General features: G+C 39.4%; 1 pseudogene; it reads right to left on the bottom strand.

Moving 5' to 3' along the window:
- Positions 1-24344: 24344 nt before the first annotated feature.
- LOC137394337 (dolichyl-diphosphooligosaccharide--protein glycosyltransferase subunit STT3A-like) lies at positions 24345-52800 on the bottom strand (annotated as a pseudogene).
- Between the last annotated feature and the right edge of the window lie 19289 nt (positions 52801-72089).

Below are 72089 nucleotides of genomic sequence, written 5' to 3'. Positions count from 1 at the left end.
AAACAGCTCTGAGAGGAGAATTTGATTTTTCACTCTTCAAGGGTACAAAAATTGGAGCAAAAGTCAACATAGGTTTCTCTTTGTGCTGTTTAAGGTCATCCAAAGACTAACATGAGTTGTTGATAGTCTGTGTTGAAGAGTGTTAGCTACACAACAGATACATAACCATTAAATATTTAAAAGTCTGTACTATTACGATAGTTTTTTTATTTCACTTGACTCATTTCCTTAGTAATTTATCATTTACTCATGGGCACGTGTTGTTATGCATAAATAAATTTTTTAACAGTTCTGACTGCTTTTTGCTATCACAACTACTTTTTCCCAATCTTTCAATCATTCAATCTTTCTGAGGCAAATACCTCTCATGAGCAATAGAAAAAAAACAAAGTGAAACATTATAGAAATTGATTTCAAAAAAGAAATTTAAAACTAAAAAAACAAACAGAGCCTGAGCTGCCAAATGTTATAAATGAAAAATAATTTTATCAAGATAGAAAGCATTTCAAAGATTAATCTTGAAACTTTAAAATCTTCAAACACTTTAGATGTTTAAAGCAATGTGAAATTTATGCCAACACATAAACACTCACATCTCTGAGTAGTTCTCTAGCTCTTATGTAATCTCCTATCTCTTCACTGCAATGAGCTGCCAACAGCTTCCAAAGAGCATTCTGCCTTTTTTGTGTGAAGATGAAATAATTAAAGAAAGTAAGCGCTGAATTATAGTTTTTCGTGTAGTATAGGAGGTAGGCACAAAGTTCAGCTCGTTTTTGTTGAATATATTTGCAGTCAAGTAGGTCGCTTGTTTGTGGTGTGGTTGGACTGATGATTTTCCGCAATATGTCCTCGCTGTCACTGTCGAGTGGCTGACCTATAGATTTACTGACTGCCTTTTTAGCCGATTCATACTCTCCAGTAAAGTAAAGTACTTCAGCTAGCAACCAATGATTCTCAAGAGAAACTGTTATTTTTTCTGGTAGTAAAGATAGGTCAGTGAGAGTTGTTACTTGAAGCATTGCAGAGCAAACAAATTGTTTGATTTGTACAAGTAAGTAGCCCATTAGTACAAACAAGTGTGCAGGAACAGTGTAGACTCTATCTTGCCTTCCTTTATGGTACTTGTCAATTTGCACATCATTTGTTTGAGAGTTTGACTTGAGATAAGCAGACGTTCGTAAGTAAATGGCAGTTGCTAGAAGAATATTTAGGTACTTTTGATTCTCTGTTGACAAGATGCCAAGCTGCTGCATTTCTCTCCATATCTCCCATGACTGTTTAGAGTGTAATCCTAAACACATCTTCATGTTATTTGCTAGTAGAGTTGGGTAACGGAAAATCTTTTCTTTTACCTTGAAATTCAGATTATCTGGAGGACGAAACTTCACGAAGTCTGGCACAAATGGAAACTTTTCAATATCTGCTCGAAATGAACTGAGGCGTTTTTGTTGAACAGCTTTCTTTTCATCCAACCCAGAATTTTCATACTGTTCTCTTGCTGTAATAAAATGATCATAGACCTGGCTACTATCAAGTGTTTTTCCATTAGAGAGAATGACTACAGTAGAAGAGAACATGTCCGATTTGTCGCCTGGAAATCTATCAAACTTAGCCTCGGCTTCTTGTCGATAGAGATCCATCAAGCTGTCAACTGTGAGGATCATATTGTGACCTCCTTCTCTGCCATTACCTGTCGGAATATTTCCAGAATTTTTAGTTATTCCATCTATTCTGTAACCAGTTGTGAATTGCTTCATATGATTATCAAGGTGCTCATTGCCTTTGAGTTCCTCAATATCAAATCCTTTGAGCGGACTCTCTCCCAGATTCCCTATCCTGAAGTAAGTGTCAACAGCTAATTTTTCAAAGTAGTCTGATTCCTTCTCAACAATGAGGGCATATTCTAAATCAGAGTAGGGAGTTGCTTCTCCTTTGGCAATCGATCCTAGCCCTATCAGTGCAAATTGGCATGGCGGATATTTTCCTCCTTGTTTTAGTATTGCAACACTATCTTGGAGAATTATTCTCGACACTTTGATAAGTCCATCAGTACAAGTTCTACTTGCTTGAAATAGTTTTTGACAAAATTCTTCAGCACTTTTTAAACTTCCTTCACTGAATAGCTCATCAGTGTCTAAAGCCTCGACTAAGCTGTCTAAACCAGCAAAGTTCTCTCTAGTTTCTTCTCGGTAGTTTGTCAGAAGTTGTTTGTGTTCATTGATTAACTGTTGATGCTGATCATAGCTGAGAGGATGGTTTCCTTTGTACCAGCTTTTTTCTATTTCATATACAAGTCTACATCTTTCTGGAGTTAAGTCTTGAGCAAGGCAGAAGTTAGCTAGCCCATGAGCCTAAAGATTGTAAACAATTAATAGCAAAATAATAAGAATTCTGTGTTTCATAGCCTTAGGTACGACTCAATCTGACTTCTGTTTTCAACAATGGTACTTTAATCCATGTCAACACTGCAACATGAAATTTCAAGTACATTTCAATCGTACTTATGTTTTCAGCAAAATTTTTTCAACCACTATCAACACTGTGACATCGCCTCACATTAGTTGCTATGACATTTTACTGTTATGTGAGAAAACATAATAAAAAAAGTTATGGTAATTTTCAAAACAGACAATTAAAGACTTGATAATATCACATGTCATAGCAACCATCTATAAATTCAGTTGAAGAATTTAAAGAACTTCAAGAGTGTCTTAGAGAACGGATATTTTTAGCAATGGGCAGTTATAACGAAGTGTTTATAATTTCCCTGTTTTAAACCACAGCTACAACAAAGAGAATCAATAAACTTTCTACAATATTATAAGAATTTGACTCAGTAATGATATTTTAAAGTCTCAAATAAATAACGTTATAATCATTCACCTAGTAAATTGTTAGATGCTAGTAATCTGTAGAGTCAATGACACAATATACAATAAAATTCAACTCTAGCCCCATTTATTACATGTTAAATTTGTACCACAATTGGCTTCATTAAAAGTTTAAAAATCTTTATTTTTCCATCTTCATCGGACAAAATACAATGTGGCTATGTTTTAAGATGCGATCTATACTAAATTTTATATTTTGTTATAACCTCCATTTAAAAAGTAATTGTTTGAATTACCTTTAAACTAATATATTACGTTCAGGAGTAAAGATTGAATATTTTGTAAAATCACAACTTTTCAAGTTCCGTGGTACTAAAGCTAGCGGTATAAATAAATAGCCTCTGCTCGCGAATAACAGTTAAATTATGTTGCAGTCATTGTATGTATGACTCACCATCTTAGTTTGCTTAGTCTCCTTGTAAACATTTTACATTTCACTTTAGCTGATCTGAAATATTGTAAACTTACCTGTAGATAGTGTCTCCAATTGCCAGACTGCTCTGCCTTCTCTTTGTAAGACCTAGCAAACCCATCCATTAGGTACTCAGTCTTTTCTTCCCTCTCTACAAGAGTCAGAGATTATAGATCTAAATAAAAACAGTTTTTGTTGTCTAGTAATGAAAACATAGATTTTTATTGATAGGGATTATGTCTGTGTAAGTAAACTCATTTAGTGTTGAAGCAGGTGAAAGTAACAGCAGTAGCGCTGTGTTCCAATATGGCAAGGTATATGATTGTGTTCCAATATAACACGATACAGGATTATGTGTAAAGGACTTTGCCGGCCTTTACTTGACACGATTTAGACTAATACATAAAGAGAAGAGAGTGCGTGTAATTTCGTTCTGCTTTTTATTAGCGATGGAAGTTTCACTAGCCGAGGAGCGTAAGGCTATTTGCTCTGCTCAACTAAGTGAGCATGCTCCTTTATATGTAATAATATCAGCCGTTCCGGCTAATGGCAGACGGTAAGAACACCGGCAAACAAGGTGAATAAACACAATCGCTAATGCGTTGGCATTGTTATAAAACAGTGATAAACGAAGACATAATAGCGATATAGCATACAATCAAATTAATAACGATATAATAAAAAGATCAATACAACATGCACGATATATACATATAAAATATCTACACGAATTATAAAACCATGGCCCGGCGTCCACCACACACTCCCCTCCATTAGAGGAATTATCTAATTAAACAACACGGGCGGGGCAACCAGCCGGGCCAACGTCCCAAGCTGCTTAACATGGTGTTCAAGGCGGCTAATTTCTTGATTAAGCAAATGTTTGTTGTCAGTAGCTGGCCTATTCTGGTTCTGGTATTGCGGGCTGCCTTTTGGAACTGTCTAGTCTGTGGCTAGATCTTTGTATCCTCTCGTTGTCTAATAGACCCAACCACCGTAACCTTCCGGCTTTTTTTTCTAGTACGAGAAGTACAACAGTTTGGTTCTTCTGCTGCAGTTGGCAATGTGCAGCACGAGGTTCGGGGTTCGAACCCTCTCACAAGTTTTTGTGCAAGTTTCCTTGCAAGTTTTAGTTTTCGGTGTTGGCCTGTGGAGTTGCCTTTCCCATCTCGTCGAGCTTATCAGCTGGACTCGTTTGAGAAGGGAACTCCATCAATTATTTATCTGTTTGTGAGCAGTTCTTGTGCGAGGGCAGAGCCCTCCTGGCCCCTTTCATATTTGGCCCTCTTCAAGGCTCAAGCGTTGCCGGAGCACGGCCAGCGCTTCCTGGTCAGGCATGATAGGGTTTCAACCTGGACTTGTGTTGAGTCGAGGTTTGGCCCTGCTTTTCCACTACATAGGTGTGGTTGGGCCAGGCGGTTATGACTTGGTAGGGGCCCACAAACTTAGCTTGTAGCTTAGCGTTTGCCCCCTTCGCCGCTGCCTGTTTACCAACCAAACCCAACCCCCGGGCGCAAAGAGTGGTGGCTCTTCCTGGTCTGCTTGCCTACTATATAACTGCGTCTCCCTGAGGGCCTCATGCTCTTTTTCCAGCCTTTGCTGTCTCTGCAGCACGCATTCACTGGCAGATTGCATCTTCATAGAAGGGGGTAGCGCTCTAATTGTTCAAGCAGATGCAATTCCCTGCTGAACATCATGAAGTTGGCCGTCTCGCCTGTCACTGCGTGGCGGGGGGGGGGGGGGGGTGCCCCGGTACGCTCGCATGAGCTGAGGCAGGTGCTCATCCAATTCCTCCTGGCCTCGTTCTAACAACATGCCTTTCAGAGAGTCCCCTAGGCCTCGATTGTTCCTCTCTACGATCCTATTTGCCAGGGGATGGTTGGGAGTAGTCTGTGTCTTGCTCACCTTCCAAAGCTGGCAGAGCTCCTCCATCAGTTGACTCTCAAATTGAGCGCCTTGGTCTGTATGGATTTGCTCTGAGAGACCCAGGTAGCAAAACACTTTTTCATCGAGGGCACTGACCACTACTGGAGTTGTGGCCTCCGGAATGGCAATGGCATCCTGCCACCGGGTAAAGTGGTCCGAGAGGACTAAGATCTACTTATTGCCCTTTGGGGTGGTGGGGAGGGGCCTACCAGGTCAACGGCGACCTTCTGCCAGGGTTGACCAGCGTATAACCACTGCCGGCTTCCTGCTTGCTTAGTCCCTCCGTGCTTGGCGGCCTGGCACACCTCACAGCTTCGTACTGACTTGCTGACACTGGCTGTCAGTCCGGGCCAGTACCATGTAAGCTGGAGGCGGCTTACCAATCTCCCCACCCCAGAGTGAGTCATGACATGTGTCTGCCAGATAATTGGCTCTTCATAGCTGAGGGGCACACGGCACACCACCGAGTTTGACCATGAGGGGCCAATCTGGCTTCCATCAAGCCATCCTGCCTGATTCTCAAGGATTCCCTACTGCTATGGAGAAACCTGAGCTCCTGGCTTCCCAACTCCACTTGTTCCGAGGGCACTTCGGTTTGGCTCCGAAGTGCTCGGTACATTATGGCTATGGTGCTGTTGCTCTCGCTCTGCAGCCGGGCCAACTGGGTAGTTTGCTGAGCCGATGCCTTGGGTCTCAGGGTGGTCTTTACCGACTTCGAGCTGGCCCATACGGCCGGTCGTCTTGCGTGCGGTCCTGTCGACCTCTGCCCAGCTTTTATGTGGTTCGTGGTGGCAACTAGTAGTGCCTCGGGTCATCACCCGCTCAATACCAGTAATCCCAGGATGGCCTCAACCGGTCCCAGGTTGACTTTGGTTGTTTCAGTGGAAACAGAGGGTCGCACCCGTAGACCGGCCGCCTCGCATGCGGGCCTGGTGATCCCTGACAGAGCATGGTTTCTCCCAATCACCCTAGCCTCTTTTTGGTTTTCTTGATCCAACTCCAGCCAAATTGGGCTCCCATCGCAGTACTCTATCTGGGCACACGGTCGGCAGTCTTTGCAGGTCTGTCTGCTTAAGCCATCGGCGTTGCCGTTCTTTAATCCTGCGCAGTGTTCCAGCTTGTATTTGAATTTGGCTAGCACCTCTAGCCAATGCGCCACCTGGTGAATGGGCTCCTTCCTGCAGCAGAGCCATCGCAAGGAGGCATGGTCCATGCAAAGCTGAAACTCCTGTCTGTACAAGTACGGGCAAAAGTGATTTACCGCCTCCGAGGGGAAATTCGCTTCGAGGGGTGAGCGTTTTGCTATGGTAAGCTATCACTCATTCCTGGCCGCGATGCTGCTGTGACAACACAGCTCCTACCCCGCACTCCCTGGCATCCGTGTCCAGAATATAGGTATTCTCGGGATCCGGACAACCCGGCATGGGTGCTGTAGTGAAGCTGTGGCACAGGATTTCAAATGTTGCCTGCTCTTCACATGTCCACCGCCAGGGCTCTTCCTTCCCCATGAGCCGGTAGATGGGTTTTGCAATGGTAGCAAACTTCGGGATGTACTGCCAGTAGTATTCGACAGAACCCAACAACTCTTGCAGTTCCCGGACTTCACGCAAAACTGGCCACTGCGGCACCACCTCCACTTTAGCTGGGTTCGTGGCAACCCCTTCGCTACTCACTATGTAGCCCAGGTACCGTACCTGGGACTATAGCAGTTTGCACTTGGTTGGTTTGACCTTGAGTCCGGTTTGCCGTAGCCGCTGGAACATTTCTTCCAGCCGATGGAAGTGGGACTCAAAATCAGGTGTGATAACAATCACATCATCCAGGTACAGTAGTAACGTTTGCCAGTGGAGCCCATGCAACACTCTCTCCATCAATCGCTGGAAAGTGGCTGGGCCGGAAGTCAATCCGAATGGAAGGACTCTCCATTTTCTCAATCCCAAGCGAGTGATGAAAGCTGATTTTTCCCTGGCATCTTCATCCGGCGGAACCTGCCAGTATTCACTGACGAAATCGAGGGTACTGAAATATCAGCTTTCAGCCATGGCATCCAGACTTTCATCTATCCTGGGAAGGAGATAGGCGTCTTGTTCTGTTACCGCATTGAGCCTTCGGTAATCAACAAAAAACCCCCATTTCCCATCCTTCATTTTTTACTAACACAATAGGTGAGCTCCACGCTCCTCCAGCTAGCTCAATCAACCCTCTGGCCAACAGGTCATGTACCTGTCTCTCGGCCTCCACTTCCTTTTTGGGCCTAAGCGGTGAGGTGGTTAACGAATAGGTTGGTTCCCATCTTTCACGGGTATGGATTGCTCCACAAGCAACTTTCTACCCAGATCATCATCCCCAGTGCTAAACACTCACCCATACTTGGTCAGTAGGGTAGCCAGCTTCCTAGCATGTTTTGCCTTTTGGCACGAGGGTCTTGCGACCCGGTACAGTCCCAAGGGATGCTCTGGGATCCGTGGCTTGACCTCAACTTGGGTGATCGGCACGGCCTCCCTTGAGCGTAGGGGCACCGACCTTGGGAGGAGGCGCTTCGACACTAATTTAGGTGTTTACGGTGGTTTCCAAATCGATGGTCAGTGGTTGGGGGTTTGGGTTGAAACACCTAATCAACACCTTTCCATCTGCTCCGGGCTCATTCAGGCTTGTAGCTAAAGGCAGGCCTTCAGGATACCCTTCTATTATTCCGAGTGGACAGAATTTTTGTGTAGTCAGCCTACACCTGACCGCAACCTCTGTCCTTGCTGGCACTACCAAGTCTCTAATTACCTGAACTTGTTCTGGAAGAGTCGGTACAAGCCAACGGCTTCCCATCCTCCTTCACCACGGGTCGTTCGAACTCCATCAAACATTGGTGGGCCATAAAGAAGGGCATGCCAAGAATAGCGTCTTCACTAATCTGGCTGACAATGAAGACATTTTCAGTCTTCACCTCGCGGGGCCTTACTGGGAGCCGGATTACAGCATAAAAGGGCAACCTGGTCTCATCAGCGAGCAGGCTATGGGTGTCACTCACCTCCAATTGTTCTCTTATACCCCGGGGAAGTTGATCGAACACCTTTTTTCCCAGCAGGTTGGTTGTGCATCCGGTATCCAACAGGAAGTGCACTGCACGACCTTCGATTTTATCCGGGAGGAAGTAACTGGTAGAGTTGGGGAACACCAGCAGGCGTGCTTGAGCAGGTTCCCTGTGCTCGAAGGGGGCTGCCCGAGGCCGCCCCATTCGTGCAGGTAAATTACGTGCCTGGGTGAGTTTCTTTGGATGGTGGGGGCTGTCCTCTGTGAGACAGGGTGCCATGAGAGAGGGGCATAGTGCATACTTCGGAGGAACTCATGCCTGGCTTTTCTAAGTGTAGTGGTTAAAGCGTGTTCTGGGTAGCTATGGGGGTTGCTTGAGGTGGAGTTCTGGGTCAGCCTGATTTTCTCTAATAGGTCTATCCGGGGGAGGCCTTGGCTGAATCGGTACTTCATTTTCTCCTGGTTTCCGCAGGGGCCTTGTTGCAGCTAGTAGTGGGTGCTACCGCTGCGGGGTTCTTCCGTTTCCCGACTCCTTTTTATTTTGACTAGGGCACTCCTTACAGAGATGCCCCGTGCCTCCACATCCCCAACAAATGACAGGCCTAGTTTCTGAAGGTTCTGTTGGCTTGTTTTGCAGCTGCCTGACCTGTTCCGCCAGCTGCTTTACTGTGGATAGCAGTACATTCAAGGCGTCCTGTTTGACACTGAGTACTGCACTATGTCCTGTATTAGCCTCTGAGTCTTCTACAGTCCGGACAGCTCTGCCAGAGTCGATTCTCAAGATTTGATCTAGAAAAATGCTCCTCCAGCCTATACTGCATCTGTGAGAGTTTCCGTGGGTACCGCTAGGAGGTGTCGCTGTAGGGCGGGATGGTTTAGGGAGTTTCAGAAGTACTACTTTGCCCTGTTACTTCTGAATGGGTCGGGCAGTTCAGCATAGGCTATTTGGACTAGCCGTTCAATTTCCGTCGCGTGTTCCTGCAGGGGGATTTGGGTTTCTTTTTCAAACTGCTCAACTCTGCTCTCACTTGTTGGGGAATTAGTCCAAAAGGGGCTCTCATGATTTCAAAGATGGCTGCCACCCAGACAGCCCTTCCGCAGGACTCTGCCTCTCCCTTCAAAAATTTTCTGAGGTGCAGTGTGCTGGCCTCCTTGGCCCACATCTTTGCAGTTGCAATGTCTCTAAACCTGGTAATAAAGTATTCTGGTCTCTGATGCCATTATACTCAGGCGTTTAGAACTGGGAGGCCAGTTCTGGGTTCCGACCTAATCTGACAAGTTGCCCAATGGCGTCAGCTAGTCGGTCTGTGTCCCAATCAACACTCCTTGTCCTCCTTTGAGACATGGCTTGAGCTTCTCTCCGAGTGAGGGGGACCGTTATAGACGATTGTGGCCTGACTTGGAGTGCTTAAGCCTTTTTTGGCAGTATCAAGTGGCTTACAGAGTGGGGGTGGTTAGCGCAGTGCCAGTCATCAACCCTTCTCTAAAGTGCTGGATAACTTGCTTATTCTAGAACACCAGGTTTCTCTACAAATGTGGAGGACAGCCATACAGCCATCTTGACCAGATTCAGAGCCCTCGGTGTTTGCCATACTACTCCGGTTTTCCTCTACTGAGGCTGCTTTTGCAAGCAGGGCAAGAGGTCTGCCGGAGTTTGATTTCTAAATTTCTAGATAGTGCCTGCCGGGTTTGGCGCAATCTCACTGCTGCCACCAGTGTAACGGAATTGGCCGGCCTGTGCTTGGCACGATCTAGACTAATACATAAAAAGAACAAAGTGCGTGTAGTTTTGTTCAGCTTTTTATTAGCAAATGAAATTTCACTAGCTGAGGAGCGTATGGCTATCTGCACTGCTCAACTAAGTGAGCGGGCTCCTTTGTATAAAATAATATCAGCTGTTCCGGCTAACTACCAATGGTAAGAACACCGGCTAACAAGGTGAATAAACAGAATTTCTAATATGTTGGCATGGTTATAGTACAGTGATAAGCGAAGACATAATAGTGATATGGCGTGCGAATCAAATTAATAATGATATACAGTCATACTTCGACTTACGAGCTTAATGCGTTCTGGGACTGAGCTCGTATGTTAATTTGTGGTATGTACTCCTGGAAAAGATATGTTCATTGCCAATTTGTTTAGCCGTCCGAACAGTGGTGCTGTCTGTGATGAGGTGAGTAAAGCTGTTTGTAATAAGGTAGAAGCTTATGTTAACTCGATAGTTTCCTCTTCCGCATATGGGACGTTAAAGAAGAAAAACTAAGAGAAGAGGTTAGTAAAGATTCAGATGCTATCAAGTGTATAGAGTATTAATATTCTGGTTGGCCATCTGAATTGGATTATTCTAGTAAATAACTGATAGGTTTATATGGATCTAGAGAGAGATTAAGTATTTATAATAATATATTGTTTTATGACTCTAGGCTGTATATTCCTAAGTCATTAAGACCGCAGTATTTGGAAGTTTGTCATGAAGGTCATCAAGGCATAACGAAATGTCGCAGATGAGCTCAGCGTCATTTTTGGTAGCCTGGTTATAGTAAGGAGATTGCAGATTATATAAGTAGATGTAATGTTTGCATTATGCATGGTCAAGTTAAACACCAGCCCATGTATGAAGCAGAAATGCTTTCTAAACCATGGGAGGTGATAGGTTCAGATATACTTGTGTTTGATAACGAATATTAACTGATAGCTATAGACTATTATTCGAAGTGGATAGAATGTCTGCATATAGAATCTCAAACTGCAAAGGAGATAATTCGAGTACTGAAGTATCTGTTTTCTCGATTTGGTATGCCCAACGTTATCAGGTCTGATAATGGAACTTGTTATACTAGTAAAGAATTTAGAAACTTTGGAGAGAAAATGGGTTTCATTCTAACTACTAGTAGCCCCCGGTATCCTTGTTCTAATGGTTTAGCAGAAAGCGACGTGAACATTGTTAAAGGATTATGGGAGAAAAGTCGAGATAAAGATGTGGCTTTGTCTGCGTATAGGACTACACCTTTGGCTTCAGGATATACGCCAAGTGATCTGATTTTTGGTCGAGCTATTAGATCAAACTTGAGCTTCCCATATGAAAGTGATGTAGACTATGAACTGTTTGAAGAAAATTAAACTGGACGTAAAAAGAAAATTAAGAACCGGTGGGACAAAAATATAGAGTTTCAAAGCTAGACGAGTTAAAACCTGGTCAAATGGTTTATGTAAAAGCTCCTACTGATGTAGGTTCAAGAGGTATAGTTTTGAGAAAGGATAAATTCCCTGAAAGTTACTGGGTCAATGTAGGCATGAGTGAAATACGCAGAAATAGAAAACATTTGTTTTTGTTGAACTCAGATGACAAGAACACATTATCTGACTCTTCTGAGGATAATTGTCTTCCCTTCGGTAGCTACTCCTCGAAAGAGGGCAACTCTGAAATAGTAGAAAATGCTAACGGTTTATCAGAAAGTCAAGAGAACATGATCCCTGATTTAGGGATCTTTGAACAAGGGGAGGAAACTCCTGGTGTAGCTGAGCACGTGGAGAAAACTCCTGGCATCAGTGAACGCGAGTGGGAAACTTCTGTTGTTGAGAGAAATTCTAGAAGTAAATTTGTGCCTCTTAGTAGAGAACCTGTTGTCACTAGCTCAGGTCGAGTTAGTAAACCACTTAAGAAATATGGTAAGGAATATTATAAATGACCTTGTTTATAGTTTCAGATTGATATCAGACCAATCTTACTTCTCTATCACTTATGAAGAGTGCTGGCGATTCGTCGGGAGGTGGTAGTGCCGAGAGCGGCGGTGCAGGTAGAAGCAGGAGTGGAGGTGTGAAAGTCACGAAGAATTCAGAAGGTAACACAGTGTTTAGTAAGCAGAAAGGGAGCGAGTCGGGTAAGAACGAGAGCGAAGGTAAGAAAGAAGTGTATGGTAAGCCAGGTAACATGAAGTGTGTTGTCTGCAAAAGCTTTAGAGACCACTATGCTGCTCAGTGTCCTGGATCTATTTGTTATAATTGTAAAGGTCAAGGACATTATGCGGTAGACTGCAAGAAGACATTGTGTAGATTTTGTGAGAGGTTAGACAGAGGACTTGAAGGCTGTACTCTTGGCGGGCCTTCCTATAGAGATATTGCAGCGGGTATTAATTGTAGGGTAGAGGAGAGTAACAATAGGGGACCAGATTCTAAGTTGAAGAAGCCTAGTTCGAGTTTACCCTTTGTTGCTAAGATAGATAGTTTTGTAGAAGAGATGGAGTCAGAGTCTGTTTCGACCGAGGCTGCCATCAAGCAGAGAAAAGCTATGCTCTTGCATAGTAGGAGGCAAGTAGCGGAACAGTACAAGCGCGCATTGTTTGTTAGGACGAAGGAGAAGGACAAGAGAGAGTTGGAGGAGGAGATTGAGTGTGAGAAGGAGTATAGAAAGGCTCTGTTGCACTTGGCTGCTGTAAAGCAAAAGAGGGCTCAGAGGAGGGGTGCAAGGAGCGCGAGTTCCGTAACGACTACTAGAAAGGAGAGTAAGGTTGAGGAATTCAAAGAGGAGACCCAACCTGAAACCTCCGTTGTGAGAGTAGTCCCTAGCAGAGATGGTAGTTGTGAGGAGAGTAAGGTTGAGGAACCCAAAGAGGAGGTCCCACCTGAAAGCTCCAGAAAGAGTGGCAATGACGACCAGCTTGCTGGTTCTGAGCCAAAAGTTCAGAGTGGCAATGACGACCAGCTTGCTGGTTCTGAGCCAAAGGTTCAAAGTGGCAATGACGACCAGCTTGCTGGTTCTGAGCCAAAAGTTTCAGATAACCTGGTGGCAATGGAGGAGTAACATGAGAAGGCCGATTGGTATGGGGATACTGTCAGTATAGAGGAAGATGATTTGCTAAATGGAGATGAGGTAGATTGAGATGGATTGGGGTGCGATTAAAACTGTTAAATTTGCGATAACTGATGACTGAAGGAAAGACGAGTAAGTAAACAGAATATTGGGTGAGTAGAGAGATATTTAACTCATTTTCGAAACGGTAACTATGATTTGAAGCTTTTGTGATTATCTAACCTGCTTGGTTTGATAACCCTGCTTCATTGAATTTAACGCTCCTCTTGAGAGATTATTTGTTCTGCTAATAGTGGTTGTACTTGGGTAAATTTGAGTGTATTAGAATTAGAGTTCGTTTTTGGATTTTAGATTAAGCGGTATAGTCTTGAAAAAAAGGGCATGTTATATATTCATACTGTAACACGTTCAGGAATAAAGAACCACGGGCTAAATAGACTACTAGAAGTTATAGCTACTGGAAGCTATGGCTTGGACGGCTATTAGGCTACAGCTTAGACGTCTAGGAGACACGTGACCCTCATCGCTATATAGTGACTGGCTCAAGCTGACGGCCTCTTGTGATCTTGAGTTCACGGTGAGTGCTTAATTGCTCCCCCGAGCAATATAACGCGTAATTAAAATTTCTTCGGCGTTCAGAGTTTTAAGTTTCTCGCGGCTTAGCTAATTTTTCCTTTGGTTTGCTCTCACGACCAGCCGGTCGTTTTAATAGAAACCTATCTAATGACATTTGCCTTTGTGGCCCTTTCAACGTGTTACGATTAGGATGAACACAGGTGTTGTCGCAAAAGCTTAATGCACGACCACTAGCCAACTTGTCAGAATGTCTATTTTTCATAGTCTTGATATCATGTATAGCACCGGCCTTTTCACATAGCATCGTTTCAGTTACGCTTTCGCCGGCCAATTGTTTGTCTTTTGTCCAAAGCATGAGCAGTCTCGCCATCAGCGATCGTGAAGATTGCTGTGTCGTTTAGAAACTATGGTTAGTCTTTTTGCAAACTAAACGCCCTGAATATAATCCTTTTATTTGCTAATTGTGGAGGTATTTCTGTCATATTGCTGAGCTAGCTCAATCATGCATACACATTTACATATTTTCCAATAATTTTCGGTTTAATAACAATTGTTATCATTTGCTTTTTCTTTGCATTATCCTTCATTGTACCGGTTAACTTTTGGTCTACGCATAATATTTTTAATTCACATAATTCTGCACTAAAAATCGCGCACAAATTATGGTGCAAAAGTACAACCTGAGCAGGTGAAAAATACAGAGTGATGCAGTTTTCATAAAACACCTCCAACACACATGTACTTGGCCACTGACTCGCATGTTCGTATCTCAAATTTGGCTTGTATGTTATTGCTAAAACTGGCTTAAAAGCTGGCTTGTATCTCAAGTTTCTCATACGTTGGGGCACTCGTAAGTTGAAGTATGACTGTAATAAAAAGATCAACACAGAATGCACGATATATACATATAAAAATATCTACGCGAATTATAAAGTCATGGCCCCGGCGTCCACCACATATGTTCCATTACAACAATGTATATTGTTGTGTTCCAATATGAAAAGATATCTGATTGTGTTTCAATAATACAAGGTATATAATTATATTCCAATATGACATGGTTATATGATTATGTTCAAATATAACAAGACATATGATTATGTTCCAGCATGGCAAAGTACAAATGTACACAATTGTGAGACAATATGACAAGGTATACAATTATATTCCGATATGAAGCTATCTGAATATTTTCAAATATGATAAGGTATATGTATATGATTATTTTCCAATACACAGCAGGCGCTCCTATAACGTAAATAATCCGCTCCAAGAATGTTTACATTATAGGTAATTTACGTTATAAGAGCAGTAAAATACATGCAAATTGCCTAATCTGTTCCAAGATCTTTCCAAACTCACGCCTATGGCACTGCGAGAAAAAGCTTTACTTAACTCATTTAATTTGTGAACTGTACAGAAACTGTAAAATTATTGGTTTGTATGAACAACTTTTCTTCTTTTTATGACCAACCTCACTGGTTTTATAGACCATGGTTGCGGTAAATTTACAAGTTAATAGGGACTGCACATTTTCGACGTTCATTTACGATTCGCTTATTTTTTCTGAACAGCAAAGTCTATTCTGCAAAGTATGACTAATAACAAATCTTTCGTATGTCTACAGTAAGACAAAACAGCAAAATCTTTTTACTATAAAAAGCTGCTCTACCTGTTTGGAGTCTATTACTCTACAGGAGTCAAGATTAGGATAAAGATAATTTTTCGACGATATTCCAACTCGTGACATTAAGACTGGTAGACCGACGCTTTGACACCTAAACCAATTGATCGCATTCGTATTTATCAAATGTAAAATTAAAGGTAAATATGATAGGGCAGCTATCCTATTTACCTTCTGCTGACACATTTAAAGATCTATAACGACAAACTAGAGTGTCACGAAAGTTATATATGACGATATACAGAAGGCGTCTTTTCTCTTGAAACTGCGGCGAAATAAATTAAGAATCAGATCAAATTTGAAAACTCGCCCGACTTGAAACTTTACGTTGTATGCACTTTTTTTGCGTTGTAGGAAGCAAAAACGTCACAGAAAGTGTTTAAGCTACCTAGAATTTATGTTATAGGAGGTATACGTTATAAGAGCCTCTACTGCAATGTGTAATACAAGACATAAAAAAAGTCTGGGAGACTCCTTCACTTGGCACTACCCAACCTAAAAGCAACTGCTCAGCGACAGTTAAATATACATGTATATGTGGGTTTTTGTACATATACATATACAATAAATAATATACCATGAAACCTTTAATTGAACACCGTGTTGCTCTATTTTTTTTAAAGTAAACCTTTTTTGTCAATTAGAGAGCAAGACTTCAGGCAGCTCTTTTAAGCTTTGCACTGTGAAGCAATCATGTCTATAGAATTTAGGTTGCGACAAGTGCTAGTAGTAACATAAGAGAGGCTTTCAAACCTCTGAGCAAGTTTTATGTTAATTGCTAATAGAGAATAAAGACCTGGCTTTTACATCATTTCACAAAAGCAACATAAGAAGCTGAAATACCATAAAGACTTGAGAGAATGTCGAAAAATAAGGGGCCTCGGAGAGTTAATTCCTGAATATGTGTCAAAATTGAAAAGATGATTAGGAGAAAATTGTCCCTGTGACCAGTAAAATTTTCTCAGCTTATCTGTAAGTCACTGTGACCATGAAAATTTTCCTATAGTTTGCTAATAACCTGGTGTTATATTGCAGTTAGTGATAAATTTATAGTAGTTGTAAAAATGTTCCTTAAACATAAAAAGTAAGTAAAATAGATTGCTGTGGTAAACTATGTAGCCTCTTTCTCAGCCCTTCGTTCCACCCTGCTCTAGTGTAACAGACCATAAAAATTATTTTGTCATTTTGACAGGACATACGCTTACGCAGCTGAGCTGCTATTGGACAGTTTTAGTCACTATTGACTAGATCAAATTGATATATATAACAGAGTATTGTAATATGGAATTTATTCAAGTTAGGATAATTCAGGTACAACAAATCACTAGCTGGCTTCACGCTCAGTCAGTTTCCAGTTTCTGACTCTCAGAAGCATAGCCTCACCTCACTAAAGCCTATATAATAGATGGTGTCTGCATGTTATCGTCTCTCAAGGAGCAATGAGCACATGTTTCTTGTGTTTGCTCATGGCAATGTCTTCATTGCACACACTCATGATACGCAGTTATATTGTGCAGGAAATAGAAGATTTGCTAAGTCGGCTAAAGCCTTCGGACTTGAAATAAACATCACAAAAATGGAAATACTACTCCAGCCTATCCCTGAAGTACATGATATATTGGTCAGCGTATTTACCTCAACAATGAGCAGCTAGCCAGTGTCAACAAGTTCAAATATCTTGGGTCGACAGTCATGAATAGCAGCAAAATGGATGATGGGATAAACACCAGGATGTTTTTCAATCCCTTTTGGACAAGTAAGGGCAAATGTGTGATATGACAAGGATCTGATATTCAAAACTAAATGCTCTGTATATCAGGCCATCATTCTATCTTCTCTGTTTTATTGAGGGGAGAGCTGGCCATTATACAAATTAACTGATCACAAATATAACGTCTATATGATGAGACCTCTGCATCTGATTCTAAATGTGAAGTTTTGAGATTTCATCCCAAATGAGGATATTCTAGCTCATACCAACCTACCTAACATGTATAAAGTTCTCATCTAAAAGAATCTAAGATTGACTGGCCATGTTCACATAATGGAGGACCCCAGACTATCCTAATAGAGCCTTTATTCACAACTCAGATAATGGCTTCATGGTATTGTCAGGCAGCAGTTGAAATTCAAAGGCATGGTAAAACACAACCTAAATGACAAGAAGATACTCATTTAAAGTTGGCAATCTCTGAGCAGAAATCGATGTTAATGGAGAAGTGTGGTTCATTAGAAGTTGTCTTTTGGTAATACAATAGGCATCTACGATGGACTGCTGCAGAACTTATTTTCTTACGCTAAATTCCCATTCATTCTTAGCGGTAAGCATCCGTCCATGTTGCTTAAAATATTTATTTCAATCTAATTATTACACTAATAAACCAATAAATCATTTAACAGTAAAATAAGCACTGTTACTAACTCAATCAAATACTATCTGACTATAGAGCATAAGCACTACAGATGAAGAAACAAATGAGGGCGCACAGGTGGTATTTGTTAGATATTAGATGTTGTTTTAAAAGCAATCTAACCTACCTCTATGCACCTCTCTCTTACGTCATCCTACATACAAGCGGTCTTAAACACAATCACTATGCACTCACTGGTTTAAGTTCCAGGCCTGCGTTCCCTGGTTGCAAGTTGGGGCGGCTAAGCAAGTTGGGGCGGCTAATGTTAGGCGACTAATTATGAGCATCTGGGGGTTTGGAGGGTTTGTCAGCCCCCTCAACAGTTTCTTTTATGTAGGGCCTCAACCGGGCATCTCATGTGAAGTATTAAAATTTTTTATCGGAAAGTATAAACATTTTTTCTATCAGTTGAGATTTATTTGTTTTAGGTGATGTGACTGCCAGGACGTTTTCGGATTAAAATAGGCTAAACTTGACCGCAGTTGAAACGCTCAGAAAAAATACATCTTTTTCTTTTGAGCATTTCAACAAAGATCAATTTTGCCGTTTTTATTTTAAGTTCATCCTAAGGTTTTTACGCTTTCGTGGGGCTATTGCCAAGCGGATGTTTGTTAAAACTTGACCTTTTGCAAACCTTTATAAAAGTCATTAACAAGAATATTTTGCCGATGATGATAATAATGATGCCCAAGAACTATTTAAAGTTGACATTTATCTACCGTATATGGCTTGGAATAAAGTGATACTCTACAGCAATAAAAACGGTTCCCGTAGCCGTTGGGCAAATAACTGTTCGAGTTAATGCTGTTGAGGTCGAGTTATCAAAAGCAATTTATCATTGCCCTGGGAACGGACCAAACAAACCCGTTCAAGTTAACCAAGTGTTCGTAATAAAATTTTACATTTTCCGAGGGCGAGTTATCCTAGTTTGACTGTACTTAGCCGCCAAAAATTCTTAAAAAGTTGGGACGGCTCAGCCGGCCAGCCGCCCCAGGAAATACGAGCCTGGGTTTAACATAAAGTCTCAGTCTCACTGAGTAATTGCTACTACAATTAAATTAAACACCAGGCATTCAGATGAAAGCCTGGCGTTTAATTTGAAAATTTAGTCAATATACATTGTATTTGGCTTTCATCTTATGAAAGCTAAATATATGAGGCTGTGTTTAAAACAGCCCTTTGAAGACTTGCATTGTGAAGCAAGCGTCAATAGGATTTAGGTTTGCGTCAGGGTTAGTAGTAATACAAAGAGGCTTTCAAATTTCTGAAGAAGCAAATTAAATGCCAGACTTTCAGATTATTTTATGAAAGGCAAATAGGTGAACAAGAAGGATGAATGTAAGCCTAGGCATACAAATAAGAACAATAAGTTATGAACCAGTGCAGTGCGAGATGTAAAGGATAGAAATTGCGTATATTGGTAATAATACATGTATAAACACAAGAGGTCAATCATGTGTAAGGGATTAATGGAATGGTTTACAGGGGAATGAAACTCACACACTACCTAAAGTGAAGCCAAAACATTAGTTTCATTTGAGCGTCCACACCTCAGTAGACTCTTACTTGAAATTCTGTCTGTCTCACTGACTCAATCAATGATAAGGCAAACTATACCCTACATATATTATATTACTATATTTTCATTCAAAATTTGTGTGGATTTTTAACTGACACTTTTTTATTATCCGTATCAATTTAAAATTAATTATAATTAGTTGAATAGCCATATTATAGATAAATATATATATAAGTAGTCAATACTCCACCCGCTATTGATATTATGTACATGTAAGTCCGAGCAGTAAAGTAAAAGTATAAGTTCCTGAATATAAATCACTGTGACTATGTCAACCTTTACAACAGAGTACTGTAGATAACCATATAGTACTTTCAAACAAGATAAAATATGTTATAATATCTGGTATTCTCAACATTTCATGATCCTTCTATGAAGGTCACCTCAAACTCATTTTAGAGACATCAATATATAAAGTATCAAAAGAAACAAACAAGCTGGAAAGGACGGATGCTAGGTTGTTAGCACAAAATCTAGATCAAATACTGTATATTAATTAGTGGTACACTGAATAGAACCAGAGAATAATCAACCAAACATCCCACCTCTTTACCGAAGCAAACACTTGCGCATGACTAGAGGAGAAAGACCAGCTGTCTTTTTATCAAAAAAAGAAAAACTGTCTTTTATGGAGTTCACCTTAACCTTCATAGAACAACGTGGTACAGCAAAATTAGAAACCTTTAATACTTACCAGGCAGTTTTTAACCTTAGTCACTTGTATAGAAGGATGGTGGAACTTTAGGTGAGATCAGCAAATGGCATATCAACTTTAGTCAGGTTTGTAGATGAGAGCAAACATCACTCATAAATGATCTTTTTAAGATATTATATACAGTATAACTTCTCATTCAGTGTAGAAGTGCTAGAACTCCAAGCTGTAACACTCGTAGCTAATGTAATGGCTTCGCAGACACAATCTATTGCTAACACAAAGGTTTTTTGTTAATATCAACGCAGCCAGTATCATCAGAGCATGGCCTGTTGGCAACCAATCATTTAACAGGTAACAATGTAGACCCGAGCGTATAACCATCAGTTTTATACTAAAATAATAGTTTAGCTCTATTCACTTCCTTGAGTGGTACATCTAAGTTTAGCCTACAATCAGTTACTTTATTATCAACTAGACCAATGTCTAGCATTACACAAGTAATAAAAAGGTTTTTGTATAGAAAATTAATTTTAATAAACATAGACAACATTTACCATTTTAAACGAAGGAGTTTTTTTATTTCTGTGTGCAATATAAGTTTAATTCGGTTTATGCTACATATAAATATATATATATGCCTATATATATTTATATTCCATATATATGTAGAATATGGAGGCTTCCTGAACAGCTAATTTTTCAGAGCCTTCTAACATGGCTTTTATATTGATATGAGCCTCCTGATTAGAAAAGAAATATATATATATATATATATATATATATCGCCATATAGATATCCCAATACATATATATTCCTATGTAGATATCCCAATACGTATATATACCTATATACATATCGCAATATATATCCGTATATAAATAGCCTTATATATATATATCTATATATATAGCTATAAATAAATATATATATAGCTATATATAGATATATATGCTTTCTAACATGCCTTTTATATTGATATGAGCATCCTAATTAGAACATATAGATATATTATATATATATATATACATGTATATATACATAGCTATAGCTACATATACATGCATATACATTCTGTAAACTCTATATGAAAACCTCTTTGATCACTATGCCGTTCTAGCTCAGTGGTAGAACTTCCGAATAAGAAACTTATTGATGAATTCGTGGTATTTGTCGCAAGTTCAATATTTATCATAATAACCTTATAAAGATATCCCAATATATATCCCTATATAAATAGCCTTATATATCCCTATATATATAGCATTTTGGTGAAGTCTGGGCATATCCTTTTCTTCTATAAGTTCAAGTGTGCTCGCTGAGGCCTGCATATTTTAACCAATCACCATTAAAGATTTGACAGGTGTAATAAGTATGCCCACATTTATTTTATATTTTAGGAAGGCAGCGGTGTGACAAAGTGGTTAGTGTGGCTTGTCTGTAAGACTGGTTTTTCCGTATAACTGGACATATACTATAAATATACTCTCAGAGATACATCTCTGAGAGACATCCGTGTCACTGTACCTGAGCCATTGAGTAACAAACAAACACTTATATACGATATACTAATATAATAATATATAACCAACACTTATATTCATATATTTTGATAGCGAGCCATTGCATTGAGTCATAGGCCTTTAGAGGCCTTTTCACTTGCTGGAATCTGTAGGCTGGCTGTAAGACAAAAAGCTAGAAATCAGTAACTTTGGTAAAACTACTTTCATCTTCTGAGTAAATAAATCAAAAAAGATTTTGCTGTGAACTATGCACCAAGCCACCATTGGTGAATGAGCATTGTTGCATTTATACCGCAGTCGGTTCAATATTGATAAATTGTGTAACATGAAAGTGAACTAAGCTAATATATATATACATTGAGACATACTATTGCTGAAGAACTGCCGCCAACTTTTTACTGCTATCCAATAAACAAACCACTTGATCGAGTAGAGAGGTATAGATATATTTATGTAAATAAATACAGTAGGCACTCCTACAACGTAAATAATTCATTCCGGGAACGCTTACTTTATAAGGACTTTACGATATAAGAATAGTAAGATACATGGAATATGCATAATCCGTTCCAAGATCTTTCCAAACTCATGCCTCTGGCTAAACAAAAATGAAAAACTTGACACCACTCCATTAATTTGTGGGCTGTACCGTAACTGCAGTATTATTGGTTTGCATCGACAGCTATTCTCATATTTCTGATCAATCTCCCTATTATTATTGACCATGATTGTGGTAATTTTCACAGTAATTTGATGGGGATCGCATACCTTCGACGATCGTTTACAATGATTTGCTTATTTTTTTGAACAGCAAAGTATATTCTGCAAAGTAAAACTGATAACAAATATTTTATACACTACAATAAAGCAAAGCAAAAAATATGTTTATTATGAAAAGCAGTACTAACTGTTTGTTGTCTATCTGTACCCAGGGGTCAAGTTTAGGATAAAACAGAACTGTCGATGATACTCCAACTCGTCACATTCCAATTGGTAGACCGACGCTGTAACTCCTGCACCAATCAATCGCCTTTGTGTTTAGGAACAATTGCGCAGCTATTCGGCTCTCTTTTCTGCTGACACATCTGACGATCTATCATGACGAACTAGAATGTTGTAAAAGTTGCGTGTATACTAAATGTAGTTATAACACTTTACGCAACTCATTTTTTTCGGAAGAGCCGAGGCGAGATTGAGTAACATTTAAATTGAATTTGAGAACTCCTCAGACTAGACACTTTACATTATATGGAATTTTTTACGCAGTACGAAGCAAAAACTTCACATAGATTCTATATGTTATCTAGAATTTACGTTATAGGAGGTATGCGGTATAGGAGTGTCGTATGTATATAAAGATACAGTCAATGTTTGTGCATACAGTGATCTGCCATCTTCCATGCTCTGCCCGGCTATCAATCGTCTTGTCTCTTTTATATCGCATGAGGTTTAGGCTCCGATTTAATCACTAGGATGGCCTTCTTCTGGCGATCTTTTGATTGGTCTTCCAGGTGCCAGCTCAGTGGCCAGCCAGTCTGTTTTCCACTGTCTGGCATCAAGCCGGTCATACTTCCACCCGACCAAGCCTCTGCTAGTCTTGGTCTGGTCCAAGTCTCTTTGGCTGACCCTCTATCCGTCGGTTGGCCGGCTAGCTGTGTACGACATACTCAGCTATAGATCAGGTCGTCCACAACCAAGTGAATGAGCATTACTACATTCATAGTGCAATTGGGTCTATAATGATAATAATCACAAATTGATGTTTAATAGATACAATGTATGGAGTTTGAATCAGTTAGTAAACTATACCTTTAGTATTTAATCATAGTACAAGTATTAGAGTAGACAACAATTAGTCTTTAGTTGCATGCTCAAAGCTCTGACATGTTGATGCTTCCATCCATTGTAGAGCAGACTCTCTCTAAACTATTAGTAGATTATGTTGGGTATTCACAACTTCACCATGTTTAGTTTATAATGTGTGATAAACATGTTACAGTAAATAGCTCTTTATTCACGTCAAACCCCTAATACAAATAAGTGTTCTATAGAAATGGAAGCTTCTAGATGGTCTTCTCTACTCAAATACAGCAAGACTAACAGTAGAACAGTAAACCGTAAGGAGCTGTGAATAGTGGTATGGAGCTGACCTGTTCTCAGTAGTAACCTATTGCCAGGTGGGATTTATTACCACAGAAATAACCCATGTAAATGTCTTCATGAACCTGGGTTAACCTAGAAAACTAGTCTGTTATACAGCCTGTTTATGATGAAGGTGGGAGGCCAGCCTATTTTGTGGTCAGATGAAATGAATTTGTGTTCTATAGAGATGAACAAAGCTGCTTGAACATCATTAGTTTTGTCCACCTTGTATTCAGCTATTACTGGCCTGCTAAATATCAATAGATTCATTGACCTGGTGTTTACTAGGAGATTATTCAAACAATATTCAAGTTGAAGGTGTCTAAGGACTCTTTCATAAACTGTTTTTTGTCTATCCACAGTAACTGATACCCGAGCACTGGTATCAAATATCTGATATTTAAACCATCCACTGGCTAGACTCAAACAAAATTGATACAATGAAGGCCACCGAGGAATGCATAGGTTTTATTGAACTGTACAACTAAGTTTAAACAGCATTGTGTATCATCACTGATGCTACAAATCACACCTTGATCATGCATTCAAAAAGTTACTAGCAGGCTATAAATAGTTATTCATGACATGAATCTAACCAGATGCTATGCATCTCTGAGAAACATCTGTATCACTATAGCTGAGCCATTGCGTAAGCTAAAGAATGTACTAGCATGAGACTGAGAAACTATACAAAAGGTTTGATGGGTTCTCTATACGCCTCGATTGACCAAGTCTTTCACTTGGTATATTCTAACTATCCAATGCTCTGTGGTGTATGCCTCGGCGTTACGTACTCTATCGTATCCTCATGGCTTGGCTACAAATTTGCAAAAAAAGATGAAGCAGAGAATGTCATAACAAACTGCACAAAATTGTAAGCATCACAGAGTTGCTGATATTCCACCTACTCTGTCAAAATAGTGCCTTTCTCTGTAAGAGATAAACCCACATTCTAATTGTCTATTGTCGTGACAGTCAGCCGAGCACCAACACAAAACGGTCTGACTGGAAGGTCAAGAAGTAGTGGCATGTATTTTAAGCCAAACCAATAGTCAGCTCGCTAACAGAATCAAGTTGGCACGGCAACAAGACCGTCCCAGTTGTTATAAACAAAGTGAGTCCGCTCAGCTACATTTTGCTTAGCTTAACTGACCCAATTATGAGTTAGACTTGAGAGCCGAGTCACATACTCAAGTTACATCACAAAGGAAGATGTCTAGAGGCGATAATCAGGAGCCGGAACCCACCCTGAAAAGAAGCATAGAAAAGCCTGTCTAGCTCATTCCAGAAGAGCAGCGCAGGCTCTCTGCATGACTGGCAATTGTTGCACACACATTTGCTTTCATGTGTATATACAATGTATATACTTACGCTGGAATATATATATATATAATAAATTGTTTCCTCACCCCGGATACCCCGTATGGGTGGTAAATTCTGCTCTAACTCGGGTCTCCTACCAGAGACCTGGGAGTTTGAGCACTTGCCTCAAGATCTTAGCTGTTCCCAATAGCGCACTTTTCTGCAACTCACCTGAGTTGATTGTTGTTGGTATATATATATATATATATGTACATAGGGGGCACTGGGGGCAATAACACCGGCGCATAAAATGTGGCTTGCTCAAATACCAACAACAATCAACTCAGGTAAGTTGCAGAAAAGTGCGCTATTGGGAATAGCTAAGATCTTGAGGCGAGTGCTCAAACTCCCAGGTCTCTGGTAGGAGACTCGAGTTAGAGCAGAATTTACCACACATACGGGGTATCCGGGGTGAGGAAACAATTTTATATATATATATATATATATATGTATGTGTTTATATATATATTTTGACTGGAATATATATTCCTTGATGACTAAAGACTCTGGTGTGTTTATTTATATTGCTTGACTGTCTTGGGGAGAAGTGAGGTGAACCGGCAGTTTTCTTCACACCCTCACAAACAAATGATTTCTCAAACTGAGATATACAACTATCAGAATTGTAGAAACAAATATACACTCACTCTGCTCGGTGTAGACTGAACCAAATCTATAATAAAAGAGCTTGTACATGAGGCAGTTGAGCAGAGTGGGAGAACCATCTTTGTCAATCCTAAACTCTTCTTGCGGAGTGTAGTAGTCTGCTTCCTTTATGTGAGCAACCTCTGGTGTTGAGCCGCCAATACGTACCATCTACAAAAATTTGTTGATATCTGCAAAGAGCATTATAAATGATTAGTACAAGACATCGGCATACTACTGTGAAGTTCTAGGGAGGGAAAAGGGAGGGAACGGGAGCAGAGGGTGCGGGAACAATGAAACAGAAGGGGAGAGACCGGGGCAGGGGAAAAAGCGGAGAACGGGAGAGAGAAATGCGTGAGTGAGAAAAGCGTGAGTGAGAAAAGTGAAGTGTGGGTGAAAAAAGCGTGAGTGAGAAAAGTGTGAGTGCAAAAGAGAGGCGAGTGAGAGAGAGGCGAGTGAGAGAGAGACAAGTGAGAGAGAGACGAGTGGGAGAGAGTGACGAGTGGGAGAGAGAGTGACGAGTGGGAGAGAGAGTAACGAGTGGGAAAGAGAGTGATGAGTGGGAGAGTGCCAAGTGGGAGAGAGACGAGTGGGAGAGTGACAAGTGGGAGAGAGTGACGAGTGGGAGAGACGAGTGGGAGAGAGTGACGAGTGGGAGAGGCGAGTGAGAGAGACAATTCAGAGAGACGAGTGAGAGAAAGAGACGAGTGGGAGAGAGTGACGAGTGGGAGAGAGAGTGACGAGTGGGAGAGTGACGAGTGGGAGAGTGACGAGTGGGAGAGACACGAGCGAGAGTGTGACGAGTGAGAGAGAGTGACGAGTGGGGGAAAGACGAGTGGGAGAGACAAGTGGGGGAAAGACGAGTGGAAGAGACGAGTGGGAGAGCCGAGTGAGAGAGACGAGTGGGAGAGAGTGACGAGTGAGAGAGGCGAGTGAGAGAGAGATGAATGAGAGAGACGATTCAGAAAGACGAGTGGGAAAGAGTGACGAGTGGGAAAGAGAGAGTGACGAGTGGGAGAGTGACGAGTGGGAGAGTGACGAGTGGGAGAGTGACGAGTGGGAGAGTGCCTAGTGGGAGAGAGACGAGTGAGAGAGACGAGTGAGAGAGACATGAGTGAGAGAGACATGAGTGAGAGAGACATGAGTGAGAGAGACATGAGTGAGAGAGATATGAGTGAGAGAGACATGAGTGAGAGAGACATGAGTGAGAGAGACATGAGTGAGAGAGACATGAGTGAGAGAGACATGAGTGAGAGAGACATGAGTGAGAGAGACACGAGTGAGAGAGAGACGAGTGAGAGAGAGACGAGTGAGAGAGAGACGAGTGAGAGAGACGAGTGAGAGAGACGAGTGAGAGAGACGAGTGAGAGAGACGAGTGAGAGAGACGAGTGAGAGAGACGAGTGAGAGAGACGAGTGAGAAAGACGAGTGAGAGAGACGAGTGAGAGAGGCGAGTGAGAGAGGCGAGTAAGAGAGACGAGTGAGAGAGACTAGTTAGAGGGACGAGTGAGAGAGACTAGTTAGAGGGACAAGTGAGAGGGACGAGTGAGAGGGACGAGTGAGAGGGACGAGTGAGAGAGACGAGTGAAAGGGACGAGTGAGAGAGACGAGTGAGAGAGACGAGTGGGAGACAGAGTGACGATTGAGAGTGACGATTGAGAGTGACGAGTGAGAGTGACGAGTGAGAGAGATGAGTAAGAGAGATGAGTAAGAGTGACGAGCGAGAGAGACGAGTGAGAGAGACGAGCGAGAGAGACGAGTGAGAGAGACGAGTGAGAGAGACGAGTGAGGGAGACGAGTGAGAGAGACGAGTGAGAGAGACGAGTGAGAGAGACGAGTGAGAGAGATGAGTGGGAGAGACGAGTGAGAGAGAGACGAGTGAGAGAGAGACGAGTGAGAGAGAGAGACGAGTGAGAGAGAGACGAGTGAGAGAGACGAGAGAGAGAGATGAGCGAGAGAGACGAGTGAGAGAGACTAGTGAGAGAGACGAGCGAGAGAGACGAGCGAGAGAGACGAGTGAGAGAGATGAGTGGGAGAGAGAGACGAGTGGGAGAGACGAGTGAGAGGGACGAGTGAGAGAGACGAGTGAGAGAGACGAGTGGGGGAAAGACGAGTGGGAGAGACGAGTGGGAGAGACGAGTGGGAGAGCCGAGTGAGAGAGACGAGTGGGAGAGAGTGACGAGTGAGAGAGGCGAGTGAGAGAGAGATGAATGAGAGAGACGATTCAGAAAGACGAGTGGGAAAGAGTGACGAGTGGGAAAGAGAGAGTGACGAGTGGGAAAGAGAGAGTGACGAGTGGGAGAGAGAGTGACGAGTGGGAGAGTGACGAGTGGGAGAGTGCCTAGTGGGAGAGAGACGAGTGAGAGAGACGAGTGAGAGAGACATGAGTGAGAGAGACATGAGTGAGAGAGACATGAGTGAGAGAGACATGAGTGAGAGAGATATGAGTGAGAGAGACATGAGTGAGAGAGACATGAGTGAGAGAGACATCAGTGAGAGAGACATGAGTGAGAGAGACATGAGTGAGAGAGACATGAGTGAGAGAGACATGAGTGAGAGAGAGACGAGTGAGAGAGAGACGAGTGAGAGAGAGACGAGTGAGAGAGACGAGTGAGAGAGACGAGTGAGAGAGACGAGTGAGAGAGACGAGTAAGAGAGACGAGTGAGAGAGACGAGTGAGAGAGACGAGTGAGAGAGACGAGTGAGAGATGCGAGTGAGAGAGGCGAGTAAGAGAGACGAGTGAGAGAGACGAGTGAGAGAGACTAGTTAGAGGGACGAGTGAGAGAGACTAGTTAGAGGGACGAGTGAGAGGGACGAGTGAGAGGGACGAGTGAGAGGGACGAGTGAGAGAGACGAGTGAAAGGGACGAGTGAGAGACGAGCGAGAGAGACGAGTGAGAGAGACGAGTGGGAGACAGAGTGACGATTGAGAGTGATGAGTGACGAGTGAGAGAGATGAGTAAGAGAGATGAGTAAGAGTGACGAGCGAGAGAGACGAGTGAGAGAGACGAGTGAGAGAGACGAGTGAGAGAGACGAGTGAGAGAGACGAGTGAGAGAGACGAGTGAGGGAGACGAGTGAGAGAGACGAGTGAGAGAGACGAGTGAGAGAGACGAGTGAGAGAGATGAGTGGGAGAGACGAGTGAGAGAGAGACGAGTGAGAGAGAGACGAGTGAGAGAGAGAGACGAGTGAGAGAGAGACGAGTGAGAGAGACGAGAGAGAGAGATGAGCGAGAGAGACGAGTGGGAGAGACGAGTGAGAGGGACGAGTGAGAGAGACGAGTGAGAGAGACGAGTGAGAGAGACGAGTGAGAGAGACGAGTGAGAGAGACGAGTGAGAGAGACGAGTGAGAGAGACGAGTGAGAGAGACGAGTGAGAGAGATGAGTGGGAGAGAGAGTGACGAGTCAGAGAGATGAGTGAAAGAGATGAGTGAGAGAGATGAGTGAGAGAGACGAGTGAGAGAGACGAGTGAGAGAGACGAGTGAGAGAGACGAGTGAGAGTGACGAGTGAGAGAGACGAGTGAGAGTGACGAGTGAGAGAGACGAGTGAGAGTGACAGGAGTGAGAGAGACGAGTGAGAGTGACAGGAGTGAGAGAGACGAGTGAGAGTGATAGGAGTGAGAGAGACGAGTGAGAGTGACAGGAGTGAGAGTGACGAGTGAGAGTGACGAGTGAGAGTGACGAGTGAGAGTGACGAGTGAGAGTGACGAGTGAGAGTGACGAGTGAGAGTGACGAGTGAGAGTGACGAGTGAGAGTGACTAGTGAGAGAGACGAGTGAAAGAGACGAGTGAGAGAGAGAGGAGTGAGAGAGACGAGTGAGAAAGACGAGTGAGAGACACGAGCGAGAGAGATGAGTGACAGAGACGAGTGAGAGAGACGAGTGAGAGAGAGATGAGTGAGAGAGACGAGTGGGAGAGAGACGAGTGAGAGAGAGACGAGTGAGAGAGAGACGAGTGAGAGAGACGAGAGAGACGAGCGAGAGAGACGAGTGAGAGAGACGAGTGAGAGAGACGAGCGAGAGACGAGCGAGAGAGACGAGTGAGAGAGATGAGTGGGAGAGAGAGAGAGAGACGAGTGAGAGGGACGAGTGAGAGAGACGAGTGAGAGAGACGAGTGAGAGAGACGAGTGAGAGAGACGAGTGAGAGAGACGAGTGAGAGTGACGAGTGAGAGAGATGAGTGGGAGAGAGAGTGACGAGTCAGAGAGATGAGTGAAAGAGATGAGTGAGAGAGATGAGTGAGAGAGACGAGTGAGAGAGACGAGTGAGAGAGACGAGTGAGAGAGACGAGTGAGAGAGACGAGTGAGAGTGACGAGTGAGAGAGACGAGTGAGAGTGACGAGTGAGAGTGACTAGTGAGAGAGACGAGTGAAAGAGACGAGTGAAAGAGACGAGCGAGAGAGACGAGTGAGAGAGAGACGAGTGAGAGAGATGAGTGGGAGAGAGAGTGACGAGTCAGAGAGATGAGTGAAAGAGATGAGTGAGAGAGATGAGTGAGAGAGACGAGTGAGAGAGACGAGTGAGAGAGACGAGTGAGAGAGACGAGTGAGAGAGACGAGTGAGAGTGACGAGTGAGAGAGACGAGTGAGAGTGATGAGTGAGAGAGACAAGTGAGAGTGACAGGAGTGAGAGAGACGAGTGAGAGTGATAGGAGTGAGAGAGACGAGTGAGAGTGACAGGAGTGAGAGTGACGAGTGAGAGTGACGAGTGAGAGTGACGAGTGAGAGTGACGAGTGAGAGTGACGAGTGAGAGTGACTAGTGAGAGAGATGAGTGGGAGAGAGAGAGAGAGACGAGTGAGAGAGACGAGTGAGAGAGACGAGTGAGAGATAGGAGTGAGAGAGACGAGTGAGAGAGACGAGTGATAGAGACGAGTGATAGAGACGAGTGAGAGAGACTAGTTAGAGGGACGAGTGAGAGGGACGAGTGAGATGGACAAGTGAGAGGGACGAGTGAGAGAGACGAGTGAGAGGGACGAGTGAGAGAGACGAGTGAGAGAGACGAGTGAGAGAGAGAGATGAGTGAGAGGGACGAGTGAGGGAGATGAGTGAGAGAGATGAGTGAGGGAGAGACGAGTGAAAGAGATGAGTGAGAGAGAGATGAGAGAGAGAGACGAGTGAGAGAGACGAGTGAGAGAGACAAGTGAGAGAGATGAGTGATGGTGCGTTTACACTGGCCGACACCGACTCCGATTAGGTGCCAATACCCCGACTCAGACAGGTACCTCAGACATTTCACGTATGGGTGCCGACACCGACTCCCACTTTACATTGCAGCGATCAAACGATTTTTGTCGGTACCAACAGCCAATCACAGCGTTTCGCCGTTCTGACCTTCACCCGACCACGCGAAGACGATTACACATAAAAATAAACGCGCTTGATGTGGAAAATTATATACTAGTACTACACTCTTACTACTGCTCCTACTACTACTGCTAGAAGCAACTACTGAATGCCAAGCAATGAATGAATGATGAGGCAATGAAAATCGAACAAAGAACTGTACGTGCAGTTCTTTCGTCTGAGTAATTATAATAAATAAAATGAATAATGAAGAAGATTGAATGGTGAATGTATATTTGTGGTAGTAGTAGTGCGATGGACGCCGGGCCAACACTTTACACTTCTTGTAATTATTTGTTTGTATATATTTTATATGTCTGTAAATATTTTATTATATGAGTTGTCCTTTTTATTCTCTCTTTATTGCCTTTTTATTGTTGGCCTTGTTACTCGTTATGCTATCAATTGTCGTCGTTTATGTTGTCATATCAACGCACTAGCGGGCCTAATAATTGGCCATTTAAACATTGCTAGCCGGTGTTCTCACTCGGTCCCGTTAGCCGGAACGGGCAATTTTATTGTATATAAGGGAGCAACGCTCACTTACCCTAGGACACTTATATTTCGCTAGTATTTAGTTTCGTGAGTAGCACACAGAGTAAAATTTCGCTGCAACTTAATTTCGCAGCTCTGATGAGTGCGAAAATATAGTGATGTGAAAATAAATACAGTGGAACAAACAAATTAGATTCCTCAGGTCCGGTCCTCTAGTAAAAAAAGTTTTTATATTTGCGACTAGTTTGTATTTGTAACCCGCAGGTATAAATGTATGGCAGAAATCGATAATTCAACGTGATCGCTTGCTGCCATTTGTTTCTTGGACTATCAATGACGTCTCGGTCCTTTCCGTCGTGACCGATATGGTACCAATATTAGATCTCAAGTATTTATAGCAAGCGATGGCCATGGCACGTTTTGAGTTCACAATATTTCAAATTAAACAAAAATCAAATACAGTACATGTCTCATAAAAAAGAAAATAGATAACAACCAACATCACAACCAGAATTGTATAACGTGGTTGGACCTGGTGAGGGTTGTTATCGTTTTTGGTTGGCAGTAAAATTCATCACTACAATAAGTATTATTTAATTGTATGACTTCACCTACCAGACTTTCATCCTCATCAGTTACAAATTCGGTGACTAAACTGATATCATCATCTTCTTCGTTTGTCTTGGCTTTTCCAAAAAAACTTGTTATCTTAATTTGCTTTGCCATGCTGCTCATTCGGTGTATTAACGAATTTACTAGAAATTTCCCAATGAGCTCAATCACACACATAATTATCTGCATTTCTAATATCACGATTTTGTTGTGGATATCAATGAACTACAGGACCGTGTTCCTTTGGACAGCTGGCCGGCTAAGACGCCCCAACTTTTTAGGAATTTCATAGTCCAACGGCTATAGAAAGGTTTTTATCGCTGTAGAATATCACTTTATTTGAAGCCATAGATACAAACATCAACTTTTAGTAGTTCTTAGGCGTCATTATTATCTTCATCAGCGGCAAAATATTCTTGTTAACGACTTTTATAAAGGTTTGCAAAATATCAAGTTTTAGCAAACATCTGCTTGCCCATATCCTACTTAATGAACTTGAAATAAAATCGGCAAAAATGATATTTGTTAAAACGCTTAAAAGAAAAAGATGTCTTCTTTCTGAGCTTTTTAACTGCATACAAGTTTTGCCTGTTTTAATTTTAAAACGTTTTGTCAGTCACATCAGCTAAAACAAAGCAAATCTCAAAAAATAGAAAAATGTTGATACTTGCCAATAAAATTTTTTAAAACTTCACGTGAGAGGCCCGGCTGAGGCCCTACATAAGAGAAACCTGTTGGGAGCTTACAGCACCCCCCCTCCTTCTCCACACCCCAGATGTTCATAACTAGTCGTCTAAAATTAGCCCCCCAACTTGCAACCAGTGAATACAGGCCTGTGTAGAACATAGCTATTTAATTTCGAATTTTCGCTAGTTCGTTATGATAGTTTAGTTTCGCGCATGAATTTTTCGCGTGATGATGACTCCGCGAAAACGCGAAAGTTAGATGTCGCGAATACTTAAGTGTTCTAGGGTAGTGGACAGAGCAAATGTCCGTACGCTCCTCAGCTAGTGAATTTCCTTCGCTAATAAAACATTGAATGAAATCACACGCAATTTATTTCTGTATGACATAATCTAAATCGTGCCAAGTAAGGGCCGGCAAATTTCTTGACAGTTGTATTTACAGTCGTACTAGTAGTAGAACTAGTAGTAGTCGTACAACTGGCTATTCACTTTTAATTAATTTAAATTAAAGAAAAAAACTTGATTTTTTGGTACTCTCGTGTTCACATCGTTGCTAGCCATGCTGGTTCACTATTAAAAAGAGAACGAGGGAAAGTTTAATGACAGTCTTCTAGCCTCTCATTAAACCTAGCCCTTTCGTTTCATAAACTTAGCACTGTCATTAAAGCCTAGGCTCATTTAACCAGAGGCTCCTAGCTTCTGATTGGCTGATGAGCGTCCGACTTGTCGGTGCAACCGGGCACTGCTGGGTAGCTCCGACACCGACTTTCAGATCGGTGCCGACACCGATTTTTCTGTTCACACCTACCAACACCGACTCATCAAATTTGTCTGTGCACGACAAAATCGGTGACAAAATCGGCCAGTGTAAACGCACCATGAGAGTGACTAGTGGGAGAAAGAGACGAGTGAGAGAGACAAGTGGGAGAGAGTGACGAGTGGGAGAGAGAGATGAGTGGGAGAGAGGCGAGTGATAGAGGAGTGGGAGAGACGGGTGAGAGAGATGTTTGGGAAAGAGAGACGAGTGAGAGAGTGACGAGTGAGAGACGATTGGGAGAGAGATGAGTGGGAGAGATCGAGAGGCAGGTGTTTGAATGCAAGTCCATCGGAAGAAAGAGCACTTACCATCTGTGGAATATCCCGTGAGACAACCAAGTATAACGAGCATATATCCCACATCCAACTCTCTCATGATTTCATAGGCTGTATCCTCAGGCGATGACACTGCCTGCATGACAAAGCATTCAACGCAAAATAGTAAGTGGGACATACTGTGTGGTCAAGTAATAGATTTCTCGAATGTCTCAGAATGAAAGAATAAGCAAAGTCAATCCTAAGATGCCCACCTGCCCAACTCTGGATATGTGAGTGTTGTTCCAAGTATTGTTGTCTACCAAAATTGTTCGATTAGCCATAGCTGTTATCTGATATCCGTAATCCCACCAAGACATACATCCTTGCTACCTCTGGAGTGTTTTGCCTCAGCCAGTAGTAAGCTTCCCTGCAGTCATCAAATATAACATGACCACCATCACCTGATTTGGCGGAGAGAACGATGGAAGGACTAGAGTAGGCCTCTGAAGTGACCCAGGTGCAGTGAAAAACATAGGTGATGAGGAAAAGGGTCATGATGAAGACTACAGCAGTGACCACCTTCAAAAGGAAACAACTCCTCAATAGGTACAACCATTGAAACAATGCTGATAGAAAATGTTGAATTGATCAGTTTGGCCAAGCGCCATTTTTTAAAGTAATTTTCTTCTCGCTAACAATGGTGATGGTTTCAGAAAATATCATGGAGCAGTAACTTTTTAAGCACACACTTCTATGCTAGAATTGCTATTATTAATTCAAAATATTCCGAACATTTATTTAGTTTTCTCGGTTCGTATTAATTGATTATGACCTAATAATCTATTTTTGTAATTGTAGCAAAGCAGACTTAATTTAGCTACTACTGGCTAGTTATTTCACATTTACTTTTAAACCCTTTTATAGTAGTTTTATATTTTAAATCTGTTTTACCTGCACAAATGTTTTTGCTCAAGATATGAAATTTAAAAGTTGTTGGACAAAGTTTAAAAACCTTTACAATTGTTTTTATTTTCTCTGTTAATTTATATCGATTACACAAAACACTTTTCTAAAGATATTTGGTTTGAAATTTAGAATGGCAAATTTTGTTATACGTTACATACAAATAAATCTTCTTTTCAAAAACTTCTCATTATCCGGGCTATGCTGGGTTCTACAGCTAGTTTATATGTATATTTTTCAAACTTTTTCGTCATTGAATGTGTCCAGCTATAGCTATTAAAATCTTGGAATAAAGAATCAACATCGCCGAAGATTTGATTCGGAACTTCCAATTTGCCATTCCGACACCCTACCAATTTAGCCACACAAGCTTGATGGAATCGCTAGCCGATATATGTCGGTATATGGTAGCAAACGGGCTACTGCTTTTAATCATGACGAAAAACCGTGGCCGTAAGTCATGGAGAGTGGTACTTCTTATTGGTCAGCTTACTCAATTTGTACATTGGCAATGTGCCAAGCTGATAGCGAGTGACAGGCAACTCTCATTGTTTATAAGCTGATTTTAATATGCAGACAACACCGGGTAGCCCAGCTAGTTTATAGATAAATTAAAAACTGGACTAACAGGATGTATCTTAAAGGTTGACTTGCAAAAAAGTATACATTACAGTTATTTAATATCAAAAGGTTCACCATGTTTTACTCTGCTATGTTGTAGGTTCAAAGAATGTGGAAATGTGATTACAAGCTCGTAGAAGATGAAAAACAAACAGTTATTCACAGCCATCACGAAAACAGCCGTAGGTTGGAACCCCTCTCAAAACAGCTCAAATATGACGTAGTTGAACACGATGTGCTTCTGTTAACACCTTCATGCGACCTCATTCGTCAAAATACTTTCACGAATAAACTTCACGCATTCAATGAAAACCATGTCTACTGTCTTTAGGCATCTATTTCGTTATCATCGTAATGCTGTCACTTTGAGCACTGATAACTCAAAACCTGGCCTAAAAATCAGTTTAATTTTTTACTCTTAGCTGGAAGGGGCATACCATCCTTTGATAAACATGAGGCGCCTGTTGGTCACCTGTACTGGTTGAAAAATGCACATTGTGAAAATTGATTGCCCCATTTTGTGGGAAATATGGGTCACATGATAAGATTATGACTAGATGATTATGCAAGGCTGAGAGGAAACTGTGAAGTAGCGAGCATCTACATGTATATTTGATGAGGGCTTTTTGGTAGAACCCAAAGTGTTAATCCTAAACTAGTGCTCCGAGACGTTTTATATTGTGCCTTTAATTGGCTTTTCATTTCGGGTGATAACACCATGTGTCAAAACAATAACCACGTCGAGTTGAGTACGTCATCAAAATAAGGGATTCCAACCTACAGTCATTTTTTAACTGTTCGTTTTTGAGCTTTTAGGAGCTTGTAATCACATTTTCACATATTTTGAACCTACCACGCAGCAGAGTAAGACATTGTGAACCTTTTGATACCAAATAACTGTAATGTAAATTGTTGAAAGCCAACCTTTAGGATACCAATTACTAATTTTTGTATAGCAAACCTGATCTTAACCCTTTCACTGCAATTCATGTAGAAATTTAGCTTTTGGCCTACTGCTAGCCATTTTACTGAAAATTGCTGATTTTGGAGCATGATACATACTCATAATTTTTCAATTTTAAACATCGTTTAAGAAAAAATTGTTACAAGTATATTTTATGTTGTTAACTGTTTTAAATGTTTACAAACATCACTATGCAAAAATTGTCAATATAGCTATACTACATAGCTATATTGTATATAGCTATGTAGTATAGCTAAATTGTAGTTTCACATATATGTAGCTAAAGCTACATGTATGTGAAACTATAATTTTGTGGCTATATTATATAGCTTGCTAAAGCTATGTGAAACTATAATTTTGAAAATGGCATCTTGTTGCAACACTAATATTAATTTCATCGTCGTCAGAGCTATTGCTTTCATTATTTGTGTAATCACCAAAATCTGAATCTGAATCGGCCATAATACCATCAACATAAGCTTTTTAATTTTCTGACTTGGGAGGTACTTGAGGGAGCCATGTAACAATAAATATTTTGAACAGTAAAAATAAAAAATGGGCATTTTTGAGTTGAAAAATCCCAAACAAAGATTCAAAATTGCTTCGCAAATTTAGGCTAACTTTATAGAGACATTTCCGAATAATACTGTCAATACCATAAAGGTACTAAAGGTCGTTGGCTATGTTGTCAACAAATAATAAAATTAGGTTACTATGCAATTGCCAGAAAATTCGCACATGGCAGTCAACCATAGATTTCGCATAAATGCGCATACGGCAGTGAAAGGGTTAAGGAATAATTGTATGCAGAAAACTTCAACCACTCTCAAAGTCAACTAGTTTCACTGTATCATATCTAATGCTATCATATTCTAGCTTATGGTAAGACAACTTCTGAATGTTTAAAGCAATTCAAGTTTAACACTTTAACACATGCGCTCCAGATAATTCAGGGAAATGTTTACCTATCTGATTCACCTTGGATTCATAGTTCCGCTGGCTTTTTCTGTACTTCCGGTATATATAGGATTAAAAATTTTTTGTCTGTGCATATACAAATTTGGTGTGTGTATACAATGTCAATATAAATTCATAGCTTCAAGTCCATTAGACTATTCGTTCTTGAGGCATAGCAAAACTTCCGAAGGCACTTTTAGCTGACCGAGAACTAAAGAGCGGCTGCTGACAGAACGTTAGTTCTTTTTGTACTTCCACGCTTCTGGTTTATGAAACTTGCTGCTTTGTACAGTATAATTTTGATCTTGTAATACTGAAGTTTCGAATCGATTAAACTTAGTTTTTGAAACTTTGTCGAAATAGCAATGACACTTCCAACCTCCCAAAAAACGAAAAATCCCGCTTAGTCAATTGGATATCTTATCACCTGGGGAAAAGGCATATTAAAAGATCATCTCTTTCTAAGATCATCTAATCTTCTGCAGTAACATTATTATATATATTGCCAAATATATATATTTCTATTGCTTTGCACTCAGTGGTTTGTTTCCTTGCGCAGCAGTAAAGGAAACACACCAGTTTTCCTCACACTATTTGCAATACTTTACTTCTCTTTTTTATTGAGTTTTACTCTTCGCAATATATTACTTCTACTTCTTTCACTTGGTTATAACAGATTCGGAGCTCCAATATTATATTCAGTCCACAAAGAATTGTGCTACCTCAAGTACTTTTACAGGCAAGTGGAGTTTGGTAACACGGTATAGGGTAAAAAGGCTTGCTCGTGTGTACAAAGTTAGAATTCAAATTTTCCACCATTGTTTACATATTGTGTAGCCCTACATCTCTATAAATAATATCATCTATTAATAACATGGCTCAGAAAATTTAGTAATCCACATTGATGCCATTGCATTGGCTTTCTTTGAACCAAAACAAAATCAAGGGGAGATAATTCTCTGGGTCGAACACGCATACCGTTTCCGTAACTTGTTCGCTTTGATACCTAATGATAAATGGAAAATACAATTTTAAACTTGTCTGAACAATTGAAAAAAGGGTGCAGACTACCTGTCTAATTGATATTATTTTGATTGTGAATAACAGCCTGAACACAGGCTACTAAGTCGTAAGGATGTACTACCACCAGATAATGAACTAGTGTACTAATGTAATTCATGGGAACGCACACAATGCTTATTCATTTGATGACTTAGCCTAGGTCCCTCACATTTTACAATCCCCATTAACGGAAGAAAATAGGCAACTTTTTTTAGATAAATTTTTAATTAAAGTTTGGTTAAAAATATGATAGTATAAAAGACGTCATGAAGGCGAGTGTATCTCATAGAGACAAGCATATCCCATAGATGCAAGTATATCTCATAGACAAAATTGTATCTCACAAACGCTAGTATATCTCATAGTACTTACTGCGCTGTAGGCTACATATATCCTGTGAGAGAACCTTCCGGTAACCATAAGTGCCAACAAGTGAAGAGGGATAAGGTTGATGGAAAATACATGTACATAGCCTCTCCAAGATGACACCTGATAACCAAGAACTGATATGCATTATATACAAGGCAAGTAGTACAAAACTTGGACATAATAAGTGCTATAACGTATCAGAGACAACAAGTGCAGAACTCGGACATGAAAACAAAAGTTTGAGACTCAGTCATACAAATTGTGACACAAACAATCCTATTGAGCTCACAATGAACTTGCAAATAGCAGCAGTCATTGCAAAACCTATAAACAATGTTAACACTATAATTGTCTCATACTAGCAGTGATTTTGACCCTTAGAAAAACCAAGTAAGAGATAAGATGACTCAGTTGAATCATCTAAGGAATATACTTCCTGTCTTTGAAAGTTAGCGAACTATAATAAATCGGCTAAATAAAATATCTCATAATAAATGGCTAACTTAATATAACAATATGAGCATGACAGGAAGGATACTAGAAATAAAGTAATATAATAGTATAAATAATTAAAGTAGTAATAATTAATAAAGTTAACTAATAATTAATGTTAAGGATAATAAAGTAAAACTAATCTATATATGTACTATACATAATAATAGCAGTTTCTGTCTGACCGTCCGTCGTCTCCAAAGTTTGATGTTAGGATAAAATAGAGCATTAGATGAGACTACAACTCGTGACATCTAGCACCTACTTATTGCCTAAGGCCAATTCCGTATGAACGTCAACCTCAGTGAAGATTTTTAAAATTCAAGGTACACCAACAATATGGGTATCAAAATGAAGCTAAAAGTCTGCAGGTAATGTTGCTATTATTATTTTTAAACCTCATGTTGCCACATAAATATATATAGGGTATCAAAGACAGTGTCTCAGGAAAAGAGCTAAAATCTAAAAAATATTGATATCCCTTATGGTCATGTTGTGTAACTATACAATTGTTCTCAAAGACACTATGAATTATAATGCATGCTAACATTATTAGCAATCACATAAAATAGAAAAAAATCTCATTCTCAGTTTTAATCCTTGAAATTACAAACACAAGAAAAACATGAACCCGTGTAGTGTCCAGAAGGGAAAATCTTTAAAAGTTTTGATATTTCTCGCATACACTATTCAAAAAAAATTTTTTTTAAATCCTCTGTTAGTACCCTCTATAAAAAATTTTAATAGCAAAACTTTTGTTTCACAGTAATTCAGCAGTTTAAAAAAGTGGTATTCATTTTGGTAGTGTCCAAAATATTGTAGTGTCCAGAAGAAACTGTAGTGTCCAGAAGTGAGAAAGCTGTAGCTTCAAATTGTTATTAATACTTTACAAGTGTATTCGGAGCATTGTTATAAGGTCTTAGACATATAGAAGAACTAGCTGTGCTACCCGGCGTTGCCTGGGTAATAAAAAAGTCTTTGGTAAGAAAATTTATTTGTATTTAAGATACCGTATACAATATTTACCATTCTAACTTTCAAACTTCCTTTAATGAAAAACTATTTTTTCTGCAGTTCAAATGAATCAAGAGAAAAACAAATTGACCTAAATAAAGAAGCATTTACCGAGAAAAATTGATTTTTATTCAACATATAACAACATGTGCCATTCTAACTTTCAAACTACATATCATGAGAAAAGTGTTTTGTGTAGTTGAAATAATTTAATAGAAAATAAAAACAACTGTAAAGGTTTTCTAACTTTGTCAAACCATAACTTTCAAAATTCATATCATGAGGAAAAGGTTTAGTGCAGGACAAATAAATTACAAAAAACAAAACAACTATAAAAGGGTTTAGATATAAATGTGAAATAATTAGCAAGTATAGCTAAATTAAGTGGGTTTTGCTATGATTACAATAAAGGATAATTCATTAATGATACAATTATTACGAGCTGGGAAAACAAAATAAAAATCATGAATATGTTGAATTAATAATAACAATTCTTGTATAACATCCATGTACAAATTTAGCTATCGGCCGACGGCCATCCATTTTACTGAAAAATGCGGATATTGCTTCATGATATGCAAACAATATTTTTTCAATTTCAAACTATCTAAAACAGTTTTGTTACATATTTTATTTAGAACTCCAATATGTTAAAAAATGCTGCCATGCAATAAATTCAATGTATCTATACTTTGTGTATTGATAAAGCGATGTGAAGCTATGATCACTACGAAGCTAAAACAATCCTCTACAACATTCCTTACTCTTACAAAACCATTACCTTTACCACTGTCAGAGACAGTGCTGCTACTTTAATTATCTGTGTAATCATGAAAATCTGAATTGGCTATAATGCCATAAACATAAGTGATTATCTGTTTTCTAACTTGGGAGGTACATACATAAAACTTACACAAAATATTCGTTTTTGTAATTGAAATTCTTGCATAGAAGTGTGTGTGTTTGAAAAAGGTTACCGTTCCACCAGAAGATAGCCATCAAAACTTTGAATACTATTATCTTTCGATACTAGTACAAATGTAAAAATGAGATATCATACGTTGTCTGACCAAAATGTGAGAGAATTTCGACGCTCTTCTCACAAATACAGTATATACCTACTTGTCCGCACCGAAAGAATGTAGTAATTGGACCTCACAAAAAATATTTCTTAACAGGGGCGTCGTGAAGTGTGGCCGCATCTGTAAAATAATCTGCATGCGCTAAAGCTATATCTATAGCCGGAATGACACAGATATCCACACAATACTTTGAGAAATATTTATATATAGATAGTTGCACTCAACATTTACTCTGATCATTGAGTGGTGAAGAGCTTATTTGTTGAGGGAGAGACAGAACAGTCTAGGAAACTTTTAGGGGAAACATCAAACAAATCGCTTTCTACTCATGATAGCCGAAACTAGTAATCCCTTCAATTATTATTATTGTTGATCCAGTAAAACTATATTTTTTCTAAACTGTAACATGTACAAAAGACACTCGATGCTTCACTTGAGTGGAACTACTTTGCTACCAGCCATGGCAAAGGCGCGGTTGATGGGGTGGGTGAGTGTGTGAAAATATATGTATGGACCCGTGTGAAAGCTGGTAAAGTTGAAGCGAGGAATGCCGTTGAATTTTTCAATGCGACTGCATCTTCAAACCAGGCTGTTGATGTCACATTTGTGTTAAAAGAAGACATTGCTGCAGAACACCAAAGGCAAGGATTTGACAAGATCTGGGAAGGAATATAAATTCTGCCTGGCACCCATGGCGTTCACTACGTCAAACCAAAGATGGCAACCGAAATTCTTTTTGTCGTTGCACTGGTTGCTCAACCACTCATACATTCAACTTTGAAACTAAAACAAATTTTCTCAAAACCATCCCAATAACGCCAGCTCCACATCCCAGTACATTGGCACCTGCAACTGTGGTTATTTCTCCTGGTCATAACGTTAGTCTTCTTAACCACTTCGCTATTGGGAAACTGGTAGTTGTAGCTTATGAACGTGGAGCATATATAGGATCAATCGAGAAAATCAACAGTGATCAAAATGAGATACATGTTAATTTTATGACTGCCACATCAAATGGAACCTACAAATGCCTGCCAAAGACAAGCCTCAACTCGTTCATGCCAATTTTATTTTGGCTGCGGTGCCAATTATAAGCCCTAATGATGCTTCGCTTCTATCTTACGAACTTGAAAACTCCCAAGTTGTTAGCGAGCAATACAAAAAAAAGGACTTTAAATTAATTACGTTTTTTACGTCTTGCTGCTATAAAAAATAATTTTATCATAAACTTACATTTTTATTAGTCATAATAAAATTCGAACATTTTTTTGTCCTCTTATATTATGCTGTAAATAAATTTGGTCAATTCCTGGTAATAAATACAGCTAATAAAGTTCTGTGAAAAGTCAATTTCTATAGACAATACATAGTGGACAAAGTTGTAGTGTCCAGAATGTAGTGTCCAGAAGGTATGGTGTGTTCATTTTTTGCAAGTACTCGGTCTAGAATTGGTTAAAACCGGTCGAGATATACATCATTGTGAAGATGGTTTGTGCTACTCCAATGTAAACCAAGTTTAATTTTGGCTAACCTGGGTGCTTCGATAAATTCTGAAATTGAAAATCGGAAACAAATTTCCCAATTCTATCGAGTAGTGTCCAGAAGGGGTACTTTTTAAAACTTTTTTGCTAAATGGACAACTCCACAGCCATGAAATATTAGTGGGAGCTAAACACCATCAGTGGCTACCTATAATAAGCAGCAAATCAGTTCTGTGTTGTTCTAACAAAAATCTACCATGACTTATGTTCATCAAATGTAGTGTCCAGAATATATAGAATTGGTCCCTTAAATATTTCTGAACAACTGCACAGCTACTTAATCTCTGTGCTTAACCCATTGAACCCTAACAGCCACATTTGTGGCATTAAGTAGAGTGTGTCAGAAACCTTAGTGACCGCAAAACCGGCATTGGCACGACTCTGTTTACAATCGCTGTTTCTAAGCAACAACGCAAACCAATCTGTTTAATTTTTGCGCGAGATGTTAGACCAGAAATTTCACTTCCATTTGTAACAGTTTTGTAACAAAATAAGGTCAAGGTATAAGATTATGTGATGCGTACAGTAACTGTATAATTATTGTAAAATAACTACATATAAATTATATATGTCATGTGATACTAGCATAAACTCATACCAGCTATAACTGTCATATAACAAGTTAAAACTTAAACTAAAATCAGTTACCAACTCTAATCTTTGTAGGAAATATTGACAGGCAGTGCAGGTGGGTTGGGATGTAACACAAATGGGATACAAACTAAGACCTGCTAAGTGAACAGTATATAAAAGCAAAATGATTGTTTCCTTTTTTTGTCATTTCAAATCGGCTGAGAACTGTACAACCCTTACCTACGTATTGGTTGCTTAGGAACACACATTTAACCTTCATGATCTAAACAAGCTAGCCAGCCATTATTGCCTTCAAAGATGCATGCAGAAAAACTGCAACAAACTTTGAGCTCTTTGGTGAGAAAGTTTAATAAAGGGAGTGAGGCTCAAGAAAAATGGGAACTAGGAAAACACAGATGTTTCTGATGTCAAATTCCATGTTAAAATAGTGCAAACTTTGAACAAAGCAACTGATGTGACCATCAAACCTGGAGAGCAATAGAAACACAGCAGACTTTACCTCAAAAGCCTTTAATTTTTATCTATAACAATAACACATATAATGCCAGTTATCTATACTTTTTCTGCCACTAGTTAACAAAATTGATCAGTAAAATGCTGTAAAAGCCGGAATGATTTTAGTTTCAACATAGCAAAAATAAAAACATGAACAGGCATGGGTAGCTAAAGAAAATTAATGTGCAAAGACTCCTTTGACCATTATTATTGTGCCATTTGATGGCAAGTATATATATAAGATGTGTCATTAAGAGAGATTACAGTGGTTTATTCCTGTTAAAACTAATATCACATAACAAACAGTAACTAAATAGTTCTCGTTACTATTACTTTTATGAGCCAAATCAGTAAATCTGTCAAAGGCTAGGCCATTGTCAAGACGACATGATTATAGCATAGCCATACCAGGATGCTAGATCTCAACCCAGATAATTATCTATTTGACAATGTACTCAACTGTCAGAATAAATAAAGTAGCCAGAAACAGCATAGCAGGTTTTCAACCATTTTAAACGAAGCTTCATAAATAATTGGCAACCATTCAAAACATTAAAGAAGCAAAACAGAAATAACTTTGCCTAAAAACTCTCTCAGCATACGAGTGAATTTTTAAGTAAGGTTGAAGTACTGACCCCTCCCCAATACTCCAACGATTGTAGGCAAGGTTGAAGTACTGCCTCCTGCCCTGCAACATACTGCCCCTGCCCGTGGGCAATAGGTTGCCCATGGGAGGGTCCAGAATCTTCCCGTGGGCAACATACTGCCAATGAGCAGGGTCCAGACCCTGAAGGTATTTTTACCATCTTACATAAAGTATTCAACCACACCATGTCATATGGCCCGAGGACTCATTACTAGCAGTTGCCGATTTCTGTGCTCTTCTTCAATTGTCCATGCGAGACCTGAGTGGTAACTAGCATAAGACACTGCATTCCGCTGACACGAATTTAAATGTCACACTTAATTTCACTGCGACTGCAGAAGACAAGGCCACAACGGGACTGTTAGAGTTCTTCTTTGGTTATCAGTTAGTATTAGATTAAGAATTTACATTTTTTTATATTAAAAAAAAACAATTGACTATGGAAGTTCCCAAGAAACGCTAAACTGACAGAAAATAACAATCATTTATTAATGAACGGATGTCAGTAATTTTAAACAAAAGTTACAAATAAAACCGAATGTTTGCTGTGTGTTCAGAGTGTTGCTGTGTTGAATGAGAACAACATTAGTCTTCGCTACGTAATGAAACATTAAAACTCAATATAAAGACAAGTTTTAGGTCTGTGAACCCATCAATAAAACAATATTTTGCATATAGTTCATAATTGATATTAACACCTATCTTAACTCTGTAATAAACCTAATGTTAACCTTCCTTATATCTGTGTACATGGATATATATTGTAGTTGAGTGTTACTAACTTATTAATAATGATTGCATAACATGATTGTGAACAATAAGCTAGGCTTCTGTTAGGACTATTGTATCTTCATAGCTACTGTAAAACCTTTAATTGAACAACCATCATATTTCTTTATTTGACTACGACCATAGGGGAAAAGTTGAAAATGAGCGCCACCATTTAATTGAATGCCAGTTGATTTGGCCACCACCTTGACATTTTTTGATCTTTGCGAAGTCATAATAGCGAGTGACCAGTAAAAATGTGTCCACAAACTCGTGCTAATAATGACTTGGTTACATTAACAATAATTAGTTCTTTTGTTGTTTCTGTTTGTATCTAAATCCATTTACCATCTTGAAGTAGGACACAGGCTGTAAAGCATCGCGGGTTAATTGCAAACAATATACAGTAGATTAACTGGTAGAGATCTTTTTTGCTTTTCAATGCATATTTTAAGAGATATTGGACAATTCGGAGGTAAGTTAGCCGATTTATTGCATCTAACATGGTTAATATGGATTCACCAGAAGGAGATGGCAACATATAGGTGGCATTCACTTTGGCCGTAAAAGAGCTAAATCTGTCTTCAGAATTTTGAAGAGACATTGGAAAAATACAATGTCAGACTCTATTTGAATGCCACCTCTATTTGACTGCCACCATTGAGGAAGGGTTGAAAAATAAAGTGTTATGACCTTCAATTAAAGGTTTTATGGTAACTAAACACAACGTATAAGGTGTGGAGATAAATATATTATAAAGGAAACATATCTGACCCGTTAACAATAGAAATACTTTACTCAAGACAACCTATTACAGTAGACGCCCCTATAATGTACACATCCTATAGCGTAAATTCTACACGACGTACAGAACTTCTAGCAAGTTTTTGTTTGACTAGCATATGGCAACCGGTCAGACTCTTGAAGATACGAAAGCTGGCATGGTGACCTCTTTAACGGAAGAAACATTAAATATAAGAACGGACTACCTTAAACCGATGTTGCTTTAATTGTCATGACAACTAACCAGGTTTCAGAAAAAGAGAGCGTTTACTGGACAAGCTATTACAAATACCTACCCTATATATGAAAAGGCCACGAATATTGGGGAACATATTATCAAAACTGACCATTTATTAGAAACTACAAGAGGTGCTGACAGGATCATCTCTAAACCTGGCACGAGTTTGGTAACAACGACTGATATTGACCGTCTTGTTGATGATAATTGTTCCACTTCTGAAGCAACTGAAGCTGACCTAGGTACTACGAAGCAAAGTTTGAAGTCGTCAGGACAAAGCGTAAATGCAACAACTGATCTAGTTAATTCAACAAATGACATAACGACTAATATCAGCCCCAGTGCCGTAATCACAGAAACCCGTCAACAAGTAACAACTCATGAAGTGGTCATAAACGAACCTGACAACCGTGTTACAATACAATATGTACATGTACCTCAAAAAGTTGGCACAACAGCATCTTTATTGAGCACCCGGAGAGTCTTGCCTGTACCGCCAACTACTGTCAATACAGCCAGTTATTTGTGGAGTCACGAATATTCTACTGTTGCAGACATAGCCAAAGACACGCTACAGGTTCTATCAGCTAATCAAAGTAATACATCTACAGAGAAAGCTAGCTGCCTAGACACAACCGTAACATCTACTTTTCGATTCTTGTCAGATAGCACAAGACAATTGCGACCGCCAAAGCTGGCATTAAGACTGATGCTATGAGAGTGACGACTGTCAAGTTGTCCATGCAAAATGAGTTGCTCTTAAACGCACATCAAACATCTTTTCAATCAGTTATATAGCTACAAGAATACAGAGTATGCAAAATCAACATTTGGTCATATCCACTACAGTAGGTCAAAAATTAACTTTCAACAACCTGTTGACAATAAAAAGTAAAAACCTTTCACCACCATCAGGCCCTTTTGCCTCGCCAGACCTCTACAGTCACAAACCATGGAAACGCGTAAAGTATCTGACTGAGCAAGTCTGGTATAAGTGGAAATTACAGTATTCTCAGAATTTACGGAGAGGGCAAAAGTGGAAACTCCAGCCTGGAGATGTGGTGATAGTTATGGACGATGCACTACTTAGATGCAACTGGTAACTCGGGAGAGTAACTGAAACCCATAGATATGGTAAACCCTTGATATGCGAATAATCAAAACAAGTGAGGCCTATAATTAGCATGACGCAAAGTCATGGTGATGTGCAAAGCGGATCAGCTGATCTATTAACTCCAATTGACTTAGCACTGAAAACTGCTCAATTTTTCCATAGTTTGTGCATCTGAGACTGCTTATTTTATTGGACATATGTAAAACTTATATACAGTAATACTTCAACTTATGAGCGCCCTAACATATGAGAAACTTGAGATACGAGCCAGCTTTTAAGCAAGTTTTAGCACTAACACACGAGCCATGTTTGAGATACAAGCACATGAGTCAGTTGCCAAGTATGCCGGAGGTGTTTTATGAGAACAGCATCACTCTGTATTTTTCAACTGCTCAGATTATACTTTAGTACCATGTTTTTTGTGCGCGATTTTCAGCGTTGAATTATGTGAATTAAAAGTACTGTGCGTAGACTGAAAGTTTGCCAGTAAAAGGATAGATAATGCAAAGAAAAAGCGAATGATAACAATTGATATTAAACGGAAAATGATTGAAAAATATGCAAAATATGTATGCGTGATTGAGCTAGCTCAGCAATATGACAGAAATACATCCACAATTATCAAAGACAAGGATTATATTCAATGCATTTAGTTTGCAAAAGGACTAACCATAGTTTCTAAACGACGCAGCGATCTTCATGACCGCTGATAGAGAGACTGCTCAAGCTTTAGATAAAAGACAAACAATTGGCCGGTGACGGCGTAACTGAAACGATGCTACGTAAAAAGGCCGGTGCTATCTATCAAGACTATAAAAAATAGACATTCGGACAAGTTGGCTAGTGGTCGTGCATTAACCCTTGGTGACGACACCTGTGTTCGTCCTGATCGCAACATGTTGAAAGGGCGACAAAGGCAAATGTCCTTAGATAGGTTTCTATTAAAACGGCCGGCTGGTCGTGAGAGCGAAACAAAATTAGCTAACCAGCGAGAAACTTAAAACTATGAATGCCAAAGAAATTTGAATTACGTTAAGGTCAAGATTAAAGTTTGCTTTTAGGTTTGCTTTCAAGTTTGTCTTTTAAGACTTGGATAAAATCCAAATTTATCAAAGTCAGCTGTTGTAATGAAGGATAACTTATCTCTCCCTCTGGCAAATGCTAGCGATAGCTGCTATTGTATGTTTTTAATTTTACATTTTAATTAATCACATTTCCTTGCATTATTTTTTATTTGTTGCTTTTTGAAAGCATGTGGTAAGTTAGGACAATAACCAACATGTTCTTTCTGTTACAATATATTGTTTTTGAGTGCTTTATTTGCATTTTTAGAGTATGGAAACCAATCAATATATATTTATTTGTTCTATATATAAATAAATTGCACCAACATGCGAGCTCAGTCTCTGAACGCATTAAGCTCGTAAGTCGAAGTATGACTGTAATGACTTTGAATGAGAAAGGCAAGAATCTTACACACATAGTAACGAATAATACCAATGATTTAGAAGCTTCTATATCATTGATAATACAAAGAGTGACCAAATAGAAATTAAACTAATAACAAACTAATGAATCAAATGAGATTTAGAAGCAGTTACGCTGGACCACTGTATTAAACACCCATTAGACATGACTGAAAATAACTAGACGAGATAGTTTTTGTCTAAGGTTTGTTGAACTAGATTCCTGCTTTGAAGCGGCATAGCGTATTCTGATTTTAGTAAAGCGATTTACTATAGTTTTGAGTAGACTGTTGGCATGCACTGTGCATGTGAAACATTGATTGAGGTTATGTAACAAGACATATATGTTATTGTCTGTGATGTTACTTGTTTAAAAGCTCTCTGTGTGATACCATAGCTCTCCATGTGTGAACGTAGGCACTTTTCTGCAGCAATACATATTCGGCCTATCAATCTGGTCACCAATCCTCCTCTGGCTCCTCTGTTTTTAGCTGAGATTAGGGTTATGTCATCACTATTTGCACTTCCCACTACTTCTACATCGGTCAAGAACTTGATACACTCATCACATTTGAATTAAAAACAATCCTCATCACCGAACTCCTCATGTTCACCTTCCTCAGCTTTTGTCTCTTCTTTCTTTTTCTTTCTAGCCAGAGAATGTAGCAGGATAGCAGGAGTTGGCCAGTTTTTTCAGCCCTGCTCACATCCAGATCAATACAGTTAACATTGGGATGTGGTGTGATATCTGTTTTTATGAACAGTGCTCGAATTGCAGATCTAAAGCACTGCACAGCCGGGTTATTGTTATAGCCACCCTTAGATTGTATTGTGGAAAACAGAATCTCAATGCGATCCTGGTTAACATATCTGACCCTTTAACAGTAGAAAAACTTTACTCAAGACAACCTATTACAGTAGACGCCCCTATAATGTACACATCCTATAGCAGGAAGGAAAGGTTAAGGAAGTAGTTGATGTAAGGGTAGTTGCTGAAAAGATAATGAGCAATGTCATGTACAGATTTGGCTGCTGACTTAAAAACAATGACGAAATGATGATGATTTTCCTATTATTTTCCACTAGCAGCTTTCAGCTTGGTGTCTTTAATCGGCATAGATAGCTTATGATATTGTTGAGAGCTTCTTGTTTTGAGTTGAAGTTCTGTCTTGTTATGGACAATTCAGGATATACCTGGGGTGTTGTAGTCTCTTCTGATGACATTTCCCTAAGAATTTGGTCTTATTGTTACGTTTATGACTTAAAAACCAGCACGCCAAGCGTGCTTCCCCTACTGAACTTATTGCTCAATTGAAGGCTTTGATGTTGTGATGCACATCACTACGACGTAACGTCGTGAAAACAACAGCCAATTATAGGCCTCACTTTTGCTCCATTGTAGTGATAGCTATTCGCCAATCTAGGGTTTACTATATCTATGCTGAAACCCAAACAAATAGTGTTGGCTATGTGAGGCATGTGACTTTGCAAACGCCCAAGAAAAAACTAAAGAGACCAGTTTACAAGCTAATAATTCTACATACAACTCCAGATATTGAGAAAACTATAAGGTTTTCGGAGGGGGTGTAATGGAGGTCATCAGGAATTATTCTTCAGCTATGCCCTGGTTTTCCGTAACCCGCTGCGTAAGCTTGCTGTGCATAAGTCTCTTGCTATCAGTTAAGTACCTCATGGTTTACAACACAAGTTAAATGATTAATCTTTGCCATTCATATGAAAGCACACCTTACTAGCATTGTGAAGAGGACAAAAGAAAACTTCATCAATGAAACACTCGTCCTGTCCTCGCTCAGACTACGCCGTTGGTTTCAAGTATTTTGCCCATCAGTAATGACAGATTACTAGAGGTAACGAGGCTTCGTTTGGTTTGTTCATACATTCAGTTTGTTTGGGTTTTATGTAATTACTGTATAGCTGCACTCATTATGTACATTTGCTTGCATTAAGCACCCACAAACACGCGCGCGCGCACACACACCCCCCAAGCTCCAAACAGCAGTTATTCTCCATTGGCAACCCATACAAGACGTAACAGCAGATGTGTCAGTAAAGTACAGATAAATTAGGACTAAAGTAGTAAAAATATATTGTTGTTGTACTTTATTGCAAACTTGAAAACTATTTTTATTATTTTTTTCTTTAGAGAATAGACGTTGCTGTCTGGGAAAAGATGAACAAATTGTTGAAAATTGATGTTGGAGGTATGCGCTCCCCTTAACTTATAGTAAAACTAGTGAATATTTTACTAGTTTTACTATAAGTTAGGGGGAGTTGCTGTTAGCTGTTTTATATTACCGGCAATGCATGTGTAATATAAAACAGCTTACAAACAGTGGCAGGGAATGTGATTGGCATTCGCTAATTTGAGTAAGCTAGCATACGCATTGCTAAACTTCCTAATAAGAGCGAGCTTCAGCGATGTTGCGTGTAACACAGCATTGTTATGCCTTGGTATGCAGAGCCTTTCAACACTGTGCATAGCATTTCAACGCTGTCGGCTATTTCACAATCAAGTGTGCATTTTTTGTTTCACCTTTGCTAAAAAACCAAAATGCTTTAAAGAATTTGAAATCTAGATAATTGTATGCGCAAAAGGCTGGCCTTTCAGAAACCTAATGATAAAGCACACCATTCCAGTGGGTCTGATTTTAACTAACATTTTATCAGGGTATGTCTGAAGGGGTACGGACATTACAAAATTAGAATATGACATCAAATGCAGCTCTCATATTAACATTAAAAGCTATGCCAGCCATTTCAATGTGCAGGAATATATTAATTCAAGTATAAACCTTCACTAAGACCACAAAATGGAATTGCTATCAATGTTCTAGAAGAGGAACTTGGGAGTTCAATATTTACCATCTAATTAACCAATTTGGTAAAACTCGGTATACTTTTGAATTTTTAAATTTTATTTGCCTCACAGGATTGGTTCATGCTTCTAATGAAAATTCCCAAGTTTTCCCGGTTGAAAGTTAACAGCATATAAAGTTTCACAAAGCTAGCTTGAACACAACCATGTCTATGCATCAAATAATGTGAAGCTAATCAAAGGGTACGGACACTACAAAAAAAGCTACAGAAAAATTTCATTGGAAAACCTACATTCATTTATTTATCAATTGATAAACTATAAACAAAGTAGGTTGAAGTTGAATTAAGCTGTATAATACAACATTTACACTTATTCCTGTCATTTAGGGGTACGGACATCACATAATATACAAAAAATAAGCATATTTGTATGCAAGGTATTTTTTATATAACACATGACTTGGTTGTGACATAATATTATTTCAAGTTGAGCTGAAATGGCTGCATGTCTTTACTTTCAAGCACAAAAAAGACTTTCTTCCAACAGTACCTGTCTCTCTAGTCCATTCAAACCTTTTGTTGGCACCCTCTTTCATGAACCGTACATCAAGATTGCTTCCATCAACTTCAATTACTTCTCCAACAGCAAAGCTATTCTCATAGGTTACTGCCACCACAGACAAGCGTTGTCTATAATCTGTCTCCACCACTAGCACAGATGCAGCACAGATTGTTGAAATACACACATCTGCCACTCTTGTCCTCTCAGCTCCCTTCACTGCCAGTTTCTCCTCCAGCCAGTCTCCACAGTAGCCTTTGTTGATACACCCATCGCTCTCTTCATCATGACAGAAGTCACAGTAGCAGGATAAAAGCTGACCTTTCAGAAAACCTAGGGAAGCTGGTGTGTTTTTCACAGCATGGAGTTGTCTCACTCCCATCTTGACTGGCAGAATATTTGGTCACTCTAGATTGATGGTACCTTGCTTCAAGAAAAAGTATTCACGGTTGGTGACATAACCCCTAGCCATTCTGAAGGGAATCTTTAAGTTTTCTTCACAGTATTCATAGAAATCATTTGGATTCGCTATGACAGCTTTTCCAGATATAACAGTCTGGTACACACTGGACTTCACTGTAGCTCCAAGGCCATCACAAACTGACTTCCATGGCTGGTCTCGTAGAAGTTTCTCTGCAGGCGAATCTCACCCTGGCTGATGTTATGAAATGAGTTCCTCATTTTGTACTGTGCTGGAGCACCATCAGTGAATATGTGCACTCGCTTGAGAACTACTTGTTTCTCTTCCTCTACACTTTTTAAAGCAAAATCCCTAAAGGCCATTACCACAGTGGCGTCCTTAGCTTTCTCCTCTGTAATGCAGATTATGCTATGCTTCACCAATGTCCTCTCATCTTGACAATGGCAATCTTGAAAATCTTCATCAATGGCGATCTAACAACAAAAAGCCCACATTAAACTATGGTTACTATCTAACTTACTTATTGCATCACATTTCTGAAGTCATGTTGAGCATCAACCAACTGATATATACTGAGCATTATGTCTGACTTTCCGTCTTACATCACGTAATTGTGAACAACAAGATTGACTGAAGCTGTGTTTGGTGTATCTATCTGCGTTGCTAAAAAGTATTTTGTATAAATTATATAGTGCTTACCTTCTTTCCTATGATAGCAAGTCAGCTTCTGATCAATTCTAGCAACTTTTCCTGATATATATACTTTATGGGACCCAAAACAACATATTGTGTAATTTTGTTGGGTCCGTACCCCCATCAGGTCCGGGTTATAATTATCAATGTTTCATCATTGCTATGCAAGCTATGCTAATGTTGACATTTTCTTTGGATAATGAGACTGTCAGTCACCAAAAAAAGACAGAAAAAGTGTGCTTACTGTGTCTATTGATTGGGAAACTAGGCAGCATCTATGAAGTGAAAAACCCTTCAAACCAGCATATTAGTGAGGTCATTAAAACATTGTTATCCTAGGTCAACTAAATTCAGCTGTAAACAACACTCATATGTCAGTTGAGATGGTTGACTAAAAAAAAAATTTGTATTTGATTGATTTTCTGTTTACATGGCTATAAAGTTAGGGGGTACGGACACTACTCAGATGACGGATACCACAAATGATTACTTATCCCCAATACACGCATGATTCACTCAGGATATGTTGTCAGTTGTTGTTTTTTTGAGCAAGGGGATGAAAAGCCAACAACCAAACATAGATTGTAATAGTATATATGTATTTCTTCTCTCAAATCAGAGTGGGGTACGGACACTACATATTTTACCTTGTCAATGTCTTGTTTTCAATCAAAGTTTATAGCTGACGTAATATGCATTGTACAAACAATATGGAGCGTTCATTTTGAAGCTAAGAGCCAGAAGAATCCTATGAAGTTGACAATGACAACCTGGTGCATTAATGTTTCAAACTACCTCCTTCTAAAACCACACTCTAGAAAAACACTAAAAACTCATAACGGGTGGGCATTTTCAATAAAATGAGCAAAATACAAGAAATGGGAGCTTTGTGACATGAGTGTCATATTTTTTATTGGAAATTTTGCTGGGCTATGGGAATCATTATCAAAATACATACGTAATTATGTCTTCTTGAAGTTTTACTCATGATATTGATCACAAAAAATCGAGTGAAACGATATAACGTTCAAAAATGGGGAGATTTTGATGACATAAATGGCTACAGCTTCCGTTCTAATTCACCAAAATGAAAATGGTTTTCTGCCCTGTAGAGGCTTTTTCTTACTTTATCAAGATCTTAAACCTCACAACGTATTTTGCTATTGAACAAACAGTACAGTGTTATAACAAAATTGAAATCCTTGATGTACACTTGATTGTGAAATAGCCGTGTGAACATGCATATTACGCACAGCAATTTTATGCATATTTTAACTCAAATAATAGCTATATCTGCTCAATGAATCAATTATATCCCGAGCGGCTTAATTGGTTATGTTAGTCTCCCTGTGGATGGGAGGTTCCGAGATCAAAGCTGCTGCCATGCAGATTTTCATTTCTAGACTTTAATTGCTATAACTGTACACAGGAAAGACAAAAGACCAACGAACACTGAGATTTATATACATGTTTGTATAGTTTATCGCATTCATGGACCATAAATCGAGTGAAAGTGATAAAAAAAGGGAAAATTTGTTGCTACAAACCAATAAGAATAGTTACGTTACAGCCAAGAAATGAATGTTTGGTCTAGTTTTTCCTTTTTGAAAGGGCAAAGGGGTGAGTTTATGAAGATCTTGGAACGTATAAGACAAATTACATGTACGTTACTGTTCGTATGACAAACGTTTCTAGAACAGATTATTCATGTTGTAGGAGTGTCTACTATGCAATACACCACCGGGTTACGGCATCCCTGTTTTATGGCTTTATAGCCTCACGATGCAAAACAAGGTGTGTTTTTTTGTCCTCTCCTTATGGCATTTGTTTCGCCATATGACATTAACACAAATGTTTCTCGAAACTTCAATTTAGTGGTCGGTATGCTGCATACGTTGGAGTCACAAAAATGCCGATCTGTTATTTGCCGAATTACCTCCCGCAACGCCTGAAAGAGATACAAATCTTGCTCTCCCTCTCTCAGTTTAGCATTCTTTGTGTTTCGTAAAACAATAAATTAAGACGATAACGAAATTAAAGTTTAGTAAACTATTTACTAAAACTTAGCTTCAAGTGTGTTTAGTAAGCTAAATTCATTTAAGTTAGATTCAAAGTTTATAGTATACATCGGTCTCAAATTTAAGAATTTCATTCGATTTGTATTATACATAGTAATGTTACATTTTATTGCAGATCATAACCACTAAATTGGTTGCTGTTGACTATAGGTACTAAGGTTTATAAAATATTCTGTTCCTAAATTTAATATGTATAGTACATATATACAGTTTTGATATTTTACTGCCGAGAGGTGTTTGCATTAAATAATTTCTATGTATTTTTATATACCTCTATCTGTCATATCGCCTTACGATGCCATGACTGGAACAAATTAATGTTGCATGACGGAAGTTCACTGTAATAACAACATCAATGTATTACAAATGAGACAGTAATATTTCATTTCTTTAGCAACACCTTGGCACAATACCAATTATCTATCGTTTTTTTACGTCATTACCCTGTTTGCACATGCGCTCGTCCACAAAAAAAGCCGCCATCTTTGTAGAAAACGATCGTCATTCTCTTGATTAATGGGATTTTTCGGTGTTGTTTTGATACTAAAATAAAAAATTTGCAAACAAAAGCATTGTTTGCAATAATTAATTGCAGAAGTTTCATGTTTTTAACGATAATAGTTGTCCATAAAGATAGCAGACAATGATAGAATGACGTCACGAAAAAACGAAGGATTGGTAGTAAATTTAAATTAAGCCGCAGCCTAAAATCCACTTACTTGCTTGAATAGTTTTACATACAGAGATTTGCTGTGTTAATTAACAGAAAACTATAATGTAAGCTTGTTATTACTAAAATAGCATTCAAAGGACTCGGTTGTCACAAAACCAAATTTCTCAAAGCTGTAAAATATTAAATGAAGACACAAAATATTAAACCATAACTGTCACGTACAACTTTTATTGTTATTTGCTAGGTAAATCAGACACACTGATTCCGATTTTGTACTCAAAATAAAGATTAGTCTACTAACTTTCAGAGTAATGAAGGCTTTTTAACAGCGTTTTAATATCGGTCTCGAAAACAACACGATCCGCACAACATGCTCCGCCCATAAATACGTGAAGTAACCTAGCTTTTTAGGAACAGAAGTTACGTAGGGATGTTTAGACCGATTTAGAATAATAGAGATGGGTGTTTTAAAATCCATTAATATCTAATTTTAGCCTTAAAAATAATCTGTCTTTTCTGAAAGGTAGATAAGCTATTTAACATTGCATATTTAAGAAAGCGCGATAACAAGGCTAGCTTGTGATAAAGTCGCGCTTTTTGAGCTCATTTTTCTCAACGTTCAGCCTATTTAAACATCGTGTAACAAGCTACGAGCAATTTTGCATAGTTTATATACCTTTCATAAATAACTGACATAATTTTACAGGCTGGATTTAGATAATAATGGGTTTTAAGACACCCATCTCTATTATTATAATTCGGACGAAATATTCCTAAACTTCCATTCCTGAAAAAGCTAGGTTTCGTCACATATTTATGGGCGGAGCTTGTAATGCCGATTGCGTTGTTTTCGAAACAGATATTGAAACGCCTTAAAAAATCCTAAACGACTTTGAAGATTAGTGGACCAATCTTGATTTTGAGCACAACATCGGAATCAGAGTGGCTGATTTACCTAGAAAATATGATAAAAGTTTCATGTGACAGTTATGGTTTAAGTAACAGTGTTAAATGACCATGCAAAAATGTCGTGCTTGAATGTGGAAACTATGCTTTCACCAGAAGCAAGTTTTATTCTGTTCTTATACATGTCTTTCCAAAGGTACACTGCTTGTGGCTCTGAATATTTGGAGACTATGCATGCCTTCAAAGTAGTGCTCTAAGGGAACCAGCTGTAACAGGTCAGCAAGGTGGTAACTTATATTTCAAGCTTTTACAGGTTTACTGTGCAAGAAGACAAGTAGCTTGTGTCTGTTTATGGGCCAAACGGAAAATACACATAAAAGCGTTTGAACAGCGAACTTGTTTGTTTTCAAATGATTTCAATGAGCAGGAAATCTACCAAGAGTATGGAAATTTTACTTTCACGCTTGTTCTTCTTTTAACACATTTACTAGCAATTCATGGTAGGGTAAGGGTAAGCAATAAGATGTCACAACAGAAAAAACTCGCTATTTTGCCTGATTTTAAACTTTCACAGAAACTGTGTCCAGTTCAATTTATATTTTCAAACAGTTATTTAATGAGTCAATGACAAAGCTAGTTTAAACTTCTGTGCATAGCCTATAGGCTAATAAGTTGTGCCTACAAAAATGTCTCTTCATTTGACAATAAGCATCAAAATTGTTGTTCATGTATATTTCGCAGCTCATAAAAATCAAAGTCCGTTGTGAAAGTTAGTTGGGTTCATAAACCAGCAGTCTATTTAGGATAATCAATCTCAACAGCTTACATTTTACCTCTTCTTCATAGAACGTACTAGAGCTGGTTGCGGCAAGCAGCACGCCTCATATGTTGAGCAGTTGTTAACACTAGACAATATTGTAAATTATTGCCATATTAGCAAATAATTGTTTATTGTTGACGTGATGTATAGTTTTTAAATTCACGAACAGTCTTTGGTAAAAAACTGTTGTGATAAACAGACGTTCTTGCATCTATAGTAGAAGGATCGCCTCTTCCAGTAGCTCGTGTGACAGTCATACTAACTCGGTCCTGCATTAATTAATCATAGGTGGTAATTAATGAGTTGTGATTCTGGTCAGAGGAGAGGAGTCGCATTAGCAGATTTTGTCTACTGACCTTCCGTCTTTCACATAGTGTTTGCATATTTAAAGTATCTAAAGCTTTGGTGATGCTATCTCTTCCTTTCATACTTTCATACGCTTAAATACTAAAATCTGATAAACAGATAACCCAGAGCTAGGCCACAATCTACACCATTTCCAACCCCCACAAGCTTCCCATCTCTGCTCCCAATTGTGAACTTGTACAAAAGTTCGTACATTTGAAAACTGTCAGACATTTCTATTTAGATAAAGGGATTAAATTTATACAAACGGCAAATACAATGCCGTTATCAAGCAGATATCTGAAGAAAACTCGCAAGAGTGGGGTGGGGACAACCCCTAGCTCTAGTTCTCTGCGCTTTAACCAACGCTACAACCTGCTGAACCCAACAGGAGGGAGCTGAAACCAACTCATTTATGCTCTGCTGAACCCAACAGAGTGCGCTGAACCCAATGCTGCTGACTGTACAACCTGCTGAAACCAACAGGAGGGAGCTGAACCCAATTCACTTCCGTTCTGCTGAAACCAACAGAGTGCGCTGAAACCAACGCTGCCAACTGTACAACCTGCCAAACCCAACAGGAGGGAGCTGAAACCAACTCACTTGTGCTCTGCTGAACCCAACAGAGTGCGCTGAACCCAACAGAGTGCGCTGAACCCAACGCTACTGACTGTACAACCTGCTGAAACCAACAGGAGGGAGCTGAACCCAACTCACTTCCGTTCTGCTGAAACCAACAGAGTGCGCCGAAACCAACGCCGTAACCTGCTGAAACCAACAGGAGAGAACACAACTCTTGTAAGGATAATTATTTAATTATCCTATTTATTTGTAGTCATTTTGTGTGAGCTTGCTGTTAGTGACGATTATAAACGATATTTCTCCAACAATAACGACTTTATTATAGTAATACTAATCATGCATCAAATTCAAGAGTCACACCCAAGCTGAACTGCCTAAAAATTAGTGGCAGTATTTATATTACATAAGCGATTGGCTTAGAGATTGACGGTTATCGTTCAAACCGACCAATCATATAGTCTTGCTGACTGCCGAGTTTCTAAGAATTTTCACATACAGAACAATAAAAAATTATTGCTAGACAATGAGCCATTATAGCGTAACCATCTAAACACTAACAAAAAGCCCAGAAAATTCTATATATACTGGGTAGCGAACAGTAAGTGTAAAAAAACATTAAGACATATTTCGATAAGGAAAAGGGCTAATTACAAAATCTTATCTCGAGAAAACGTAGAACAAAAACGGAAACAATATTGTTCAAGTAATCTTAAACTACTAACAATTAATTAAAACAGAAACTTAGAATATTTTGACATGTAACCATGAACATAGAAACTGCCTTCCAATGAGTGAACGGTAAGAAATAAATTATAGAAGAATGTTCACTGCGTGGTTGAAGGATATCAACTAGATATAGTGTAGAACATGTAAGCACTCCTGTAGAAACTAACACATTAAGAGTAGGGGATTGCGTAAGTGAATGCATAGAGTAACATGTAGTGAAATAGTTATCATTATTATTTTAGAATATTGATTATCTACAATTATTGGATTATTTTTCTAACTATTTTTTATATTTTTAATTTACAGTATTCATTTAATATTTCATTTGAGGATTATCTATATATAATCACTGGCCTGGGCTTGGGAAAGTTATATAATTCATTTATTCATACTTACTGATACTCTACTGTATATTACTAACTTTATTCATAAATAACCTTTGTTTGTTTAACCATTTTGTTTTCTCTATCAGACACCGAACAAGTAAAAGGAGTTAGTTATGTTAATACCCATAACTAACTACTACTAAACTTTACATTAAATTTATTGTTTTTTATCAATTAATAAAAACAAATTATGTTAACAACATACAGTACAAGTTCGTATGAAAAATTAATTACTGATTAATTACTAAAATGAAAAAAAAACATTACGATACATCACTTCATTCAACACAAGCCTGCCTGCCCAAGGCTGTCCCTTGATTGTGTTATATCTCGTTTTGTCAGTTTCTGCTTACCGAAAAAGAGTTGTCTCCTCATTGCTGGGAAATTCGACCTTTGCATTATCTAAGTCGGAACTGCGTAGGAAATTGCATTATGGTTTGGATCCGCCATCTTGTAATCCACGTTGGCATTCGCTATAGTGTATTTGGCACGATTAGTACGACCAATAATATTGCGTAGCTGGCCTACGTCACATTGGTATAGCGTGAGTTATTTCTCTTAATAGGGGCAGTGCTGATAACCTCCCCCTGTCACAGTTCTCGCACTCGTTGGTCTTCAGATGCAACATCTAACCGGGAGATTCGAACTATCCTTCTTTCTTTTGGGATGGACTCTCGACCGGTGAAGGCCACTTCCACGAGACGGTGATCGTCTTATATCTTACTATCAAAATCCGTGCCTGGTCACGGCAGGCTGTGTACATCCAAGAAGGAGTGACCAGTCTGCAGTGGACGATCACTGATAAAACGGTAAATTACTGTTATAACATATTTTCATAATTAAAGCCATTCTATTGAATCACGCGTCCCCACAATGTAATAGCTATAAGTTCACACCATAATATTATTAAGCTCTGCTTAATAATATCATATAATAATAATAACAGCCAACAGCTATCTTTCTCTCGCATGCTCAGCGAGCTATTAAATATTGTGATATGTAAAGAATTTAAACACCGTACAATTTCAGTTACGGATAACTCATTATTACCGAATTCTATCATATCATTTTGGTGGAGGTGCCTGTTCCTTCAACGCGGTACAGGTTATAATATAAATAAAAGGCTGTTGGCAAAAATAAGCTTCATAATGGATATTAATGAAAAAAGAAAAAATTTACTTATAGAAATAATTCACTAATTTTCTTTCTGTGCCATTCCTGGTCTACTACACGAAGGCTTTCGTATCTTCGCTGACCTTACTGGCTTTAATCTTCATTGTCTCGAACTTGTCGTGAAGTTCTTTTACAGCTAACCGCTGTTTTGCTTGTTTTACTAAGTATGTGTTTTCTAATCAGATATTAAACATAATTTTGCCCCGTTCTTTAGTGGGTTTATTGGAATTTTTTTTTTTTCTCACTTATTATAATATTGTTCCTTGTTCTTTCACTTTCTTACACGCGGTGTTTCCTCCCTGTAATCAGTGCCGGTTCACTGATTGTTTGCTTGCTTGTCAGCTTGCATGTTCTTGAACTGATTATTATCGGTCTCGTTAGTGGCAGTCTTGCCGTAAACCCTACTTTCTTACCCACACCTGCAATCGCTTGGCTGATCACCTCGCGTTGGTGTTGTGCGTATCGGAGCTCCCCCTTTGCTGGCGTCGTTCCAGCTGTGTTTGTAGTGCCGCTTGTTGCGTTGCGCTGTTTTTCATTAGGGTTTGTTAGTGTTGCCTGGTGTTCGTGGGCTCACTGTTTAAAAATTTTGGGAGAACTATTATAGTGAAGTAATCACTATTACACCGTATTAAAAGCATTATATTGTTAGAACTATTATAGTGAAGTAATCACTATTACACCGTATTAAAAGCATTATATTGTTAGAACTATTATAGTGAAGTAATCACTATTACACCGTATTAAAAACATTATATTGTTAGAACTATTATAGTGAAGTAATCACTATTACACCGTATTAAAAGCATTATATTGTTAGAACTATTATAGTGAAGTAATCACTATTACACCGTATTAAAAGCATATTGTTATAGTAATACATTAATACCTTCTTTTCATTGAGATAATAATTTTAATTCTTGCATTATGGCAGAAGGGTTTGATGATGACTTTGACCCCATGGCAGATACAAATCCACTAAACTCACGAAGTAGATTAAATGTCCAAGATAAATCAAGTACACGTAAGCAGGATACAAGAGCTAATATGAAAAAGGAGATGCTCGAGTTCTGGAAAACTCTTCCCGAGGATTTAAAATTGGAGGTGATGAACCATGAACTAGGGTCGGATGCACCAAATCTAAGCGCAGCATCTGCATTTAGAACACCAAGAATGCAATCCCTTTCGCCAACATCGAGCAATCCGTTTATAACCCGCAGTAGAGCAAGTATTTCTTCTGTTCCTCCTACGGCCAGTACACAGTTGCCAACCAGGGCACTTCCTACACAGCCGCCTTCAGTACTCGCTACACAACCATCTTCAGTACTCGCTACACAACCATCTTCAGGACTCGCTACACAGCCACCTTCAGTATTCACTACACAGCCACCTTCAGTATTCGCTACACAGCCACCTTCAGTACTCGCTACACAGCCACCTTCAGTAGTCCCTGTACAGCCACCTTTGGCACCAATAGTACTCCCTAATTTCCATGATATGGACAATTTTTCCAATGGTCCAGGAGAAAGTTGGGATAGTTTTATTGAGAGGTGGGAAATAAAAATTAGACCATATCGCTTCTCGAGCGAGCAACTGGCACTTACTCTGCCAGATAGATTTACTGGTGCGGCTTATGCTAAATATAAACGGGTTGTTAGGGCCAACCCTTCACTCATGATTGACTACGTACAGCTTAGAGCTGAATTAAACAAACTTTTCACTGTCCATACTAATCTTCAGGGGCGTGGTTTATACTCTATCCAACAAGGTCGCCGAACTGTCAGTGAATATTATGCCGAACTCTCCTCGCTTGCTGATACAGCGTATGGCAACGTACCAGAAGCATATCGTGACACTTTCGTTGTAGACATTTTTATTCAAGGACTTCGAGAGTCCATTAAGAAAGGACTTATGTTTAAAGGTAAAATGACCCTTTCTCAAGCGCTGCATGAAGCTGAAGTTGTCGAGCTTGCGGAATTACAAAATAAAACCCCAGCTAAAATAATGTCTGTAAACGAAGTTAACTCAGTTGAACCTCTTCTCGCTCCCTTATGTAATCAAATCAAGGATTTGAAGCTCTTGGTGGAAAAACAGGCAGGTAACCCAGTAGCTCAACGTAATCACCAGCCTCAACCACCATATCGGTCTAGTTATGGTAGTAATCACCGTAGACCACAGGATAATAATAAACCTCGACATTTCTCAAACAACTTTCAACCACGTCCACGTACCCAAAGTTACAACTCGCAGAGCCAATCGCAATCTTTCAGAAATATATCTAATCGTGGTCGCTCGCAAAGACCTTCTTATGGTCGTCCACAACAACCGCAATCTGCGGATAGACTTAGATCTAAAAACAATCAATCTAATAATGGCTGCTGGACATGTGGTTCACGGAATCATTGGTCGAGAGAGTGTCCTAAGAAAAATGTAAACGCTGTCACTGCTACTGCTGATGGACTCGAACCACAACAGTATGCGGAGTTTCTTCTTACTCAACCTCAAGAAATGGATGATTTGAAAGTCAACGCTGTTGAGGTCGTTTCAAATCCACCTTTGAGGAAACCATCTTCACGTGGTACTGGTTCGAAACTATCACCTAAGAATAGTTTCATGCTCACCCTTCTTACAGTCTGTGCTCTGTTTTCTGGTACTGAATCCGCACAGATCATCCTTCCTGATAACCCGATGATTTGCGGTTCTACTCCAAAAGCCGCTCACATTTACAACATAACTCATGAATACCCCTGCACATCCAATGCAACAAGTAATAATCATACAGTCCCTCAAAACATGAACATACAAGTATATCAAAAGAATATAGTAGAGTGGCAATCAAAAGCCTACCAGTGTGCAAAGTTTAAGGACAAAATAGCTACCCAAATTTCTTTCTTTACAGATATAAAATCCCGTACTGCTACAACTGAACGCATACCTGTAAGCAGAGAGGAATGTGAAAGGATGATAACACACAAAACTTGTTCTGCTGGTTCTTTAATTGGTTCTAATGGTGTATTTGTTACCCAAAATTCTGCCAATGCATCCTACCAATACTGTTGTAAGGAACATACTTTTGAAGCTGATCAATGTAGTGTAATTGTAACTTCTGTCTTTAAGAAACACAATGTAGAAGTCTTTGAGTCACCCGCCGGTGATGTTTCGCATTGTCGTTATGAACATGGTAGCTGTTTACTCTCAGATCAATCAATACTTGTATGGGAAACTAATAGGGAAAGTTATTGTGAATACGAAAAATGGTACACGATGAAAGGGAAATTGTATGAAGACCATTTTGTCAGTAATGATCGCAACTTGGCTCTAACTTTCCACACATACGGATTTCTGTCATTCACTAACTGTAAAGGAAACAAAACTAGTCTTTCTGATCAAGGGGTCATGATATCTTTTCTTGATACTGTCAATTTTACTACGTTAGCTCAGAAAATTAAAGTTGATTACACTGCTTGGGGTGATGATGTAGTACTTTTGAATGCTATGTTGCAAGGATTAGCAGGAGAAATGCATAATAACCTGATAGAGCAGTTCTGGAACAGTTACTATTATACATGCCACCTTCTTTCACAAACTCTAAAAATAATCACTTTGCTTATGGAGAAACACCCTACAGTCAGTGCTAGGTACATGCTACAAAACCCATACATAATAGCTTCAAGTGGGCCTGGTATTCTAGAAATTTATCCTTGTACCGAATTACCTCCTGATCTTTACCGCATTCTTCCAATGTCGGAAAACAATTGTACGCAATTCATTCCCATCGAAGTAAGCATGGGCGGTTCAAAGAGAATTGGATATCTAGATCCTATAGAAAACGTTGTCCACAAAGATACCCACACTGTTGACTGTTTCTACATAGATAGAGTGATCCTTAGACTAAATGGTAGTACGTTACGTTATTCACGAACTGGTGATCTTTCTGCTTTGACTAATGTTTCTAGACTTCGTCTCCCTGACATTCAATTAGGCATACAGCCTATTAAAATCCATGAAACTGTTTATAGCACTGCTCATCGTTTAAATTGGCATGAATTAAGTAACCACCAAAGTCTAAATACCTTGTTAGCAACTTTAGATCGCCAAAGACAAGTTCTGGAAGCTATGGGCGTACAAAGTTCACCACATCATACTTTAGAACATAATGTCATCGAGTCAAAGGAATCACTGCTTGGTAATTCCTTATTTGCCTTCCTGTTTGGTGGACACGTTGCTTCCGGTTATGAATTATGGTCTTTCTTCTGTAATATCATTGTTTCGATTGTGGCCATAGGTTTCATACTGTACATATTGAGAAAACATTGTTGTCCGAACTTTCGAGTCAATATACCTCGTCTTGGTAATGTACAGCTTGTAGCTAATGTAGACGTTGAGCGTAATGATGCAGATTGTTCCACTGATTCTGAGGATGAAGTCGCAGAGACGGCTGTCTCTCCTTTAACTCCTCAACAGATAGTGCCAATGGAACCCAATTGTCCAGCCACTACTGGTCAATCTTACCTTCCCCCTTTAACATCAACATCTGAGACATGTCATCTCAGGACTCTTCCAACTACTTCAACGGCTACGTACATCCGTCCTCCTGCGTACCAACCTATCTACCCCAACCTTGCCGAAGCTGAATTGGAACAATGTGATGAGCAGACCAATGATGCTTCTTGGCGCCCATTCAATTGGCCTTCTTTCTACAGGAAGAGTACCGAATGACAATTCGGTCAGTCACCTAATCCCTTATCAAAGATCAATATGATTGGTAATCATCAGAAATCTACCCAATGTCAAGCCCTCATACCAGTTATCATCAATGGTCGAGAATGCATCTCCCTTGCTGATGCTGGTGCTTCTGTGTCTTTACTTCATAGTGATATCGCTAAAGCGCTTCGTTTGAGACTTACTGCTTCTAAATTGAATGCCACTAGCGTCACCAGTGAATCCTTAAAAATTCTCGGTGAAACCACTGTGAAGGTCTCTGTTGGTTCACAATCTTTCAATCAAAGATTGTTCGTGACTTCTAATATCACCCAAGAAGTGATATTGGGTACTGATTTCTTAAAAAGGTTAGGTGATGTGACCTATAACTTCAACAATTGTACTTTCAAATTCAATAGTACCGTCCTGCCTATGGGCACTCGCAATCAATCTGATTCTGTTTCAGTTATTAACGCGCTTCAGATCCCTCCTTTATCTGAAGTCGCAGTTGTGGCTAACGTTTCAACTCCATTTCTTGACGGTCATCAATGCCTTTTTGAAGGCGACAATCGTCATGTTTCTAAGCATTTGTTGGTTGGGAAATGTGTAGATCGTGTTTCTGGCACTAAAGTTCGTATACCCATTATAAATGTAAGTAAAGAAATACAAGAAATTAGTGTGAATTCGATTGTTGGCACTATCGAACCTCTAGATGAGGATGATAATCTTATGACCACTAAGATCAAGATTCCTACCAAGGGGAATACAGAAAATGTGAAGAGTATTAAACCTAGTGAGCGTGTGGATCTACGTAATACGATGCTGACTGACAACCAAAAAGCTAAACTATCTGATCTACTTGATGAATTCAAAGATATTGTCGGTGAAAATATATCTGAATTGGGCAGAACAAAAATTGTACAACATGTCATTGAGACCGTACCTGGAACTGTCCCAGTAAGGAGTAGACCTTACAACATTCCTGTTGGTCTTCGTGCTGAGGTCAAAGCTCAGCTTGACGAAATGCAAAGGCAAGGGTTAATCACTGTTGGTACTGGGGAATGGTCTTCTCCCATTGTTCTGGTGAAGAAGAAAGATAACACCTGGCGTTTCTGCGTTGATTATCGCAAATTGAACGCTGTAACTGTAAAACACTCTAAGGCTCTTTCTTCCATCGATAATGCTGCTGAAATCATGCATGGTAAGAAATATTTCAGTACTATCGATCTTTGCTCCGGTTTCTTTCAGGTAGCTCTACATGAGTCTTCCCAGGAGAAATCTGGTTTTATAACCCCTTGGGGTCCTTACAAATGGAAAGTCATGCCGCAAGGTGCTTCGGGTTCTCCTTCCACATTTGCCCGCCTGTCTCTTGCAATTATGGCCGACCTCATCAGTAATGGTAGTAGCTGTGTATATCTTGACGACTGGTTGATGACGTCGAAGAACTTTCCGTCACACCTTCAATTATTGAGAACCGTCTTTACTCGTTTGAGGTTTGCGGGATTGAAATATCGTCTATCCAAGAGCTTCTTTTGTCAGAAAGAGGTTTTGTATCTTGGACATGTAATCTCCCAAGACGGTATGGCTGTAGCTCCACATAATGTCAAAAAAATTGTGGACTTCCCTGCTCCGAAGGACAAGACTGGTGTTCGCAGACTCTTGGGTCTGTTCGGATTCTATAGGAGTTTCATCAAGGGGTTTAGCAAAATTGCTGCCCCTTTAATCAAACTTACTAATAAAGACATTGTTTTCCATTGGGACGAAGAGTGCCAACGCGCCACTGCTGAATTGAAGTCCCACGTAACCTCTGCTCCTGTCCTAGTCTTTCCTGATTCCTCTCGTCAGTTCATCCTTACTACTGACGCTTCAGCTATTGCCGTCGGTGGTGTTCTATCTCAAATACGAGAAGATGGCAAAGACCATCCAATCGCCTTCTTCTCAAAAGCCTTAAACAAAGCCGAAAGGAAATGGGACTCTTGTGAACAAGAATTATTCGCTATCCTTTCTTGTGTAAGGCATTTTAGACATTATTTGCTAAACACAAAGTTCCTAATTAGAACTGACAACAAAGCGTGTACGTATGTTCTAAGAAAATCAGAGCTGTTTCCAAGGCTAGCTCGTTGGGCCGTACAACTTGCAGACTATGACTACGAGATTGTACACACCCCTGGAAGACATAACCATGTTGCTGACGCTCTTTCCAGAGCTGAAATGGTTGCTACTATTCATTCTGATTCTCCAGACCCTGTTGAGAGCGAGATGAGTGTAGCTCAAAGTCGAGATTACTACCTAGGTCCGATCAAGTTATTCCTAGAGAAAGGAAAGTTTCCAGCAGATATGTCTAAACGCAACCAAAGTCAAGTACGAAAAGACAGTGAAAACTTTCGAATTGTTAACGGTGTTCTCTATAGAGATCAAAACTCAAAGTTACTTCTTGCCATCCCAAGTAGCCAGAGAAAAGCTCTGCTATATTCTGCCCATGAATCTCTCATGTCATTACACCCTGGTGTTACGAAAACCTTGTTGAAACTAAAAGATCAATACTGGTTTCCTCATATGACTAAAGAAGTCACCGAACATATTGCACAATGTGGGTCTTGTCAGCGTCGTAAAAACCCTAAAACTCCAATGAGAGTTCCCTTGAAAAATCAAATGGCTACCTATCCTTTCCAAGTTCTCTCTTTGGATTTTCAAGGCCCATATGTCGAGTCTGAATCGGGTATGAAACATATCCTGATGTTCACGGATCATTTCACAAAGTGGTGCGAGATGATCCCCACTAAAGATCAAACGGCTGCTACGGTTGCACAATGTTATATAGACAAAATCTTTTGTCGTTACGGGTGTAGTGAAACCCTCATCAGTGATCGTGCAAAGAACTTTCTTAGCGATGTAGTTAAACAAATCAACGATTTGTTGAACGTTGATCACCGATTTACATCACCTTATCACCCTCAAACTAATGGGCAAGTCGAGGTTTACAACCGTAGTATAGCCAATATGTTATCCCATGTTGTAGCCGATAACCATCGTGATTGGGATAAGTTTGTTCCTTTTTGTCAGCTAGCTCACAATAGCTCCCGACACACTGTTATCAACGCATCTCCAAGCCTTCTCCTGATGTGTAGAGAAGTGCGTTTACCTTTCGACCTCACTAAACCTCGCATACAAAAGGAACAAAATGAAGGTTCATATGCTGAAGAGCTACACAATCGAATGAACCAAGTATGGGATCTGGCTAGAGAACATATCAGCCAGGGAAAACATAAACAGAAAAAGTACTATGACCGAAATACCCACCCATCTAACCTAAAAGTAGGCGATGCCGTCCTCTACTACAATAGACGCGGATACAAAAACCGAACGTCTAAGCTAATCCAGAGATGGACCGGCGTCTATATCATCAAATGGGTTTCAGATACAAATGCAGACATCCAACTATTCGACGATCCAGATCACTCTCTCATGCGGGTACACATAAATAATCTCAAACTTTATCGTGGACCTCTTGTGCGTGGTGATAGCAGTGATATAAACGTTGAATTTGATGTACAAGATACTTCTGAAGATGAGAGTGAGGTTCCTTTTCATAAATCCCCATCTGTAAGTGGTCGTTATGACACAAATCACTCCAATTTCGATGATAGCTCATCGGACGACCAACCTTCATGTCACAGTACTTTACAGGCACAATCAAGTGACCATACAAAACGGAGCGGCCACAATGCTTCGGATCACTTTGCTACTGTCGCAAAATCAAATAAAGCGAACAGTCCACATAGTTTCTCTTCTACAGCGTCGAGAGACGATAATAGGTATACCCTACGTCGCCGCCCTAACAAGAAGAGGGACCCAAACTTTGTATATACTTCTTAGTCTTGTTATATGCTCTTCCTGTCGACTGCGGACAGTCGATTATATCGTCCAGTCGATGTCAGTAGTTTACTCATACATATATATGTATATCATAGAGATGCTTACATTCGTTCATATATAACCAAAAATACCTAAATCAAAAAAAATCTTATTTAGCGTAGTAAACTTTTTATTAACGTTGAACTATTACGTTCAAATATTCTCTTTATGGCTTACGTGCTGATCTGCATGTTTCTATTATCTAATCCATGGGTATTAACTGTATACCTACAAACTAAATGAGACACTGCTATAATCTCGCTATCACGCTGTGAGTGTACTCACATTGTGATGTCCCCTATACGTAACATTTGCGGTGTTCACAAGTATTTACATGTATGCTACTGTATGACATAATAATCAGTGTGTGTGTCACGTATATCACATACGAATCTAAGAGCACACTTAATCATCTGCTACTTTCTATCAGCAGGTATAGTTAGGCCAAAGAGAGAAGTCGAAGATAGAGAACTCTAGTCATTGGTGTATTTACTTCTATCTCACGACTGGAGTTGCCCTTTTTAAACCTAAAGACAATAGGTGGTATAATTTTTCTTTAACCACCCATTGGTAAGTTTTCAGTTTCATCTATAGACATTATCCATCGTGTCTTAGAATAACTTGTGTGGTCTATTAACATCTAACCATATTTCCATCATGGGTCACCACTTGAATAAAGGGAGATGCTATTTTTCCTCCCACTGTTCTGTGAATCTTCACAGAGGACTGTGAATTCTTAATATCAGGGAGAATGTTATATCTCGTTTTGTCAGTTTCTGCTTACCGAAAAAGAGTTGTCTCCTCATTGCTGGGAAATTCGACCTTTGCATTATCTAAGTCGGAACTGCGTAGGAAATTGCATTATGGTTTGGATCCGCCATCTTGTAATCCACGTTGGCATTCGCTATAGTGTATTTGGCACGATTAGTACGACCAATAATATTGCGTAGCTGGCCTACGTCACATTGGTATAGCGTGAGTTATTTCTCTTAATAGGGGCAGTGCTGATAACCTCCCCCTGTCACAGTTCTCGCACTCGTTGGTCTTCAGATGCAACATCTAACCGGGAGATTCGAACTATCCTTCTTTCTTTTGGGATGGACTCTCGACCGGTGAAGGCCACTTCCACGAGACGGTGATCGTCTTATATCTTACTATCAAAATCCGTGCCTGGTCACGGCAGGCTGTGTACATCCAAGAAGGAGTGACCAGTCTGCAGTGGACGATCACTGATAAAACGGTAAATTACTGTTATAACATATTTTCATAATTAAAGCCATTCTATTGAATCACGCGTCCCCACAATGTAATAGCTATAAGTTCACACCATAATATTATTAAGCTCTGCTTAATAATATCATATAATAATAATAACAGCCAACAGCTATCTTTCTCTCGCATGCTCAGCGAGCTATTAAATATTGTGATATGTAAAGAATTTAAACACCGTACAATTTCAGTTACGGATAACTCATTATTACCGAATTCTATCATATCAATTGATTTGTTACATTTATGAATATTTTTAATTAATTAGAACAGAAATTTAAATCTTTCAGTAGAATTTATTTTATGAACAACTTCACGGTTGAATCTCTACCTTTGAATGTTGTAGTTCTGATGTCCAGCTCAAATGCGATGTGCAAAAGTTAAAAATAGTTATTCCTTTATTACAATTCACTACCTCACGTGTCCAGCATCAATTCAATTACTATAAAAAGATTGAATGCAACTCGCTAGAATAGAAACAATACCGCATGAACAGCAAATAACCATAGAAACAAAATTGGCATAAACGTGAAAAAGAGACGATAACTCTCATTTACAACTAACTAGTTTCAGCGATGATTTGATATTACGTAAGAAGTAGTATTCAGTTCTCATTACTACGGCCACGGTAGTATCAGCGATTGAATATTACCGCATTGGTAGTATTCAAAACTACGACATAGGTAGTAAACGCTGCCGTATGGGCTGCTATATCATATAGATCAGCCTTTTCTGTGCATGACTGCATCACAGTTTTTGAGAGGATGCTACTGTTACCTGAATTTGATAGTGACAATTACAAATTAAAAGTATGTTTGCATGTAAACCCATTTAACTCTTTTGTTGGATTAAAGCTTTTACTTGTATGTTTACAGGGATTAGGACATTTTCAGTTCATAAGAGGGTGTAAATACTAAATTTTTGGTATACTTTTCCAACACTGCGACCCGTAAAACAACCTGTATTAAGTTGTAATAAAAACATTC

This window comes from Watersipora subatra, chromosome 4, assembly GCF_963576615.1.
Source record: "Watersipora subatra chromosome 4, tzWatSuba1.1, whole genome shotgun sequence".
NCBI lineage: Eukaryota > Metazoa > Bryozoa > Gymnolaemata > Cheilostomatida > Watersiporidae > Watersipora > Watersipora subatra.
Note: the sequence above shows the minus strand (reverse complement) of the source record. Positions and strands in the feature narration are given on the sequence as shown.